Consider the following 64,867-nt stretch of genomic DNA (forward strand, 5'->3'; position numbering starts at 1 on the left):
ATGTGTCCAAAGAGATGATTTTTAAGCCCTTATGAAGCTACAATCTGAGAACATTCTTACTCTTGGAATTTATCCTCTTTCAATGTGAATGACTGTGTTTTCAAATCAAAAATCGTTAAAATGGCCACTATTAGCAAGCCTTTTAAATAATGGGGAAAAAAGCCAAAAAAGAAGGGGGATCTGTGTAACACTTAAATTGATCAATAGATTACTCAGAGGTGACCATTTTGTTGTTCAAACCAAAATAAAATGAAACAGCTATACTTAGAATTAGAAAGGGCTCAGTCCGTAAATAACGTTTATGAGGTCTGTTCAAGAGAGAGAGAGAGAGAGAGAGAGTCTTTAGTGTAATATCTTATTGTGTTTGTCATAAATTCATAAATTGTGATTGGTTGCATATGCTGATGTATAACCAGTCTTCATGAACATAATTTCATATATTTTGCAGGGCAGAGAAGCCATTTAATTCCCAACCAAGAATGAAAATTAACTAAACAACAACAGGACAGGTTTTCCATCATGGCTAACAGGCTGTTTCGTATATTTTTCAAATATGTTGAGCTGAAAAAGTTCGCTGGACCAGGAGGATCCCCGAGGTTTACAAATGGTAAACGCCTCTTAATTGGGCACTTGTCCAAGCGTGTAAAATGACATGTATTAAAGGAGAAGAGGGCCTGATTCAATAAGTACCTGTCTAGAGAAATGTGCTAACATAATTCATCTAGCCATCTTAAACTGCGATTGCTCTCTTTTAGTTAAGTGAATGTGTGATTTAATTTGTTTAATACATGGAACTTAATAAAATGTGTGTACTGAGTCACAGAAACATTTTGTGTGTTACACTTTATTTTAAGGTGTCCTTGTTACAGTGTAATTATACATATTTACTGAGTAATATTAATTAACCATGTGGCTAGGGTTAGGATTTGGTTTGGCTTTGGGCTACTTGAATGCAATTATGCATTATTTGTATGCAATTAATTGTTATTATAATAGAAGTACATGTAACGTGTAACAAGTACACCTTAAAATAAAGTGTTACCATTTTGTGTTTATGTTGTAACTACATCACCTTGATGCAAAAAGCATCTTTCTCCATTGACAGGCATTAAAAAGTAGCACCAAATTCTCACTACATACATTGAAACTATTTTATTATATTAGAGTAGATAGTAAATGTGTTATATGACCTGTATTTAAAAGCTTGAATATCATGTCACAGACTGGGACAGTGAAAGCGTTTGAGACTGTGTGTTCTTGTGATGCCATCAGCTAACCAGTGGCCATGATGCCATTTTCAATGTCGCTCCAGAGAGATTAGTCACTTACGGTTCAGGTGACTGACTCACACCACCTGTAATTGGGAAAGAGTTTTCATGATCAAAAGAGATGGCAGAATTTAAATTGTGTACAGGTGCAGCTCAATAAATAAGAATATATATATATATATATATATTATTTTTTTTTATTTTTTTGTGTGAATTGTTGGCCTTATGGAAAGTATGTTCATTTACTGTACATGTACTCAATACTTGGTAGGGGCTCCTTTTGCTTTAATTACTGCCTCAATTCAGCGTGGCATGGAGGTGATCAGTTTGTGGCACTGCTGAGGTGGTATGGGAAGCTCAGATTTCTTGTCTCTTGTTTCTCATTTTCCTCTTGACAATACTCCATAGATTCTCTATGGGGCTCAGGTCTGGTGAGTTTGCTGGTCAGTCAAGCACACCAACACGATGGTCATTTAACCCACTTTTGGTGTTTTTGAAAGTGTGGGCAGGTGCCAAATCCTGCTGGAAAATGAAATCAGCATCTTCAAAAAGGTGGTCAGCAGAAGGAAGCATGAAGTGCTCCAAAATTTCTTGATGAACGGATTCAGTTCAGTGACTTTGGTTTTCAAAAAACACAATGGACCAACACCAGCAGATGACATTGCACCCCAAATCATTCAGGTTCAGGAGTGCCTTAACAAGAGGAATATGACTGTACTGTAGCAAAATTCCTTGACACATCTGGAGGCTTCCCCAGCCTCCTGGGAAGCATTCCTTTTTCCTTCCACTCAACTTTCTGTTAACATGCTTGGATACAGCACTCTGTGAACAGCCAGCTTCTTTGGCAATGAATTTTTGTGGCTTACCCTCCTTGTGAAGGGCGTCAATCATTGTCTTCTGGACAACTGTCAGATCAGCAGTCTTCCCCATGATTGTGTAGCCTAGTGAACCAAACTGAGAGACCATTTTGAAGGCTCAGGAAACCTTTGCAGGTGTTTTGAGTTGATTTGCTGATTAGCATGTCACCATATTCTAGAGAGTGAATTAGTGGCGTTTTGTTAAATGTGAACCAAAATCATCACAATTAAAAGAACCAAATACTTAAACTACTTCAGACTGTGTGCACTGAATTGATTTAATACACAAGTTTCACAATTTTAGTTGAATTACTGAAATAAATGAACTTTTCCACAACAATCTAATTCATTGAGACTTCCAGAGGGTCAGGCACCAGCTGAGCCATTCTCATTGCTAACAGGAATGCCAACTAATAGCTTACAGACCTCAGCCTGCTGAAAGAACCAATCCCAATATTTTCTTTGTGCATTCAGTGGTGTTGGCCTTGATTTAAGGTCAACTAATATTGCTGTATAGAGAAGAAAACCATGGGGATAAATGAGAGTTTATTGGAGGTGCAAACTGACAGAAATCCTTCCTTTTGTAGTTGTATCAGATGAGAGTCTGTTCAGCGCAATATGATGACCTTCAAAAAAAAAAAAAAAAAACTAAATAGTCTTTAAGAGCTTACAGGCAATCTTTTACTAGATTATATAGATATTTACTGTTTGAACTCCATGATTTTGAAGCTGGAAAGGAAGGGAAATTAAATAAAATCCAAGAGCAAAAGCAATACCTTCAAACACTGTCAAATCTATGATATGAGGCATACTTGCTGGTTTTGATGTTGTTTTATTTGCACAATGAGATGGCATTAAAAAAAGTTACATAAAATTATCTTAACTTACAAAATACAAAAAAATAAATATATATGTATGAAACACATTAATTAAGCTGCATCAGTTCTCGAGCTGGATATCTGAAGTAGCAACCTGCTGAGAGAACATAATCACAGTAGCCAAATATTGTGCTTGAGTAACTGAATCACAACACACACAGTCCTATACATTTATGTCATTTAATGCCTTTAAATATTGGCACTTTGACTTTTTGTTCGCTTATTTAGCAGATAAAAGGAATGAGACTTGTGTGTGTGTTTTACATCATATGTGTATATATATATAAACACCAAAAAGAGCATGTCAGTGAATGAAAGAAATTAATACTTGAGTCATTAACATTAGCATTTTTTTTTCATGGTCAGCACATCCATAGTATCACATTTCTCCGGACATCAAATAAATGTGTGCAGAATAATAATAAGCTGTGCAGTGTAATTAGATCTCCCACATTCTCAGCATCATCCAGCAAGTCAACATCTATCTCCCAAACAGTACTTTGACGTCAAACAGAAACAAGCTTATACACACAGAGACGCCAGTCCATACCAGCAGCAGCAGATCTCCTTGAAGGTTTTCCTCATCTCTTGGCTCCTGAATGCGTAGATGAGAGGGTCTATGACCGAGTTGCACATAATGAGGATCAGATACATGTTGAAGTGGGACATGAAACAGATGCAATATGGATTCCGGGGGCAAGAGATCATGAGGATGAGGTGCAAAAAAAAGGGAGCCCAGCACACCACGAATACTCCCAGCAGGATAGTGATAGTGATGGCCCCTTTCATATTTGCCGCCTGCCAGATAGGGCCGTTGCCAGGGAGGGCGGCAATGCGCTTCATGTGCAGCCGGGCTAGAAGAAACATGTGGACGTAGAGCGAGGCCATAAGCGCCAGCATGGTGAAGAACATGCTGATAAGGCAGATGAGAACGGTGGTGCTCTCAGAGTACACAATAAAGAGCACGCCAGAGACCGTACACAAGGTCCAGATGCATGTGATGATGGTGCCCGCCCGCCGTTGGGTCATGATGTTGTGGTAGCGCAAGGCGTAGAAGATTGTGATGTAGCGGTCCACCGCTATGGCCAACAAACTCCAAATGGAGGCCAACAGTGAGCTGCAGATCATCGAGTCAAAAATGTTGTCCATGTTCTTGATGATGCTCTCGCGATAAGTTAGGTTGCCCCCCGTGATGAGTGCCATCACTACCGTTTCGGAGGCATTTGAGACACTGACCAACAAGTCTGCTACAGCTAAACTGCAGATAAAGAAGTACATGGGAGAATGAAGGTTCTTGTTCTTGATAATAGCAGCAATCACTAAAATGTTCTCCAGGAGACTGACGAGCCCGAGTGTGAGGAAGACCTCTGTGGAGATGAGTAGCTGCTCGTAACATCCAGAGGTTGATCCTCTCTCACCTTGATCAGGCTTTCCCACTGGCAAAGCCCCCTGGCTGTGATTTCGGTATGAATGATGCAGTCCATGGTGATGTGAGGTGTTCATTTCTCTGAATATCCGTAGTCAGTGCTTTGATCTCTATCTACTTCAGTCTGATAAATTCAAATTGAACATCATCTGTCATAGGGATCAAAGAAAGCAGGTGCTGTATGAGCATCTGTCACCTCACCTCAGTGATAACATCCGGCAATGGTCTGCAAGAGCCTCCTACACAAAACGCACACCCACAAAAAAAAAGAAGCATGCAGAATGAGGATCAGAGGATAAGAGACAGCGGCAACTGACTGAATCTGAAAACACAAACTCTGTTTCAAAACTGTTGAAGTGCAAACAGAAACATGCAGCATTCACTCAGTCTCCAGAGTGTGTCCAGCACTTGGCAGGCAGGCGAGTGAAATACTCACAACCACTGAGTGGCATGCTGAGCCCAGGCTCCTCCCCCAGCTCTCTTAACCAATCAGAGGAGAGTTTTAATGGTGAATGTATGCAAATATCAGCAGGACGTCAGTGTATGGATTGGATTGCCTCTGTTTTTAACAAATAGATAAAATCTGTGTAAAGAGTGTAAAGCATTTAAGGCATAAATCTAAAGCATTTTGGTGTCATGTTAATAAAATCAAGAAAATCAAGGAACAAACACTGAGTGTGAATCTTGCAAGTATGATTATATTTAATCATATATAAATGATTCAGTGATTCACTGTGGCAATCACTTGTTTAATTTCTGAACGAATCAGTGTTTTGAAGGAATGTTATATTAATGATTCTGTGATTCACTCAGATTCTGAATAAATCTGAAGATATTCAAGAAATTGTACAAATCTGTAAAATAAACGATTCAGTGATTGACTCATAAAGATGGACAATTGTTTAACAGTTTAATACATCAGGAATGCATAAAAATTTGAAAATTATTATATTATATTATTCAAAGTGTTTCTGTAGGCCGTCTATACCTTCCTATATCATCTTCTATGTTGTTAAATAAAGTGTAGTTCAGCAAGCCTTAAGAAATTTACCATCCACAGATCTATGTCCTCTCCTTGAACTAAATGCCACAGAATCTTTTATTTAAAAAAATAGTGTTCAGAAAGAGCTGAAGTGGAAGAATGTTCTAAAGTAATTGGTTATGCTTGTGTTCTGTCATACTGCAAATCTACAGTATACACAGCAAAAAGCAGTTCCAGGTTCCATTTCAGCTCCAATATTCCCACCTTCATCTCAAATGCAGCAAAAGAAGTAGCACCAGAACATCTACAACCCCCCAGTGAGGTTGACCCCATTAACCTGCAGGAATTCTCAAAAGAGTGAAGCAAGTTTATGTATGACTGCTAGGAATATGACTCATGCCCATTCCAAAGCCCAGTAAACGCCTTGATTGGTGACAACAGAACAAAACACCTTGACGAAATCTTGGTTTAAACTGTATGTATCACGGGAATGTTCAGATTCAGATGAATATACGGGTCACAGAGCACAAGGGGAGAGAAAACACAACAAACAGTCCTGGGGTATGACACTTGAGAATATCTGATAATGTTCTGAGTTCTTTCTTTGAACTACTGTAGCTAATGCACAATATTAAGGAAGCTTCTAACTTCATTTCTAAATGAATCAGTGTTTTAAATTATTTGGTTATATGAATGATTTAAAGAATCACTTGTTTTGACTGTGAATAATTAAGTGCAGTTGAACAAATTTCTAATCAGATTCGAGTACTGGAACTAACTGTTAATAATAAAATAAATAATGTCCTGTTGTTTTATTTACTGGTTCAGATTAGAATCTAACAAATCACCCCGTTCACATTTTACAAAAGCTTAATGAAGCTCATAAATCAGAGCTGACTCCTCTCTCTTTAGCCTATTGATTGTACTATTGATTATATATATTTTTATGTCCGAATGTAGAAAAGTAATTACAGTCAAAAGAGCCTGATGAAAGGGACTGACCCCTTCTGTGATTACCACATGGGAATAGGGACTATGAATACTGCACAAAAAACAGCTTATCCAGCTTAGTGTACAGGTGAGACAAATGGTTTTTCATTGAGCAAAAAAAAAAAAAGAATCCAGAAAAAAAAAAAAAAATGATTTTCGTAATGCTGGTATGTAAGCAAAAATATCTTAACTTAAAATATCAAAACTAACTTAAAATATCAATAACTTGACAATCATGACATTAAAGTAACAGAACCAATAACAAAATTATCTGAATATTGCTTCATAATGATCTTTTAAAAGTGTATAATAAAAGAGTATTATAAATGCACACTTTCAATCCCCTGAAACAGAGCATACTTGAAATCTTAATTTCTATCAAACCTGTTGTGAAATGATGATGACACATGTTCCATGTATATTTTTACTTGCAAAATGTAAAATGTAATATATTCTGAATCTGTCTATTTTCCCTCCGGTTCAAGAGGGCGTTCTCAAAGGGGGAAGTAGCCAGTGGTGTGCCCCCAAGCAAAATCTGCACATAATCCACATAATGCCATACATATTTCACATTCAGATACATTTTTTTAAGGCAAAAATAAATTAATAAATAAATGCATTTAAAAACACTAACATTAAAAAGCTAATTTGATCAAAGTTGCAATAATGGGTCTTCCATAAAAAAAATCTGAACGGTTATATAATACAATCTCACACGCTTTAAATTCCTTGTGAAACCCTTAAGCAAGCTAGAAGATAGAATGTTGGATATGTTCTTAACAGAGCAGACTTTTAACACTCTTTATAGCTTCATGAGATATTCTACCTGAACATGTCACTAAATTAGAAAACTACCACCTTGGAAACTAGAAGGTTGATGTCAGGAATGTGGACCTGTTTGGTTGTTTTCTCCCATGTGCTCCCCGTGAGCCAGTTTTTCCCCTCTCATTGATTTGTCATATGATTCACCTGTGTCTTGTAATTACCCCTCGTTAAGCCCTGTATTTTAGTGTTGTCTGCACCCTGTTTTAGGTTGTCCGGTATTGTTCATCTCATGATGGCTACGTGTGTGTTCCTATCTGCCCAGTGTTACCCGTTTGGATTATTAAAGACTCTTTTTTTTGTGACTCTCCTTTCATCTCAGTGTTCCTCGCTCCTACACAGTACACAAATGTGACAGTTAAAACTAGAATTTTCATCTCACACCAGCACTGTAACATGCTCTAAAGCAGGGATCCTCAAACCTGGCCCACAAGATCCACAGGATTTAACTTTAACCCTAATCAAACACACCTGAGCATGCTTACTTCAGGATCATTAGAAAATCACAGGTAGGTGAGTTTGATCGGGTTTTGGAGCTAAACTCGAGATTTGACGAACCCTGCTTTGGAGCTAAACTCGAGATTTGACAAACCCTGCTTTGGAGCTAAACTCGAGATTTGACGAACCCTGCTTTAAAGTGTCTTGGATATTACTATTCATCACTGACCCCCAGTTTAATACCTCAGAAATGCATAAAAATGTGAATATTATATTATATAATTCAAACTTGGTTTATTACGTTTGCTTTTTTTCTGGTTTAAAATTACTATATTACAGGGTTTCAAAAACTAGGAAAACTACTGTATTTAGAAATTTTTCAAATTCATTTCGCAGTAATGATGGATAAGGCAGCTTTTGTGATCTCAGCTCTGCTTTGCAGCCGTTACTGGAAAAACCCTTACCTCTCCCGCTCTTAGCGCATCCTGCTGGAAATAAAATGAACTCGTGGAGTGCCGCCACGAATTGATAAGGTTGTGGGAAACACTGCATTGCTAAGCTAAAATGAACCTAAATTGAGCTAGGCATTAAACCTACAAATCTTGTTCATTTTAAATATCACTTTTACACATAAATAATAACTATCAAAAAGAAAATATTTATTAAAAACAAGAGAAAAGTCCAAAATTAATGTAAGAAGAAATGCAGAAAAGGATGGCATTAACAGCTACAGAGTTCATAAATAAAGCATTGAACATTTGTTAAATATAACTTAAGATCAAATTGGACTTTGTTAAATTTTATATATTATATGAAAACACTATTATACAATAAATGTACAAAGTTCTTTACCAACTATTCTGGCATTGCAATACACAAATAAACCACACCATTAACACTGATATTATAACATTTAACAGACATGTGTGTGAAAGAATGTGAGCATGTGTATGAATGACAGAGTGTAAACTCTTCTACTAAACAACACAGAACAAGCATTTAACATTGTTTTTGCAAGTGATGCACTTACAGTTTGTTCCATGGTCCATACAGATCATGCATCACTGTCAATTTTCATGATCTCTTTAGCATAATTGATTTAGTCATGAAGAAACCCCATCAGCACATGTGACATCTTCTACATCATCCAGGGCAGTGTCCTCTTTTAAAACCACTGCTGCGTCAGTTTAGGGAAAAGGACAATATCTTCTTTGAACATCATTCATCTCAGTCACCCCGTTCTTCATCAGTGGCCTAATAAGAGAAACACATTTGAAAAAAATAAAACATTTAATCAAACTATCCATTTTCAGATAGAGGTGTATTCACATCCGTTAGGATAGGTAAATAATCTGTTTTGAAGTTTCAGCACTAAATTTAATATTCTCTTAAAGCTGCAGTCGGTAACTTTTGACGCTCTAGCGGTTAATAAACAGAACTGCTTGCGTGTTGCGGAAGGACATTGTAGCCGGAGCTACTTCTCTCTGTTTATGTCTATGAAGAATCACAAAGGTACTGGGTTACTCCGCCACGGTACCCTCGAAGCAATCTAAAATAGTCAGAATATAAACACTAATTATAGGTGTACCCTAGTGATTCAGGACAGGCTAAAAACACGGTTGGGAAAATGGATTCATGGTGTACTCGCTTATTATATACATGTTGTGTACTTTGAACACAAAAAAAGTTATGGACCGCAGCTCTGATTGGTTTTTTCTTACCGGGAGCGGTAATTTTATGCGAGCAGCTATTGGAAGCCAGTGCAAATTGATAAACGGAGGTGTGACGTGTATTCTTTTTGGCTCATTAAAAATTAATCTTGCTGCCGCGTTCTGAATTAATTGAAAAGGTTTGATAGAACTGGCTGGAAGACCTGCCAAGAGGGCATTGCAATAGTCATCAGGATGGAATGAGAGGTAGAGTTGAGTGTCATCAGCATAGCAGTGGTATGAAAAGCCATGTTTCTGAATGACAGAACCTAATGATGCCATGTAGACAGAGAAGAGAAGTGTTCCAAGAACTGAGCCCTGAGGCACTCCAGTAAAATGTTTTGACTTGGACACCTCACCTCTCCAAGATACTTTGAAGGACCTATCTGATAGGTAAGACTCAAACCATTTAAGTGTGGTTCCCGAGATGCCTTTTGCCAGTAGGGTTGATAGGAGATCTGGTGGTTAACCATGTCAAAAGCAGCAGACAGATCAAGCAGGATAAGTACTGAAGATTTGGATTTTGCTCTTGCCAGTCTTAGAGCCTCATCAACTGAGAGCAAGGCAGTCTCAGTTGAATGTCCACTTCTGAAGCCAGATTGGTTGCTGCCAAGGAGGTTGTTGTGTGTGAGAAATGTAGAGACTTGGTTGAACGCAGCTCGTTCAAGTGTTTTTGCAATGAAAGGAAGAAGCAAAACTGGTCTGTAGTTCTCTAAAAGAGATGGGTTGAGGGTGGGTTTCTTAAGTAGTGGAGTTATACGAGCCTGTCTAAATGATGAGGGAATAACACCAGTATGGAGGGATGTGTTGATGATGTGAGTGAGTGCAGGTACAACTGCAGGAGAAATGGCTTGAAGGAGATGAGATGGAATAGGATCAAGCGGGCAAATAGTAGGGTGATTAGAAAGGATGAGTTTTGAGACTTCTGCCTCAGAGAGTGAAGGGAATGATGTAAATGAGTGTAAGTTTGCTGGTGATATGAGCTTGACTGATTGTGGTGTGAAAAATTGTACACTAATGTGTTTAGTTTCATTAATGAAAAGCGTTGCAAAGTCGTCAGCTATTAGAGATTAAGCAGGAGGTGGATTAAACTCTTTGATTGGTGACAACAGAACAAGAAACCTTGACAAAACCTTGGTTTAAACGATATGTATAATGGGAATGTTCAGATTCAGATGAATATACAGGTCACAGAGCACAAGGGGAGAGAAAACACAACAAACAGTCCTGGGGTGTGACACTTGAGAATATCTGATAATGTTCTGAGTTCTTTCTTTGAACTACTGTAGCTAATGCACAATATGACAAAAATGGTACACTAAAACATCATGCTTCTTGCCATTACAACCACCATCTAGTTGCCTGCCAATAGGGCCATAGCTGATGTTTTGAGGAGAAAAAGTGAATGTTCCTAAAGGCTCAAATAATTAGTCCACAAAGAGTACATGATGCAAGTAGTTTCAATACTTCTAGCTATGGCCCCGTTTGTCAGGATATGAGATCTTTATAATAAATATGCTGCTTATTATTTATTCCGTAAAAGCTGCTCAAAGCAACCAATGAAATGTTGTGGTTGACTGAATACTGCATGCAGCACTTTGTCTCTGCTGAATTCCAAACATCAAGAAATAAGACAGCTTTGATGTGACAAATAACAAGATAAAATACATATTTTTTTATTGGTTGGGATTCACATACACAATACAACATGCTCTCCACCAGGCCAAATCCTTATATTACTTATGTGCATTAGAAAGCAATACACAGGCTCAGAATACCAGGCTACAGCTCTACTTACCATGTAAATTGATCAGTAGATGACGCCACAGTCCTACACAGTAACCAAGAACAAAGCTGGACACACCACAACTCTGATGACTGGCTACTACTTTGCACTTAACTTCATCCTATTTTCTAAATCTCACACCTCAGGCTGTTAGATTAGGCAACCAGAGAGGTTTACACGGAGCACCCGTACACTCTCTCTTCAGTCTTGACTACATACCTTCTCCCAGCTCCATTATCAAGTGTAAAGGGGCAGCACGAATGGTACAAAAAGACGCACAAACTCAATAATTTCCAGTCAGATCAGTTTTTCTGACAAATCCTGAATAGATAAATGAACTCACTGAATTAGTCAAAGACTATCACACTTCACTTCCATTTCAATGCATCATTTATATATAGCCATTAGGCTGTTTACCCTTGCTATGTTCATGGCTATCCTAATTTTAATAGTTCCCCATAAGCCTTAATTCGGTGTGAATGACAATAAGGCCTACACATTGTAATAATACTGTTCAAATATGAAATCATATATGAGTATGCATAAAAATTAATATTCAAGCACATTTGCATTATCTGACCTCATACACTCATTCTTACATACACAGGAAGTGAAGTTGCACAAATGCATCTAGGTAGCTTTTTTAATGTTATTCAAGACATCCTTTATCAAATTTCATATCAAAATTGAACACTGAGTATAGCTGCTTTTAAGCGAACAATGGCACAAAACAGTGAATGTATATGTACAGTGCATAGAGTTCATATATGCTAATACCACACAATAACTGACTTAATGCACTCACCCGCTCATATAGACCTGCTTTTCTCGTTTCATGAAATTAATTTATTGTTTTGGTAAATGCAACATCTTGTTTTTGTTGGTTTAAATTAAGTATTTTTAAACTTGTGCAGTGGCAATTGGAGCTTGTGTTCATGTAAATCACTTATTGTACCGTATGTTTACTTGATGAGAGAAATTTCTTTGTAGCCTTTGTAGAGTTGTGAATTCCTTCCTTTCTCACAAGCACCATTATATTTTAGCCTTTTGCTCAGTTTCAGCTTGCATTTAAATATCAGATTTCACACAATAATATTATACAACATATTTTAATTTTAATTTTGCACAGCATTAAAAAATTATGTATAACTATATATATATATATTTCCTCAGATGAACTACACTGGACATAGTGAGTAAATTAAACAAAATCAGGAAAATGTTATTTAAATTGCACAGGACATCAGATTGCACAAGCAACTAATTTGTTTCTCAGGAACATTGTGGTATGCTATAAAGTAAATAAAGAAAACACAGATAAAAGAAGGAATAAAATAAGCATGTCTTAATGCATTGTACTGTATCAAACCAGTAGTGTGCTGTGTGACTTCATTGGCAGATCAACCATTCAAACAAAACCTTTATTCCTGATGTGTGCAGTCCTGTACCTTCTTAGGACATTACGTTTAAAATTATTTTTTTTATTATGGATTTTCATTGTTCCTTATTCATAACTGTTAGACTGTGTGCATGTGCTGTGTCTAAATGGAGTGTGGGATAAAACACCATGTGAGAATTAACATTATTCTTACACTGTCTTATACAAGTTAAAATATGTTATTAGAATCAATTTTTCTAATTGCACTTGTCCGCATTTTTTAAAAGACAATAAGTATTTTATCTTAAAACAAAATCCTTTTATTAACTACTAAATCTAAATAAGTTTTTTCAGTAAAATCGGTTTTGTTGACTCAAAAGTGTACTATTTATCAAGATTTTTTAAGCATATTGTACGATAAAACTTAAAATGTTAAGTTCTTAACCCATTAACTTTGGCAGAATATGAAAGTGCAGATCTGTAACGGGTGGTTTGAAAAACTCCTTTCCTCAGGTAATTTCACCTGGAATGAGCCAGCAAAGCAAATTCATGTAAATAGCATTTAAATTGCAAAACACTATTTTCAAATGACTACATTTGCTTAAGTGACTTGTTTTCATTTACTTTGTTAAAACTTCTATTTAAGATCATGGTGCATATGTGGTAAAGGCCCACTGAACTAAGAAAAGTTCATTTGTGAATCTGCCTGGTTATCCAAAAACACGTCTGTAGATCCTAACTTATGTAGCTAATTAATCCAAAGCTTGGTGAAATTTTAAAAAAGTAACTTCGAAACCATATACAGGCGTGCTGAGAATACAGTTTTCACAGTGCATATAAAATGCTAGATGCTCAAGCAAGCACACCAGACTGCGAGGCCTGCTGGGATGGGAATTCTGGATGCCTGCTTGAGGAAACAAATTGCTTTTCAACTTGACTGTGCACCAGAGGAGTGATTTTCAACATACCTCCTGCATTGAAGTGCAACCTTTAGACATAGGAAAAGGAATGAAAGTGTGGTATATTTATTTATAGTCACATTACATGGAATTTTACAGCGGGCTATATCACAAGCCCATCCTATGTTTTTTGTTTACTCACATTTGCATATATCTAGGATTCCTGAATCTAAAGCCAGCTGCACATAGTCCAAGTCTACACCGTAGAAGCAGAATATGGTTCTTAGTCCCATTTTCAGTATACTTAATTTTGTTATGAAACTACTCACACCGGTAATTTTTCAGGACTCACAAGCCCCATTTTTACAACAATTGTGTGAATGGAACTTTTCTAGACTGGACATCTTATCTAATCTCCACTATGTTTTACACTGCATATTTACATGTGTGGTTTCGTTAACATACAGACACTGTATATCATCTGAAGGTTTCAGATCTAGTCCCTGTCTTTAGAGCTGCTCCTGTCTGAACTGTGCAAAACTTTGATGGTCTCCAAACACTACACTCACGAACGCTGAACTCTTCGGTTCTTTCTGTTCCTTGTCTGGTGCTGGTTGGGTTTTAGCACACACGGTTGCTTCGTTACTCATCTTTTGTGTGGTTTAATTAAACTATCTCTACTATTGGAATGTATTCCTTCTCTTTGACATCCTTGGTGGACAAATGTACACAAGTTTTAAATGGGACCGTTTGTGAGTCTCACTTGTTATAAAATACAGTTGTCAATCCCAGACACTGCTTTTGTTTGTGTGCTTTATTGCTTTAAAATTATGTCAGTAGCATTGCTAGGTTTTCTGGGGTCCCTTGTACATTTTATTGCATTGGGCCCCTTCTATGGAATTGCTTGAAATGAGGGCCCTCTCTCACACTTTTTTTGGTGATACTGTTCTTAAAAACTGTGTACACCAAGGTCAATAACTATAATGATGAACAAAAGTTATAATAACAATTTTATGAGAAAAGCACCTTGCACAGTAGCTAACAATAATGAAAAAGAGAACTGGTTTCGCTTAAGTGTTTTTCCCCAGCTGATGAACAATAAAAACATTGATATCCAATCAAAATACATCCCACTTTAGAGAGGTCAAGCATTTAAAGCAGCAGTGCGTGCTTATAATAAACATCTCTTGGCTTGGACACTAATAAAGCTATTGTTCTCTTTATAGTTATCATTCTTGGCATGAATGATGAATGAGGGCTTTCTGTGCCATGCTTGTCCTTCAGTTTCTACTTGTTTCTTCATTCATTTTGATTTGAAGCACACTTCAAACATAGAAAATTAAAAAATCTTGAAGTATACTGGGGTATAATAAAAGATCAAAATTAAGCAATTATACAAAAAAATTGTATCTTGTTTCTCATGTCTTAAACAAAAACAGCCATCCATCCATTAGCAAGTGTTTTACCAATGGGTGGAATCTTCTGGAAGGGATTCTTCCATTCAGTGAAGTTACAGTACCATGGCTGCGCTTGTTCTAGGTAAGGTAATGTTCAAGGACTAAACATAAAAATCGTTTAACCAGTGAGACTGATGGAAGCAGAATGGTCAGCCTGATTAAAAATCATGAAAATAAATAATAAAAAACCTTCATATCTCACTCACTGTGTCCTCTATTCACTTTGTCCAAGCTATTTGCACACCATTTGAAAGACCGAGCTCCTTTGTGCTCCTTTTAAAAAGGATCTCTGCTGGCCTGCCCTCGTTGCAAAGCAAAGTCACCGGCTTTTACATCTCAAAATGTAGACAAATGGACGAAATTAAATCTGATTTGCATCAAAAATCTGAAGAGGTTTTACATTGTACCTGTTCTGTCAATACTGTGAAGTTTTAAAACATTTCCTGAACTGCAGTATGTATGGCGTATTCTGTTAGTTATTTGTCAGTAAGAATCTAGATTTAGACGGAAGCCTCCTTGACTTTTAGCAAAAGAAAACCTGACAGGTCAGAGAGTTTGAATGTTTTCGTGATCTACATACAGCTTATAAAAAAAACAAGCCAGCATGATTTATAAATGGGAGAATTTTGGCCTTGAAAAGTGAAGCTTCTGTTGACTGAATGCCTCAAGATATGGCCATCTTCACATAAACCTGTTTTTTTTTTTTTTTTTTTTTCATGCCTATAGGCGTCTGTCAGTGTGAATGCACTGCAGAGCATGAACACATTCATATCAATTAACAAAAGAAGAGACAGGGTCTTAAAAGGTGATGAGGCCATGGGCGTTTCTATCTTTATGTAAAAGCATTGCTTCTACAGGGAAGGAAAGCCATGCACTATGACCACACCCAGTTTGACTGAGGGTTGGTTGATTTTCAAACCTGGGGCAGAGGCTGGGGCTTTTAGAACTCTCAGCCATTTGACACAGACTCTAGATATTAACAGTCTACAAGAGTGGATGCCTCAATGAGAAGGTAAACTACTTTGACCTAATGTTGTGTTTTTATTATAACATGTTAGAAACCCATTCATTATTTTCGTTTTTGCCATTCTGTAAAATTTCCGAATAATTATATGCAGTTATTTTTGTTAACGTAATAATGGCTAATCACAGTGTGCTGAGATTAAACCATTTCGTTTTGGTTTTCTAATTGAACTGGTATGGTGTCATTTCTTAAGTTGTGTTTGTGTGCATCTGTCAGTGTTATTATTGTTAACTAAACCTATTAAAAGTTGTTTTTGTTGGTTGAAATAAATGATACACCAAATATAAGATGTAAAAATAAAATAAAACATTTCAAAGGAATTTAGACATTTTTTGAAAATTTTCTGAAAAAAAAGTTGAAAATGAATTAGTGAAATTAGAGAAATTAAAACTGAAATGAAAATAAAGCTAAATAGAAATATTAAAAAAAATAACAAACACAACAGAAACTGAAATACCTGAGAGTAAAATAGCAGGTGGTCTCTGTGCCTGCGGGAGTTTAAGCTTGTATGTTGATGTGTGTGCAGGTCTCCAGGAGACATTATGGAGCTAACACAAGCTGACAGGCAGCATTTAGACAAGAGCAAACAAGACACGGGTTCTTTAGGAAACACCGATGACGGCCTGAAATATGATAGTGGGCGCGTAGCCCATGACTTCAGCTGCATCCACAGCAAAGGTACAGCAAATAATCAGATGAAAGGGTGTTGAAATGTCTGAGCTTCTTTCCCGCAGTACAACAATGGTAATAGAAAATATTTCTGAAAAGAAATAGAGCCCAGCATTGTGGGATATTTTGCTCTTTTCAGTTTAATACCAAATGTAATGAATGTTTTGAGTGAACATGCTCAAACGTAGAGAAAGCTTGTGGAAATAGCATTGTCTGACATTCAATTATCTATTCAAATATTGTTCCAATGAAATGAATTGCTATAATGTATAAATTGCACACTAAGCCGTCTTGGATAAAAGTGTTTCTAAAAAATGTTGTAAATGTATTATTAATCTAAATTAAATAATGCTTTCAAGAGACTCATTTTTAATTCAGTTACAATTACTTACACAAAGTAAATATTGTCATTCAATATGATGCATTCAAATTATTTTCATTAGCAACACTTGCAAGCGTTTTACAGTTTTCAAGTGAAAAATGCAAATTAAACCACAGAACTGTGTTGCAGCGGCTCTGGATATTGTAGCCAATACATAGTGCTCATACTGGATCTGAATCACAAAACATTTGTAAGAATGGCGTGCATTTTGTGTTTGTTCAGAACTGTTCCCTGCTGAGGATGGAGAGGAAGCCACCAAGCACTTCCTGCAGGAGCTGGTGAACATCTTGCTGGACTACATCAATAAATCCCTCAAACGCAGCTCAAAAGTTCTAGATTTCCACTATCCTCACCAGCTTAAGGAAGGTCTGGAGGGATTCAGCCTAGAGCTCCCTGACCAGCCAGATAACCTAGAGCAGCTGCTGGTGGACTGCAGAGACACGCTTAAATATGGGGTTAAAACAGGTTAGAACATGCAAACTAACACAAGTCACAGTTGTGTGTAGTGGAGCTTTTTGTTAAAGCTGCCCTTTAATGTTGCCAGGTCACCCGAGATTTTTCAACCAGCTGTCAACTGGACTTGACATCATTGGTCTTGCAGGAGAATGGTTGACGTCCACAGCAAATACAAACATGTAAGGCAGGAGTTTAATTTCTTCAGCATTCATATTATAATTATAGATGAACAGAAATTAAATGTGAGGGGTGTCCATGGATGAAATTGTAAATAAGGTATAGGGATGAAACTATATATATATATATATATATATATATATATATATATATATATATATATATATATATATATGGACCCACTTTACAGTAAGTGGCCTTAACTACTATGTACTTACATTTTAATTAATGATTTAGTACAATGTACTTATTGTGTACATACATGTTTTTACATTGTACTTATATTTAAAAAAACTACATGTAATTGCATGTGTATTTAATTTCTGTAATTACATTTATAATTACACTATTGACCCATACTTTACACCTTAAACCCATTACCCCCTAAACTTACCCATACCTCCAACCCTCACCCTAACCTTACCCCTATCCCACCTCAATAGCAGCAAAAGTGTTTTACAATACAATATGAACACAATAAGTACATTGTACTTATTTTTTTATGTAAGTACATAGTAGTTAAGGCCACCTAATATAAAGTGGGACCATATATATATATATATATATATATATATATATATATATATATATATATATAAACTTTTATCAAAACCAAACTCTTAAACAGTGTAACAGTAGGTTTTTTTAGCTGCTAGTTCTGGGGAAATTATACTTCTAATATCAAGCTTAAATAAGAAGCTATTAAACAATAGTACAAAAACAATGAGTTATGTATGTTAAAGTACAGATCCTTTCTGCCACATTGTGAGATACACCTGGACAAACATATGTTGACTGGATTGAGGCAGATCTGAATGTGAGCTTTCAGTATGTTGTAAGTGGACTAAATGATTGGGGAAGTCATGACATTTATGACATTTTTATTATAAAGCATGAGGTCAAAAAAAAAATCTATTCTAAGATTTTCTGAAAATAAATTTTCATTTTCCAACCTGACTGAAAGCAGCGTTTGTCACAGTTCCCATTATGCCCGATTTCTTTTACGGCTCTTTAGAGCACATATGAGTCTAAGTTCTTCTCTTTTTACAGGTTCACTTATGAAATATCCCCAGTCTTCATACTCATGGAGGAAGTAGTTCTGAGAAAAATGCATTCAATTATTGGATGGCCAGAGGAAGATGGAGATGGAATATTTTGTCCTGGTAACAAGCTGAAAGCACAAAAATACAGGACGCATTTATATTTGTGTTTTGAAAATGAACATTGGAACTTTGCTATCATTAGTATTTCATTAAACAGCTAATGGCTTTCTCTGCAGGAGGCACCATGTCCAATCTGTACAGTGTGTTGTTGGCTAGGTTCCATCTCTTTCCGGTGGTGAAGACCCAAGGGATGTCTGCCATACCTCGCCTGGCACTGTTCACCTCTGCGCACGTACATAATCTCATTATTGTTTCCTCCACTCTCAGCGGGCATGCTGTGGCAGTTCCACTTACTCAATGAGACACATAGCTCAACACATTTCAGCTATTACCTCCTCACCCACTGATTGGGAGGTCAGACGTTACGTGTCACAGCACAGCAAAGTGCTGATAAACTGACGTTAATTTAAATATTTCTTGTTATGGTAAAGCAAAAGGTCAGATCATGTAAGCAGTTTGCCTGTGCATGTTTAACATACGTTTTCCTTATTAGAGTCATTATTCAATCAAGAAGTCTGCAGCAGTTCTCGGCATCGGCTCTGAAAACGTTATAGTCGTCAGATGTGATGAAAGGTTAGACTGGTGGATGGAATCATAGGTTCATAATGTGCAAGGTGTCCAGTTTAGCAAGAATAATACAACTTTTTGGTTTCTCTCTGTGAGGGGTAAGATGATCTCATCAGAACTGAACTCCAGCATCGAGACTGCAAAGTCTAAGGTTGGTCAAGTGAGCTGACTTTGAGCTGAATATTTTTATTTGTATTTGTATTTTATATTTATATTTAAATATTATATTTATATTTATATTTATAAGTTTGTTTTCTGGTTCCTGTACCATTTACGGATAAGAGCTCCATATAACATGCAACATTTCATATAACAGACCTTAGTCAGGTTAGACGACATACTGAATTTAACATGAAGCAAACAAGACTATTGACACTGCATGAAAGCCCTAATTTTTCCAACTAACAATTTTCTAAACTGTTTTATGGAGTTTTCGTTTTATTTTGTTTTGATTGTTTTCCCCAGAAAAAATCATTATGTCCATTGAACGTACTGTACTTATATTTATCACAGCCTTGTTTTAATTCCTGTCTAAATTAAATGTCACAGTCCTGTTTAAGTTCTATAGCACTCTGTATTCAGATTGCCTTCTCAGCCAAACTCATCAGATCAGTAGAAATGTATCATATCAGTCCTTCAGTGAGCACTTGGAAACAATTGTGACTTTATTTCACTTCTATCTCTCTATGTTTTCATTACTGGCAACAACAGAATACTGTATACACAATGTGGGAACTGGATTACTGCAGTATAATAAATGTTTATTAATAGGACATTTTTATGCTTTTCTTAAGATTTTCTTGAAGGGTTGGTAGAGCTATTAAGATTTTCTTGAAGGGTTGGTACAGCTATTGCATATTAAATTAACTGCCAATGAAATGTAAATTTCTGCAGTGCACACATTAAAAAATGAAGGGGAAAAAATAGTCTAAATCCCAGCAGCTAGGACCTTGCACACCTGATATTCAGGTCAACAATAATTTTGCTCATGTGACTTAAGAAATTTCACACAGAAATTGTAAACATTTACTAAGAGACAGTAAGTAACACTGAATTAAACATAAAATAAAATAAACTTTAAAAAGATTATTGGAATATATTTAACAATAATTTCTGTTTCGGTCTTTCTATTTCAAAATGTCATGTTTAATTAAATGTGTTATTTGCTGTGTCTTTGTAATTCATTATGAAATTTACTGGCAATTTCTGAGTAAAACGTTTTCTATGCCTAATTTTTTCAGTGTATGATATCTTGTGTCTACAACATTTAGCAAATCCCTGTTTGCTGTCTATAGGGTCTGGTGCCATTCTATGTCAACGCAACGGCAGGAACCACAGTCTACGGAGCCTTTGACCCTCTGAATGAAATTGCAGACATCTGTGAACACCATGGCCTATGGATGCATGTGGATGTAATGCATGTTATCTTATTATGTACATTTTATTAAATGTAGTCAAAATGAGGCAGTGCTTTAATATTCTCATCTGATTTAGGCTGCTTGGGGTGGAGGCTTGCTTCTGTCCAACAAACATTGTGTGAAACTGCAAGGAATTGAAAGGTAACCTAAATCAATCATTATGATTGTATAATTCATTCCTGTTACTCAATGGCACAAGCAACGCAAAGGTCATCGGTTTGATTCACTGGAAAATCATTAAGTGATCAAATTTATAGCTTGAGTGCAGTGCTTTGCTTGGATAAAAGCCTCCACTAAACGCGTAATTGTTAACTGGGAAACATAGCAACATTCAGTCCATTTAACTGTTAGGAGTGCACATATCAAGGTTTTGTGATGTAATGCTTTAAGCAAAAGCAATGTCAAACTCCAAAAGAAATCAGTTGCCTCTATCTGAGATTCATTGACACTTGTAAATTTGCTGTGTGCCATATGAAAATAATAGGGTGACTGTTTGCAAGGCTTGTAACATTTTCTGATCCCCTGTCTCTATTGATAACATGGCCAAATATCCTTTTTTACATGCTACCTTGTTGGACTCTCATGTTCCTTTTAAATCTTGTTGGCTAATACAAGGACTGCTTCATCTACATTAAATGTCAGCAGCCAGTTCTCTGAATGCTTCTTTAACAACCCTCTGTTTCATTTCCTCTAAATCAACACAAAGTGTCGCCTTCATTGCCATTACATTTGGTGTTCTGCAGAATAATTCACGTAATTTCTCTACAATTTTAGCTCCAAACGGAGTGTGGTGAAAGCACGTGGACATTGACTCTGAACATCGACATTGAACTGTCAGCCTAAACACTTTGTTACTTTCCTTTATTTTGTACTGATGGTTGGTCAGAACCTGCAATTACAGCCTTGCTTCTAGAATACATCAAATTGATACAAACTTTGTGTCTAATGGATTCCACCTCCGCTTTCACCTCCATTTCAGAAATCATTTTATATTTTCAATGTGTATTTTAAATTGGGATTATTACAACATCTAACATCATCGTTTTATTCATATGCATTCATCCAGAGCCCATTCTGTGACCTGGAACCCACACAAGATGATGGGCGTCCCACTGCAATGCTCAACCATTCTAGTGAAGAGGAAGGTGAGCTGAGAATAAGGAGATATAAAAAAACCATGTAGCAAAAAAATATACTTTTGTGAGTTTTTATCTGCTCTGAAGAAGCTGATTAACATACATTTACTTAACATATACAGGTATAGGTGAATTTTCACAAAATGTTTTTGTTCAAAAGCACATGCCTTTGATGGCTTATATCGTGCCTCAGTGTCAGTAATATCAGCCTTTTGTGATGGTTGGATTTTTCCCTCAATTTTCCAGCATGACAAAGTTCACAGATCTCAAAATCAGTATCTGAACGCAAATGATGCAGACTGCAAAGCATGCAAGACAGACACATCTGGAATCTAGGTTTTGTCAAGAACAGTGGGCAGCTTTACTGCTCAGGACAAACCAGAAATTTCATACACATCACAACAGGCGGCATTGATTCTTGAGGAGCTATTGAAAACCTAGGCTATGTGTTGTTCTCAGGGCCTCCTGCAGGAATGTAATCAGCTGTGTGCCGAGTACCTCTTCCAACCTGACAAGCACTATGATGTGTCCTACGACACTGGGGACAAAAGCATTCAGTGTGGACGGCACGTAGACGTCTTCAAACTGTGGCTCATGTGGAAGGCAAAGGTCTGACAGACAATCTCCTTATTCAAACTAAATGTGCTTTCAACCACCTTCAGAAATCTGATCTGGAAAATGAGAGAGCTCCCAGATGGAAAACAGACATTTATGTAGTTATTTTTGTGGAGAAGTGAAGAAGAAAGAGGTGGAGGCAAAATATTGTTTGAAATAGTTTAATATCCAGAATTGAAAAGTAGGAATTGTACCCCAGTTATTAAAAGGAAGAAAAAGAAACTACAACATATTTGATTTATTCTTTGATGTAACAATATTCTATTATTCTTTTCTGTGAGTGAGCCTTTGGTTTCATCTACTTTTAAAATGTTTATTTCTCTTTATTGATTATTTTTTTCTCTTTTGCATTTTCTTATCGAGAGAGCAAATATTAAATAAATTCTTTACAGGGTTCTGAGGGTTTTGAAGCACAGATCAACCACTGCCTGGAAAATGCAGAGTATCTTTACTACAAGCTGAAGAGAAGAACAGACTTTCAGTTGGTCTTCAAAGGAAAGGTAATTGCCATGTTCCTGTGCATTTTCAGCATATTTTAAGATGAAAATTGCTGAATAATTCCAACAGTTGTTAGAGCTCATGGTAAATTTTTGGTTCCCCATGCATGATATAAATCATTGTTTTATGATTTCATATGTTTCACATAACATTTCAGCCTGAACACAGTAATGTCTGCTTTTGGTATCTCCCAAAACGACTGCAAAGCATTCTTCCAAGCCCAGAGCGAGACAGAGAACTTCATATGGTAAGTCAAGAAATTAAGCCGTTTCATTTCATAATTAACCAGTAAATTCAGGAAGGCATTATGAATTCCCACAGGTGGCTCCGAAAATCAAGACGAAGATGATGGAGGAAGGATTCACAATGATTGGCTATCAACCTCTGGAAGACAAAGTGAATTTCTTCCGTTGTGTTTTCTCCAACCCAGCCACTCAGAGGGAGGACGTGGACTTTCTAATAGATGAAATCGTTCGTCTGGGCTGTGAACTGTGAAAATCTTTCTTATAATAATCACAGGATAAATATTTATTTATTTATAGCCTTCTTTCTTCTTACATCTGAATCCAGTTACCAGTACATATACATGGCATTGTGAGCAAAATAATTTACAGCTTTCTTTTTGAATCTTTATAATATATATATATATATATATATATATATATATATATATATATATATATATATATATATATATATATATATATATATATATATATTAGCAATTATTAATAATTTATTCTTCATCTAGGCGAAGTGTGCTATATGTGATCTCCTTTACAAATCCTGTAGCTTTTGACTAATGAATTAAGTTATAAATGAGGTTTGAAAGACATATTAGTGGAGCCACATTGACCAAAAGAAATAGATGGTCACATGCTGATTTTCATTAAACCAACACGCTGCTTAGAGATGAGTCATTCCTTATAACGTGACTAAATGGCACCTGCTCTCTATCAAGATCAACAAATAAAGTGCATTTTGAAGGAGAAGAAATCGGGATTTCTGCTCATTTGTTTTGCAGTGTACTAGTGCCTCCTGCTGGTATGATCTTCTAATGGTCGGGGCTACTAAATTGATAACTTAATTATGTGATTGTGAGAGACTGAACACTGTAGAAGTCACAAATATTCGTAATAACATCATAAGAATAAAAATAAACTTTTTCAGTGCACAAATCAATCACATTTTTGGTCTCCGTATGTCTGAATTTGTTTGTAGCTTGTTGGTTTTCATGCTTCGCTCTTTGTCCTGCACAAAAGGAATTTTATGTGAGAGTGATTTTACACATTTATTTATTTGTATACCACCTGCTGTGCAAGCTCCATTAGTAAAAAAAAAAAAAAAAAAATGATATAGCATGCAGGTCCCTCTGAATTTAGGTTTCTTATTGCAGCACAACCAATCAGCTGGGATAAATTTGTCTTCTAGCCCACAACTGACAGTTAAGATTGAAAATCAGTCAGAACAGCGTATTTTTTAACCCTTTTTATCCCAAACTCTTTGTCCTGACAATATTTTGTATCCGTATATTTCCCAAATATATATATCAAAAGCAGATGACAGCATCCTTGCACAGAGCATTAAAGGGATTTGTAAGGGTGTGTGACTGAGAAGATGGATTGTGTCAGTGGTGTGTGTTAATGGCCTGTTAAAGGCCCCTTTGGATAGGTGATTTACTCAAGTTTGAAGAGAAAATGACATGTGGACAACACCATCAATCATGTACAGTACTGCCTGGCACTTTGCATGATTTCAGCAAATGCATGCAGTTCTGTAGCATGTTGACATACAGGCCAAGGTAAATGAGGTGTGCTCTTTTGGCAGTTGTATATGCATCTACTCACAAAATAACATGCTAAAAAACAAACATATTTTAATATGAAACATTTAATTTTCAAAGCAATGCGTTGAATAAGAAGTTATTCCTTTTTTTTTTTGCTGCTGTTAACAGCTGTCACTCTTCTACATACACACATTTATTTATTTATTTAGCAGATGTTTCATCCCAAACAAAGCCCTTCCATTATATGTACAATCAAAGTCTTTAAAGTACACTGAAAAAAAAAAAGATATATATTTTTTTGTAGGTGTTTTACCTGTATTTTGAATTTGCACTGCATTACATTATATTTTCGAGTGAACAGAAATGTCTGTAAAATTAATGGATAATGTTCTGGCAGAACATTACCAGTACACTTTCCTGAATGTAGCTTTTTCACATCTCTGAGTTTTAAATGTGGAATTAAATGTAGTAGGGTGAATGTCTATGGTAGTATGGTCATCATTTCTACTTTTGATGTCATAATTATGACTTTTGTCTCAATTTCTCAATTTCAACTGTCATATCTTCTTTTGCTGCATTAGAAACACCACTGAAGCTAAATGATTTTTTTTTTGCTATTCCAGAGTAAAAGTACACAAAGTATAAGAATAGTGTTATAAATGCACATTTAAAAAAAAATTATAATAACACTGATCATTTATTTAATTGTTTTGGAACATCATCATCACAGGCATGCTGGAACAGAAAAGATACAGTGTGTTCTGTAAATATTTGACAGCATAAGTTTATGCACCTGTGATAAAAGAGTGTAGCTGAATCAGTCAAACCTGTTTATTAAGAGTAAAACATGTGCAATGTCGGTACTGTCATTTGCTTGTCATTTGTAACAAGATATTTGTATTTTATATCATATCATGTGTCATCAAATCAGATATCAGGCCTATTCATAATCTTACTTGGCCTATCACAATTTAAAAGCATAGCAGAATGTATTTACAATATACAACCTTTTAGGAGCAATTAATAGCCATGTGGGCAGCACTGTGCACAACATGTGTGAGTCTCAGCTCAAGGTTCAGGCTTATTTGTTCATTTATGATGTCATCAATGACTAGTCGACATCGATTCGACTTTCAACCTGTAAATTTCGCCTTTTAAAAAATATGAAGTCGTTCAACCCCAGTTTGTGTAGTAATTAATTTGTCCCAAAATTGTAAAAGTATAAATCCACATCACAATATGAAACAATAAAATGCATACAACAGAGATACATGCTCTTTTTTTTATAGCATTCAAAGAACAAAAATATTTGTAACAAAAAAAAAAAAAAAAAAAACACAAATACTGTCATCAATCAAGTGTGATGGGTGGTGTTGACAGCTTTTGATGGAGATGGGTGAGCCTCACTTTTGGATATCAAATATTCATATTCAGGAAAGTATTATTACTTAGATCGAAGATTATATAGAAAACACTTAAAGGGACTTTGCTTAGATATTATACATGAATCTATTGATTTAGGCTTAAAACAGTAACATAAAACTATTTATTACAGAGGAATCTAATTTAATTTAATGTCCAACAAGTTGCTGATAACATCATTCATTATGTCTGGGGAAAATGCATCTGTGATTTATACTACCATTAACAAATTTGGTGCCAGTAAGATTTTTTAAGATTCTGAAAAAAAGTTGCTTAAGCTCAAGGCTGCATTTATTTGATAGTAAAAACTGGAATATTATGTAATTTTATCATAATTTACAATAACGGTTTTCTTTCTTAATCTATTTTTAAATGTACTTTATTCCTTTGATGGCTAGGTTGAATTTTCAGCAGTCATTACTCCAGTCTTCACTGTCACATGATCCTTCAGGATTCATTCAATCATTCTAATACTGCTCAGGTGCTAAAAAAAAAAAAAAAAAACTTCTTATCAGTGTTGGAAACTGCATTTTTGTGGACACTATATTCTCTTTTTTTCAGGCAGGATTCTTCAATGAATAAACATTTTAAAATAAAATGTCTTAGATTTTTTTCCCTTTTGTATCAATGTAAAAGTCTTCACTGCTGAATAAAAGTATTAACTTTTAATATAATAATATTTGGCCCCAGTGATGAACAGTACTGTATTTGTGCAGCTTCTTAAGCAGCATGTAGAGTCAAAAGGTTCTTTCTTATCATATAAATATTCATTTGTTTTGAATGAAGTATAAATAGTCAAACAAATCAATCGGAGACTGGTGTTTTCTCTCATTTAATCCAAGGCAAAGTCACAAATGTAAAGAAACTGCTTAGTTGAAACACCATAAAACATAAACCAATCAAATACACACAGCAATGAACATTATTTAAAGGCAGTGCAGCTACGTAGTAATATGTAATTTCATTTCTACATTTTATTTTTCAGTCACAAACTGCACAACTCAATAATGCACAACTCTACTGTAGTATTAGAGACCAAGTTAATTTCCCTCAGGTACAAGACATGCAAATACATGGAGTCAATACAGCTAAAGAATACCTTTTTAATTACATTTCTGCACATTAATTGAACACATTCCCTAAGAATGAACGAACCAGGGCTTTCATAGGCTTTTGAAATACCACAGATTGCATAGATTGTGCCCTTGACTTCTTTCATTCCCTTCTGCTCATCTACAGTATATAATCACCATAGGTATGTGATGTACCTAATCACAATCACATCTGAAATCACTTAAGAGATTGAACCATATTGGTAGGTCCTTTACAATTGATATTGATTAATCGGTCTCATCCACAGGAAATAATAGTGAAGCGTTTGGACACACAGGACATGTTATGCAACACGATACCGAGCAGAAAAATCAAAATGAATGCCACAAGTAGTACAGTGCAAACCCCTGTCCATGCTGTGGTCTTAACTGCCACCTCCTCCATCCCCTCCTCACCCGTGTCATCTCCCAGCACAAGGCTCCGGCCATCAGAGATGTTTAACACCCCAATGCTTTTAGGAACAAATCGGCATGCCGGTTCTCCAGGAAGTAACGCCCCATCTGTGTCCAAAGGGACAGGCAGCAGGTAGCAACTGCTATTGGGTAAGTGTATAAAGATGGGAGAGTATTCGGAGGAGTGAGACAGACCGATAACTGAAAGTACTTCCGGGTCATCTGGAAGATGTGAGACCGAAAGGCCGCCAGGGATCTGCGTCACACAACGACACCAAGGACAGCGGAGCTCTCTCTGGCTGAGCCTCATCTGGCTCAGACACACGGAGCAGCAGGTATGCTGGCAGTGCAGGAGTTTGGGACGGCGCCATTGGCTGAAGTAGTTGAAACAGATTTGGCACTCAAGCCTGGAGCTCTGGGACAAGGTGTCCATCGTCCTTAAAATGTGGCTTCTCGGTTGCTTCGATGAAGGTATCCTTGCTGGTTTGTTTGGCCAATACACTTCTCCGTCAAACACTCAGTGTTGATCTGGTCGTCAGTGCTTTAATCCACATCTAGCTCTTCCTGCGGAAGCGAGACAAATATGTTGCATAAAAACAGACTGTCGAGGATTTAATAAAGGAGAAAAGCTTTGGCACATACACATGCAAGCAGAGGGGTTAATTTATCATGCGCTAGCTGTGAGCTGGATCGAAATTCTCGTCAGGCTTGACTTCGATGTAGACGCCCTGGATAAGTAAACAAATCAGCAGGGATTAGGACCGACACGGTGAAGAACGCTGAGGTTAAATCGTGTGTGTGAACTAAAAACAAAACATCTTAATTTGTTAATTATCTGTGATTAATTCTTTGATTATGTGAAATTACTTGATCGCTTCACGAAGTGATTCTTACCATGGGTTTAGCACAGATCCAAGCAGGGTTTCAAATCATTCAATGAACACAGCTGGAAATAAAAGCAGTCTACAGGAATATCCTTCCCCATCTAACAATACATGATAATAAAGAACAAAAGAAATAGTACTTTAACTGGCCTAAAATGGCCTAAATGAATCCATTCCTAAAGTAGGGAGAATGAGGTTAAATGTGCCCGTTTTTAAGTTGTGCCCTAAATGAAGAGATATTAGAGGTGAAACTAAAATGCCTAATAATATTTCATGATTAAAATTTTAGATTTTAAAATAGAAGGCCACAGAGTATGTCTATAAATAAATAAATAAATAAACTTGCCCCATTTTACTGTTAAACTGTATCATATCAAGAGGTAAATTCATTGGGGAACATGCAAGAACATTTTGTGAAATAAAAAAAATATGATCATAAATGGAAACAATATTTACTAATGAAAATACCATTCTAACATAATTTTGATATACATTTTTCACATTTCATAAACCAATCAGGAAGACAGCATGTCTGAAAAGTGAAAACATTTTTATTATTTTCTAATAATACACAGTCTCCAAATGCATCAGACACTTTCCACCACAGCTACATTTTTCAGAGATTTAATAATGAATTTATTCTTAAGCCAAACATGCATGGCCATACTTTGTTTAAATGCATTTATATTTTACAAAGAGCATATTTTAAAAACACATTTAGCATTTTCTCAAATTGTATTTCAAAATTGGAAATGTACTTTCTGCCCATTTAAGCACATTTTCTGGTTCAACATTTTCGGTTTGAAAAATCTGCACTGTCAGCCACCTACATTCAGCATTTTTTGAAATATTTTAGCTGGAAACAATATTGGATAAATGGATAAATATTTGCTGTATGATACATACAAGTTAATGTAACATGAGAAATACTTATCACTTTGTGCATCTCCCAATCCGCGTATGATGAATTATTCCTAAACACATGATTATAAGGTGGCACCTCGCCCAGTGACATCTAACTCCTCCTCTCCTGACTTCTGATCTGGGTCCTATGTTAGTTTTGTCTTCACTTATATGGTTAAATATTATAACATCATGGAATTTAATGTTTCAAACCACACTATATAAATTAAATACATTAGTATTATGGTTTATGTTATCAATGTAACTTTGTAATCAGGGTTGTATCATTGCCAAAAAAAAAAAGCTGTTCTACTCAATGGGCAGTGTAATCCACTTAGAGTGTTTATACGAGTTTTCACTAGATGGAAAACTTCCTCTTACAAGCAAGAGCAAAATGTGACCTAGTTTACTTGAGCCCTTAGGCACAATTTCTAAAAACCTGCATGACACATGAATATTTGCATGCATGAAGCTGACCAGTGAATGGGAGTTCAAAACCCCCTCCAGCACTCATGCCTCCTTCTGACCATAACCAATTCTGACTAAATATTCCTGCCTCATCTAAATTTTGGGCATTTGTTTCCTTCAGGTACTGTACGGCTAATATGCATTTTAATTGCTTGGCTCAATGCTTGTCACTAAGGGATGAGTATTCAAGGTGAAATGAAGTGTGCCAGTACTACACGTCAATCACCTGAGAAAAGAATGAACACTTACCAAGTGACTAATTTAAAGTTAAAAGACTTGTGGTCACGTTTTCAGCATAAACTTCACACCAGACTTCCTGTTGTTACACTTCTAACTGCTCATGTGACCATGACATGCAAAACAAAAGTTATCACATCGTGTTCGTCTCTTTCAAGTTCAAAGGTTTATACGATGTAAGTAATTGCTCATATACATATAATTCCACTTCATCCCTTGAGGGGAAAAATAATTAATAATGCAATTAAGCCTGCTATTGTGGCATGAATGGACGGACGCCCCCGAGGGCTTATGCGTTATTAGGTGCACATTATCTTGTGACAGAGAAGTGGAAATATTTCCTTTCTCTTTGGGACTTCCAATCAAAACGCATTACGTAGAAGGCTTTAGAGACTTACAGACATGAATACTTTTCATTTACCAAAACCTTTTGGCTAAATGAGCCCAGTTCATCATTTGAAGTCCGTGATTATTTCATGCTCTTCAAATTGGTGTCATTAAAAAAAAGTGCAGCAAAAATGAAACAAATTTGAATGCTACCAATCCAGATCACTGTTATAGAGAATTCAGGTGCTTCGTATTTCAGTAACCATGAAAACCATTCCAGCTCAATTTCACACAGCATAATTTCCTTCGGCACACAGGGGAGAAAACGTGCCAATCTATTAAACATCCTGTGGGCACATTTTCTAAATCATATGAAATACTTGAGAAGGTGTACCCTTGTGAACATGTCCTTTGAGTTCTCACTTCTGTACTGGCATCAGGATCTCATTTTACACTGAGCAAGCTAGCTTTAGTTTAACCTGACATATTTTCAACACAAACTGGAAATATTTGCCTTTTTACATTTACTTTAAAACAATAGAGGATTAAGAGTATGACTAAAGAAATACAATGGGACTGGCACACTAGATGTGCCCCACATAAAATATTATCAAATGTGAAACTATGCCTTTACGATTATATCTTTAAAGAAACATGAATCCCATGGTGGATGCTTCACTGAGGGTCAATCTTAAGTCCAACGTCTTGAAAACTAAGACAATGAAACAAGCAGATACCAAACCGTCAGCTGTGTGCTAGCATCAACCTGATGGATGCAGCTGATTCAGGGGATTTGTCAGAAAGAGGGGAAATGAAAAAAATATTAAGGCCGTGAGACATTTCTCAAGGGTAATGCGCTGACTTGAGCAGGTGGGGAGGGGCGTCATTCATGCATGCCCTTGGCCTTTACTTTTTGATGCCTTTTTTCATGCAACATAAGACGCCTGTGGGATGTTGGCATTACAGCTTGCCACCTCCAGCGTTAACCTGCGCAAACAATGCAGAAATGTGAAACATCCCAGTGTGACACGTAATTTATGCGGCAAAGTCACACAGATTTTCCTCTGTGTTTATTTTTGAATCAAAGCACACTGAACTTCAGTTGAGCAGGGAGTTGAGTGTTTGTGACAGGGAGCAGATAAGTGTTTAACTTTGTACTAAAATCCTGTCTTAACAAACGGGTGTCAAATGAACAGAACTCTTAGACTGATTAAAGTACATGCCGATCACCAACACAAACCCATGTTAATAAGAACCAAAAGGAAAACTCGAATGCTGAGTGGATCAAGCAGTGTCTGATAGCAAACCACTGAGATGAGATAATGCAAGATAATACCAGTGGAATGTACTAATGAAGACACAGGGTAAAGTCAAACAACCAATTTCGGATGAAGTTGAATGACATATAAACAGACTCTGTGTGCTGAAGTTTGGGATTTATAAAGATAACCCAGATATTTTGGACTGCGTGACATGTACAGGCATTATCAGGGCACGTCTGTTTTCAGAAACAGGCGTATTTACAATAGTTGAAATTGGCGGCGTCTCAAAACCTAGCAACCTGCTCACATTTCTGGGCATCCAGCGAGCCTATGTCACCCAGAAATGCCGCCTAGTTAGGCAGCTAGCTGTGGTTTGACACGCGGCCATTTCAACGTCTCTAAACAATAAAAACAAGACATCAGCCGGAACAGAGACAGAAACTGCCCAAAATAACCCTGCTGCAGTGTAAAAGAGCAGGTTCCTTCCGTACTGCACTGATGCATAATACAACCAAATAAAATAAAACACAATGCAAAACTTGATGGGCTGCTAGAGGCTAAACTTGCTTTGACAGACAATGTGCTCCAATAAAAGTTAAACACGCTCAGAACAAACCGCGGTTGAAACGTAATGCAGCAAATATGCATCGATGCAGTGGAACTACACTGATCCAAACAAACAGATTTTGTTTGATGTTAACTCTGTTATTGTTTAACAAGGGATAAAATCTCAGAACAAATTTAATGCGAGTGCACGTATAGGAAAGCCAAGTAGTTTTAGCCCTCTCTTTGAAAAGAGTGGGGGGAAACTCACCTTGCATATCGAAAGGTGTTTTCGTCTATGCAAAGACAGGACATCGCATGCAGAGCAGTCTCATCTATCATACTTCACTCTGCCTTCTTCAAAGGCTGTAGTACTGTACTGTAAACGCTCTCTGCTACAACCACAGCGCAGCCAATAGCGAGCGACCTCTGCGAAGACAACAGCCAATAGAGAAGCCCGCTAATCATATTGCCACGCCCCTTAACCAGAGCTAATCAAGTCTAAACAGGTCTGATAGTTTAGTTGTTTGAAGGCGGATTACATTTTGTTACATTTGTTTAAAAACAAATACGTAGGCTACTTGCCTTGAACAATATGCACAACAATCTTTTCAATAACAGTCCTCAATTTAAGTAAACATACAAAAAAAAATTAAATCTTTCCTTTGTTTTTTAAGGATCTTTTTATAAACGTATAAAGGTTAAAGGCAAAATATTTAAGTTATTTTTATTTAATTCAAATATCACGTCATGATTGTCACGTGACACTGCATCCCATTTACTGTATAACTGATATATGTTTTATTTTATTTTATTCTTTCTTATTTGATTTCTAAACATGTGAACTATCAGGAAATATATTGCTTTTCAAACATGTGTAAGTAAATGTGATTTGCACTAGATTGTTATTTGATCTATAATTGGTTATGGGCAAAGCAGAGCAATAGTGTGCTATTAACTACACATAAAAACCCAACTTTTTACTTAAGTATATGTGTGTTATGCCATAAAATATTTGTTTAATGTGTCTGGCTTTGTATTTAATGGGAATTTAATCAAATAAAAATGTAATAACATTAAAAATATTTAATAAGTTACTGTAACATTTTCATTTTACAAAGAGCAAAGTACACTTACATTATCAAAGAACATTTTCACTTCAGTCTAGCCAGAGTTCAGGCACTCTCATTTAAAAAAATCCCATTTAAATCATTGAAGCTGTCTACACTGTGAAATTAATACCTTACTTACATTCTTATGCATATAGTTCAGTCAGCAAGCAAGTGAACAAAACACAGGGTTTCAGCAATGACTCATCTGAACGTCTCTGATTGGCAATTGCATTAATAATCTCAACAGAATCGTGTGTGATTGGTTATAAGGCAAGTTATCTCTTTTTTATCCTTTGGAAGCTGAATTTAAAATCCACTTGGCTCAGAAACTTTGAATGGCCATGACACCTCTGCGAGGCAGCTTAACGGTTTAATGATCTACAACAATATAAAACAAATTTCGGTGATAACTAAACTAATACTTAATTACTATAATACTGATTTCTTGCTAGAAATAATATCAAAGGGCAAAAGTTAGTCAGAAATATACATTTACACACAACTTTCCACCAAACGCAACTTTCAGATGCCATCTTTATTTTTTGGCTCAACAGTCATGGAATGGAACACACAGGATTGTCGGATATCAAAGGCAGCGATACATCTATGCTGCCTTTAAAATTCAATCAGAATATGGTGCCTCCGGAGACAGTAAATAAAGCAGAATTTGGTTTCGGATGCCTTCCTGCATTGGAATGCTGCCTCCCAGACAGCAAGCAGTTTCGGCCCAGATCCGGCCCACATCTGGGCCCACATGGATTTCATGCGGGTTAAATGTGGGCCAGATCTGGGCCAAAACTGCTTGCTGTCTGGGCTCCGAAGGCAGCATTTTAGAGGTTTCGAATGCAGCCACGCACTGTGTCCATATAGGTTGCATCCGAAAACTGAAAAATGCTTCCTTCGGAGGTTGTATTCCAAGTAGGAAGGCATCAAGGCATGTCCGAAATCAATGTCAGCTTCATTTCCTGTCTCCTGAGAAGCCTTTGTCTGGCCGGTTTTTGAAGGCAGCATAGATGTATCCCACAATCCTGTGCGTTCCATAATGTGACGGTTTAGCCAAAAAATAAAGATGGCGTCTGAAAGTTGCGGTCGGTGGTCAGTTTGTGTGTAAATGTATATTTCTGAAAAACATTTTCCACTTTTTATGTAATTTCTAGCGAGAAATTAATATTACAGTAGTGAAATATCCACCTAGTTATCACCAAAGCGCTCTATATTTTGCTGTCGATCATTAAAACATCATCAAACCTCAGAAGCCTGTGTGAAATCCGTTTCATGAGGTGCCTTCGGGCAAAAACGCTGCCTGCAAAGTCATTGCCTTATTAGACAGCAAGGCACCTGCCTAAGTTTTCGGATACAGCCATAGTGTCATTGTGTCACCTGCCAATGACGTCATACACCCTCAATTTCCGGTTTTGTAGAGACGCTTTAATGTGTTGTGCGTTTTAATAGACAGGTGACGACCATACAAAGTAGCATGATAACAGAACTTTCAATTCTAGTATGATAAAACAGTGCTTCTATTTTCGCCCACATACGGACGACCGGAAGGAGCGGAAGCAGTCGACTGTGGCATTATAAAAGCTCTGCTGCTTTCGGCCCCTGTGTCGAGCTCGTTCAGTGGCATGGCTTCCTTCTATGTTAATAAATCATTAGCTCATCCATGAACATGATTTCTGCCCGAGTCCCATCGGACTGCGTTGGCTGTGGGGATGAAGACGACAACTCCCATGATTCCACACTCTGTCACGGCATCAAGTCCTCTATAGCTAGTGGCAAAAAAAAAAAAAAAAAAAAAACACAGTGCCTTTAGGGATTCTTAAAGTAGGATTTATAGCATTAAAGTAGATCTCGAAAGAGATAGACTATTGGGAACTAATGAAAATGCTCATTGTTGTTAGAAGTAAACTTTTACATTGTAGAACAGTATTGCATGACAAGTTGTTTATCCATTTCTATATCATGCCTCTGGGCAAAATCAGATTAAATTTAGGAGGAAGCCCTCAAACTGACTTTTTGAATGTCAAAGCTGTCATTCAAACTGACATAACGTATTGCAGAAAAATAAAATCAGATGGAGAATCTGAGAAGCCTGTGACATTTGGGCTAATATGTTACCTTTTTTTAGACTCCGATTTAATAGTCTGTGTAACTTCTGCAAGTACAAATATGGTCATTTGGTCTTAGCTTTGCCCTCAATGAGAACTTTTAAAAATTAGAACTTGCAAAAAAGCACCATGCTTTAGCATATTTGGGCAAAAGGCAGAACAAGCATTAAACTAGTGTTTCAGGTTTAAATTCACCAGAGAGCTGGAATCATGACTAGTCCATACTAATGAGCTGGCACTTCAAAATGAAAAACATGGACAACAGCAAACAAATGCACATGGCAGAGTTTTATTTTAAATAAATAACACGTACTGGACACTGGTCAAGTGCAATGTCAAGACTTTAATGACACAATAACACTGTACAGCTAGGTGGCATTTTCTGCATGTCAGCATTACACCGATGTATAAAAATAGCACGGTAATAAAAACAAAAAGACACATTTGGACTAAGAGTGGTCAAACTGCCAAATTGTCCACTTTATTTCTCATCCTTTTTTCTTTTTCCACATCACCCCTTAAACCAGCTGCATCTCTAGTGCCCAACATTTGAAACTGGTCGCAGTGGGCCAGTCGTTGACCACGCCAAAACTCTGAGCCCTTACACACCAGACAAGATCCACACCTCCAAGATCAAGCCACATGAGAAAAAGGCCTTCTAAGCAGAGGTCAAGGCCTGGTCCAGTGAGAGTAGTTTCTGTATAATATTAAGATGAATGCGGCGCACCCAAAATAGAAAAAAAAGTTAACTTGAGCCCTGGAAATGCAGCAAGGTGTACATCACGTCATACTTTAGTTACATACAGTCAAGAACAGTGTCCATGTGTACATTCATAGTGAGGTGCATTTTACACAAGTTTCAGGTAATACATTTAAGTATCACAGCAGTGCATTGTGGTTTAGTATCTTGTGCCCCTTTTCTTCAAAGCACCTGATGGGACAAAGTTGCACAAATAAACACTAGTTACTAAAAAAAAAAAAAAAAACACGATGTGACCGGATTAAACCCCTAAACTCACCTCTGCCTCTCTGGCAGTAGGTAAATTGGGTCTCATCATATTCACTTCTTGGCCTTTGTTGGTGGACTGTCTTACAAGTCGGCCTTCTCAAAGGAGTTCTCCCTTTACAAATCAAAAAGAACACAGTGTAAAAGACATACTAGACCCTTGCATTGAACAATTTTAGACATCCAAGTAGGTAAAAACCAAATCAACCCTACCTTGATCCTGAGGTCCACTAACTTGCCTCCAAGATCTTGGTTTGGCACCATAGGTCACCCAGTTCTCTTGGTCAGAGACAACACCCTCTCTCCATTTTCGTTCTAAAAATATTTTTGCATGAGTAGACCACCTTGTGACAGCATTAAAGTGCAAATTCAAATTATTATTATTATTTTTTATATCACCCTTACCAATACAAGGCCTGCACAAGGCACCCTTTTGAATTCTCTTATCTGCTTTAGCCAGAGAGCCACACTCCTCAAAGCACTCTCCTTTGGGATGCACATGAGCCTGCTCATGTAGACCACAGCTCTCTTGGCCTTCACACAGCAGCTTCCTGTGCCGGTGTTTGGCACAGTGATGGCCACAAGAGGGAAGGGCATGCCTACTGTAACTCTTCCTCTTCGGTATTCTCGGAGATTCACAGTTACTCCGCACATCTGTGTCGAGGTCATACTCACAGTCTTGATCGGACGCCTCGTCTCTCTCAAGATGGCTGTGTTCGGCCACTTTGCACATTCCTACTTCATCCTGCAAGCTTGAGCCGCAGCACACACACATTTTCTGGCAGACAGGGCAAGTTTTGTCCACACTCAGGAGCTCTTTTCTGGAGCTAACAGGAACGTCAGTGGTTTCAGCCAGCTTACCACCACCAACATACACATGCCCCGGAATGAGATCAAGATCCTCCACATCAGTGGAGAACATTTCATCTCTGGAAGAGAGCTCATCTATGGACGGACTCAGAACACTCTGGCGTTCTTGGGTCACGGGAGGGTAGTAGCTGTAGGAATATGCACTGCCGATTGAGGACAGATAGTTTTGTGGAGGCAACAGCATAGATGGAGAATCAAAGTAAACAAGTGGGTCAATCGTGCGTTCAAGACTAAGGCCAGTTGTTGTCTTATTGCATGGCAAGCGAAGGATTTGATATGACAGGTCAAACTCTTCAGAGAGCTTTATGAGAGGCTCCATAACATCAGCATCAGTAGATGCAATATTCTGTACCAGCTCATCACCTGGTTTCTCCGAATCGAGGTCCTCCGTTGGATCAGCAGGGTCTTTGACACCACTACAGAACACATTGCCAGTTGCATTGGTTGTTGACTTTTCATTTTGGCAGCATGTTTCATCAGGAACACTTTGTTGCTCATTATCCACATTGGCATCCTCTTTCTCATGGACAGAGGAACTGTCAAGGGGTAGCACATCTGATAGCATACATTCATCCAGTCTACCCTGGCTAGATTCAGCATCATACGCAGAGTCGCTGTAGGTTGTGGGCCTTGTGACCTGATCCTCCTTGCCTTCCTGAGAGGTGAGCTCTAATTTAGAGTCTTCATTTAAACAGGTCAGTTTATCTCCTTGTACTACATCAGGGGTAGACGAGACCACAGAGTTAAGCCCCTTGTCACCACCTTGTTCACTGGCCTTCAGACTCTCAATTTTGTCTAGCAGTTTGTTGACTGAATCACTAGGATCAGTTTGGACCTCAGAACAGGCAGTCTCCCGATGCGTCCCTGCATGTTGATAGTGGTGGCGGACACGCAAATCGTAGGATGCAACGGAGGGGAAGTGGGGGTTGATTCTTCTGTAATCAATAGGCTGCATGGGTGCATGTGGGATCACATACCCAGGATACTGCATAAACTGATAAGGGGCCACATACGGTCGGCCGAATTGCAAAGCTGGAACAAAGAGAAAAAAAAAATGGTTGTGATAAATTAACTGATAGTCAACAGTAATCACTGCCTCAAAAGACTGAACTTACATGGCCCTGGAAAGCCATAGTGGCCATATGGATTCATGGGCCATTGATACATATAATAAGGTTGAGATGGTGGCTGAACATAGAAAAAGGGCCTGGTGTGGTTTACTGGATGGTGAGGTTGCCCAACTCCCATTGATTGTGAAGTGTTGTTTATGCCTAAAAACAAAAACAAAACAAAGTTGCATTTGCCAGATCATTATAGGCTACATAATTAGCATTTGCCTGGGTGTAGTTATTCAGTATCCCTGTCGTTCAAACAATAGAGCATAACGCTAGAAACAAAGTCATGGGCTGAGAAGATTACCTTCCATTTCTTGTGAGGAGACGAAGACAGCACAGGATACAAAACACCGCAATACTGTACAACAAACGTTCCACGCTCAAAACCACGATATATTAGACCAAACAAACAATACCAATAAAGGAAAAGAAAGGACAGGCATTCTATTAGCACATTTTATATTACAACAGCAAAAAAAAAAAAAAAAAAAAAAACACTAACCTCAGATGTGAAAGTGACAAAGTGGACTTAAATGTGTATAAAGCGAGAGCAACTAACTCTGGCAATAAAGTTTTTCACTTCAGATTTATAAGTTATGCTTGTTTTCAGCGATCCACGCAATCAAATGGCAGCCAGCAGGTGTATCCAATTTATCCTTTATTCAGCAAAGCACTGACGTCGGACTTTATCATAAGCAGTCTATGCCTCTAGTCTACCTCATTTAAAATAATAACAATAATAAATATATAATAATTATTATAGTGTTGCTTCATAATTCATATATTAATTTGTTTTGTATTATAATTCAACTTAATCAGTTCACATTTATGTACTCCAGTTTCACTAATCTACCCATTGTTATGTTGATGAAATGCGCTTCCTCACAGTCACAGCGCCTCTATGCGGATAGATATTTCAGTTTACGTGTGAGTGAAGGAGAGCACTGCTCCTCTGTCAATACACGGTGAGTACGTTATTATCAATCGACAGCTCATAAAATACTTCAGACAGTTGAGTTGACTAAAAAGTATTAACAGGGCCACATGTAGAAGATTCTTCGTAATGTAGCTGACCAGTGTTTTGATTATTAATCCTAAGCGTTAGCCTGTTAGCGTACTAGTATTAAATATCAGCGGGCAATAAAACAATAGTAGGGGTTTGATTTTAGTACACGTCTGTCCGTACGGGTTGGACAAATAACAACGAAGACAGTAAAACATCCGTTTATCTAGAAACTGAAATGTATTTGAGTAGACTTAACGTTAGCTGACTAGCTTCGTGTGAGTTGTTATGGTTTCACTTTCCAATTCAAAAGACAGCTAGCGTAATAGCTCATGTGGATTTAGTGTAAAAGCATCTCAATACAGGTTATTTAAATGATGTGACATTCATGTATGCAAAATATTAACAATGACTGCAAATAAACGATAAAATGACTCTGTATGTTTGACAAGATGATCAACAAATGTGTTGTTGACTCTTGTTTATGCTTCAAACATAATAAACCAGTAAGCCACCATTTCTAATGCCACTAAACTTGAACTATAAACCCAACTACAGTGTAATTAGTTTGTTTTCTGATGCATAAGAAACAATGAATAATTCAGGCCCTGCGTGTTTTAAACCTAAAGCTTTGATGACTCTCTTTCAGCTATGGCCTCTCTCAGTGATCAGCTGGAGGAGCTGAGGGTGAATGTGGAAGTCAGCTTGTCTACTCCAGGTTCTGCCCAGGAGATGAGGGCAGGGGTGACAGCCATGGCCAACATCCCCCTCCCACCCTCCAGCAAATACCGCTACATCGCTGCTGAAAGCATGTTGACGGAGAACAGTAATGGAAATAATAAGAAGGAGGTGAGAGCTGGTGTAATGATTCATTTTCCTCTGCAATCCAAAGAGTGTATGATTATATATACAGCAGGAAGCAAAATTTTTACTTTTTAACCATTTGCATGTAGTGAATGCATACAAGGCTATGACCATGTCTTGAAGATTGGGGGATAAAGGTGGGTAGTAGTAGTAGTCCTTTAAATAAAAACGATTTAAAGGTTTTAAAGGAATAAAGAAAAAAAAACACATAAAATAACTATCCATTATTGAAATCAAAATATTTAAAAATACTATTTTATTTTTAAATACACACACATTTACTCTTTGTAATATGTTAAAAATGGCATATTACATATTTATGGCATATTAATGTTTCTTGTACTCCATTGTGAACTACAGTAATCACTTATATGGTGAAAAAAAAAAAAAAAACAGTAGTTTGCATTAATGGATATGGTTTTTAGTTGTTTAACATCTCTGTCATAGAACAGTTATCAAAAAGTTTAGCTACTCTTATATCCTACTTTGCACTTTCTCTGTTAAACATGAAGTGTCATGAAAATATATCTTATACACAATTTGTCCATATCCGATTATTTGGGGGGAACTGTCTTTGGTGGTTATGGGCCTGACTGTATAAATTGGGAATGTATGGGTTTATATTGGCCATGTGAATGATTGACATTAAGCGCATAATAATACATAGCTCTGGGTAATCTGTCACAGTTTCCTCTCGTGTTTCACAAGAATTTGTTCTCTTTCCACTCATTTATATGACTTCCTAGTTCATTTTTACCAACTGTTGTTGTTTCTGGGTTGTAATGTATTCTTGTATGACTATTCTGTTGTTCATTAATTTCTTCTGATCTTTTTAGTCCCTCAGCCTCCTGCAGAAGCTTTCCACCGCTCTTAACATCTTGGAGAAGTATGGCTCCAATCTTACCAACCCCAACAGGCCGAAGTACTGGCGTACAGTAAAGTACAACAATCCTGTCTTCAGGACAACTGTAGATTCTATTCAGGTGTGTGGTGGATGAGATTATGAGGCTTTTTGTATGAACCATACAAATTTCTGTGGTTACTATTGTTTATCTTCCTCTTTCAGGGTGGCAGAGCAGTACTCAACCTTTATGGCTACACCGATCAGCAGCAAGATGGCTTGAGCTTTCCTGATGATGTTGTCCAGCCAGATGTTGGGAAGGTGGCATCAGTGACTCTTGAGGTCATGTGTCTCCGTATGGAGCTGGACATGCTAATCAAGGTCTGAGGCTGTCAAGTGTAAGCACTTAGTGGGTTTATCACAAAATCACAAATAACCATTCAGCTCACATAGAGTCTTTCTCTTTTCTGTAGGGTACCCATCCTTATCCAGAGTTTTTTGAAAGACTTATTCCGTCCCTCAGAGTGCTGGTACAGTTTTTTTTTTTTCCCATTCTGCACTTATTTAAATTTGTCGGATCATTTATATGGTTACAATAACTTGTCCATGCACTTTTTTCAACATCAAAATAGTAGGTTAAAAGTGATATATACACTACCACTCAAAAGTCACTTATTTATTATATACTTTTTAATAGAAATTAATACTTTTGTTCAGCAAGGGTACATTAAATTGATCAAAAGTGACAGCAAGGACATTTATAATGTTACAAAAGAAACAACGGAAATTATAAATAAATAAAAATGTTGGAATCGCCACAAAAATATTAAGCAACACAACTGTTTTCTGTTTCTTGAGCTCAAAATCATTATATTAGAATAATTTCTGAAGGATCATGTGACCCTGAAGACTTGAGTAATGGCTTCTCAAAAAAAATCAGCTTTGCTATCACATGAATCAATTAAATTTAAATTATTTTTTTTAAATGCATTAAAACAGAAAACACTTATTTAATAAATATTAACAATATTTACAAAATTAGTTTCTGCTGTATTTTTGATAAATGCAGCCATGGTGAACATAAGACTTCTTAACAGCCTAAAACTTTTGAATGGTGGTGTTTGTATAAGGGAAAGTGCTTTTGTTAGAGTTGTTTCCTTTTTTGCAAGTTATGTTAATACTGTGGCCTCCATATAATGTCTATACAGGATGAGGGAATCAGCACAGATGCAGTTACCTTCTCTCCTAGTGAAAGTCCATGGGAAAAACAAACTCCCTCGCCTGCATTGACTCCTCTTGAGCCTAAATCTCCATTCAGTCCAGCCCACTCTCTCTCTTCTCAAGTGCCCTCTAATCAAACAGGTAAGCATGTCACAATTACCAACCCTGGCTTTCCTTTTAAAGAATAGATTTAATTTTGAGTGTCCGCTTTCATCATTTCTATTCTATTCCGTGGAACTGCTCTGCAGAGATCTGCACCATATGTGGTATATTTCCGGTGTCTGCTCACTGTCCCACCTGTACTCAGCGGCTGTGCTTAGAATGTGACAGGCTTTATCACTCCCATTCAGGGCGTTCCACGCACATTAGGATTCCTGTGACTTCCTCAAAAGCCACAAAACGGCTCAGGTTAGCACTGTTACTCTGGAAGGTTGAGAGAACATATTTGTGTAGAGGATTTTGTTGAACACCTCTGTATGTCGCCATTTCTTTTTTTTCCTTAGCTCATCGCTGTCAACATGGCAGTGTTCATACTGCACTACAGTAAATACGGTTCAACAGGTTTTGTGTGAAACCTGTGATCGACCCCGCTTGTCCTCTGCTGCGCCATCTCTACAGGAAGAGCCATCTCAGCCCTCTACAATATCTGGTTAGTCTGTGCATCCTTCTTTTTTTTTTCAGTTTACTTTCACTTTTTCCCCATTAAATAGGCCATCAGTGATGTTTGACCTTTTGATATGTCAAGCTGATAATTCGACATGACATAAACATCTGAAATCAGTTTTTTTATTTTTTTTCCCCATCACTTCCTTCTATCAGAATGGCAATGTAAAAGCTGCACTGTGGTGAATGCAGGCAGCAGCATTCTGTGCGAGGTGTGTGAGCGCCCTCGTCTTGCCACCAGACCCCCTGTCACACCCTCACGTCCGACCCCCTCCTCTGCAGGACTCATGGACAGCCAGGTGCCATTATCTACTACATACCATATGCAGTTTTCTTACAGATTACAGGTTTTTTGTTTACATATATAGGTGAAGTGTATAATTTATGTACCAATAAGTCAAATCAAGCTATAGCGCTTCATACAATACAGTTTTCAGAGCATTTTCACGGTAACACATGGCTAAATAACAGAAGCTAACTTATTTAAATACAAAACAAATTCAAATTCTGCCGTAAAGCAGCTCTAGAAAATAAATGGTGTAATTGTTTAGTTCCAGTCAGTTCAGTGTTGATTCAGTTCAATTCATTAAGTGTAAAGTTAATTAATTATGAAATGAGTTCTACAGAAGGCAACATTGTTATTCATCTCAAGTCAGTTCAATGTTGATTCAGTTTAATTCAATAACGGTGTTAATATTGCAAAAAATCATAAATTGTTAAAGTAATTTGATTCAGATATAAGCTGCTCTATGAAAAACAATAGTATCATAATCCAGCTCAATTCGAATTCAGTTTTGTTCTCATCTGATAGTGTCTGTTCATTCAGTTATATTGTCTATTCGAATGCACTATGTTGCAAAAAGTAATGTAAAGATTCCCTACATTCTCTACTGTTTATCAGGAAGTTCTGATGTATAAACTTCTAATGAGCCAGTGTTATTTTGGTGTGCTAAATAAAGATCACAGTTCTTTTTGGTGCTGCTGCTGGTGGGTGTAATAGATAATCTATTTAACACCGATTAACTGAAGAGAATTGTCATTGCAAATGAAATGAGTCTCATACTGAGTTTTATCCTGAATGCAGGTTCCTGTTTTGACTTCTCCTATTTTCCTTGTCATTTAGTGGGTTTGCCAGTTTTGTACGTATGTCAACCACACACTATCACCTGTATGCGAAATGTGTTGTCTGTCGAGGTCAGAGCCTGCTCTGTCACTCCCTAAGCCCCTCCCACTCTCACCAGTCAAGGACATCACACCGCTTCCAGCGCCACCTAAAGTCATTCCCACTGAGGACCCTGATTTCAAAAGGCAAAGACTGATGAGGGAGGAAGGGCTTAAACTTATTCAGATCATTCGTGTAAGTTTGATCGTTTTTGTTGTTGTAGCCTGCGCATCATCCTCAGAAGTTTACAAGTATCCTCATTGCCTCTGTCCTTTTCTCAGGAGGGAGAGAAGAAAGGAGTGAGCCCAGAGGAGGTTTACACCAGCATGTGTGTGTCAGGAAACAGTAATGTAACACCGTATGATTGGCTGAAAGCCGAGCTACCTCATGTGCTTGATGAGATCTGTGTGATGGCGGCATCCTGTCAGCAAGAACCCAACACACAATCAAACTGTTTAGGGGGGGACAATGGCCAGGATGGACAAAAGAGCAATGCAGTGCCCCTGTCCAGAGCAGAAGCTAAACGGGCCTGGCTGGCAGCAGGGGGCGACAATGAGAAGGCTGTCAGACAGGCTCTCAGAGCCCGAAGAGTTAAAGTGAGTAAAGACTATTCTTGTGCATCCAAACACCATAATACTGATACTCATACTGATTAAACATCTATGGCTATTATATGGGGAATTTCATCTGTTTTTCTAGACTTTTCAGAATATTTAGTGATGTAACTTTAAATGCTAACATTAAAATTGAAGGGATGGCAGTAGGAAAGAAAGCTTAATTTGGAGAAGCTGTATGTCAAGCTGTGTTTTGATACTATTTTAGGCAACAACTTTTATTAACATTTACAACAGGATAAGAATATATAACGCTTAACAGATCCGTTTTCTATATGTACAGGTACATATTTCAAGTTCAAGTTCATTTTATTTATATTGCACATTTTATAACAGCCACTGACTGACCAAAGTGCTTTACAGAACTACAAGATTAAAACAATAATACCATGACACAAAATTCTAATAATAACATTGTTAAATGTCATTTTTAAAATAATTGTTATAATGTTGCCTAGTCACAGTTTTTAGTGTTTTATTTTTTATATATTTAAATTAAATAATATTGAGTATTAATGTTGTCCGTAACATGAAAATAATTATTGGCTTATCAGTATCATTCCTGGTAAATATGACATTTTGGCTCTTTTTGTTTGTTAGGTAAAAGAGCTTGGCTCTCTGGGCTTTAATGATGTGACCCGCTGTGAAGAAGCCCTGCGGCAGAGTGGAGGGGATGTGAGGGGGGCTCTTGCTCTGCTGCAGCGCCCTTTACTGGAGCCATTTCATCAGCGCATGTGGAGTGACGAACCAGAGCCCCCCATTGACATCAACCATCCTGATAAACAGGTGACTGGCCTTTTACCTTAATGGAGCTTCACTGAGACACTGCATTCCTTTCTCACCATTAGATGTACAAAACAGTTTTTTGTGAAAACTTAGTCTGTATCATTTTTTGTGTGATATATATATATTGTGTTCAGCATGTTTGCCGTAGGCTGCTAGCAATGTTTGACCTGCCCAGCTGGGGGCGCTGTGAGCTGGTTCTGTCTTTGCTGCGGGACCCCACAGCCACATACACACTGGAGGATGTGGTTCAGGCAGTGCGTGAATCACCTGACCGGGACTTCATTCGCCGTGTGCTGAATAAGGAATGCCCCATCTGCCTGTCAGTTTTTCCCCACAGCAAGGTACTTTGCATCAGCTCCTTCTTTGTGATTGACTCCAAATCTTACACTTTTGACATCAGAATGCCCTTACTTTTAGGCATATGAACTGTTAAAGGGGAAGTTCACCTAAAAATCATCATCAAGTCATTTACTCACCATTATTTTGTCAATTACTTCAGTGGAATGCAAAAAGAAAACATTTTGAAAAATGACTACTAGTCATACTGTCCCACTGGGTCCAGTTCACAAACGATCTCTACATGGAAAAATGCTACATTACATTTTTTGGGGGGTAATGAATGTGTTTGAAAGTACATTAAATCAGGGCTATTTTTTGGTGTTTTTCTGTCTGTCTTAGATGCGGTCTCTGACATCGTGCCAGTGTTCCGTGTGCTGTGGATGTTTCAAGCAGCATTTCACCATAGCGGTGAGGGACAAGCACATCAGAGACATGGTGTGTCCTGTCTGCACAGAGCCTGACATCAACAACCCTGAGCACCTGAATAGCTACTTCTCCACTCTGGACATACAGGTACTGCTAGAGAGAAAAAAAATAAAGAGGATCAGTGCAATACTGGGACTTGAAACAGCAGCAATATAGCTGGGCTTCAAGCTACTCACTGTGATGTATGAAACCATCTTTTGTGCGTTTGTGTCTGTCTCTATGTGTGTGTGTGACTGCCCAGCTCAGGGATTGTCTTGAGCCGGATGTGTACGATCTTTTCCACAAGAAGCTGACTGAGCAGGCTCTCATCAAGGACCCAAAGTTCCTGTGGTGCAGCCATGTGAGTGACACTGCCTCCCTGCACTTTTCACTTCTTCTCATAGATAGCTCTCTTGCTCAATCTGCTTTAGTCTCATTCAAGCATAATTTAGTGATCTGAAAAGAGGTGCACAATGTGATCTCATGCATCTCTTTCACTCTCTCCTCATTTCCACAGTGCTCATATGGCTTCATCTATGACGGTGATCAACTCAAGGTCACCTGTATGCAGTGCAGGAAAAGCTTCTGTGCGCAGTGCAAAAAACCGGCAAGTGTTTTCAGAAAGCAAGAAACGGAAATACAGGAACCTCACATGAACACAAGACTTGAATTTCAGTGTTGGGGAGTAACTAAAAGTAGCAGCACTATCAATTCACCTGTGTTTTTCAGTAGAGTCAGTAGCTTCAAAAGAGTGTCACATAATGCAATAACACATTATGTTTACCAACAAGTCCAAAACAAACTCTCATATGTATGTCTAGTGACAAAAAAACTGAATGAATATTTAATCGAATGATGGTAGTTAATGTCTTACTCTTTCTCTGTCTGTCTCTGTTTGCAGTGGGAGCCGCAGCACATGGGGCTCTCGTGCGAGCAGTTCCAGTTGTGGAAGCGAGAGAATGACCCCGAGTACCAGAGGCAGGGCTTGGCAGGATACCTGCGTGACAATGGGATCAGTGAGTCACCTTTTGATTTGCTCTAGAAGCCTGTCGGATCTGTCCTTTCACTCTTCTAATCCAAATATACTCGCAGCAAACAGTATTGCTGCCATCTCTGCCCCTGCCCCACTCTGACAGCCAGAATGGATCTTATCCTTAAGGAACAAATTGCCTGCTTACACAGTCTGTTTTTGTTGTGTTTGGTCCAGTGGAGAAGGAAAACCAAATAAAATATTAATGCTGGGTATTTTTCCACAGGCATTTTCATTCTGACTTCACACCTCGTGAGAGAGTTACTGATTGCTCAATAGTTGTTTTTAGTGTAGCGTTTCACTTAAGACTTTTTCTCTCCCTCTCTTTTCTTCTGAATCCATTCATCTGGATTTCCTTTTATCTGTATATCCGTCATTCTGTCCATACATCTGAAGGTCCTTTTAATGATTCAGTATGCTGAAATATTAAATATGGAGTTCTATAGATGGAATTTCAAAGAGATATATTTATCAGTCTGCCTGTCCAACTCTATCTATACTGTATATCTGTCTGTAATACTGATTGGTATGTGGCATGTGTTAATTGTGACTAATCAAGATCTGAAATGTCAACAATAGAATGCTCTCGTAGCCTAAAATATGGTCATATAGCATTGTTCAGATCTAGTTCACCATACAACAATTCTAGGTTTGAATGAGGAGAATTAAGAATTCAACCACTGCATTTCAGGAACCGTTATATATATATATATATATATGTCGATTTAAACATTAAAGCATCCAAACACAAGATGCAGAAAAGCTGAACAGAGTAACTGGTCACTCGCACTGTGTTCGGAGCTCACGAGATCGAGAGCCGCGTATCACGGACAGCGACACTGAACCGAGCTCTCTTCTGCGAAGTTCTCCTCGAAGTCCCTCCTGCACCTGAACGAACAAATACAAACCGCAGTTTGAACAAAAAGGGATGAAAGAGCCCAATTCAGTACTCGCGGTGTTCTGGTGTTCAGGGCTCGCAGAGAAAGGCGTCTCAAAACACTTGAACATCGAATTTGCTTATTTTTTCTCTTGTGCCGACAAATACATACAAGCATGTCAAAATATCCACCTTGGAAATTATGCTCGAAAAAAACTGTCAGTTATTTCTGAAGTGAGAGTAAACAGTTGAAGAAAAATGGGATGTGTATTATATTGGATGTGTTCATGGTCTCTTAAAGTGACCGCGCCTAATTTAGCTACTTTAGAAAATGAAAATCACTCACTGCTCTTGACTGAATTACGTAGTTTTAACAGTCAAACCAAAAACTATTCAGACACCAGACATAATTTTTATATATATATACAGCGAAACTGTAATAATGTGAGAAATGTGTCTGAATAAATGTAGCTTTGATTGTATATTTCATTTTTACATTGAAGACTAACCAGTGCTATTTTACATGCAGTTATTTGGTTTCTGTACCTTGACACCTACAAACTTGAAAAAAAAATGTTAAAATTGTGTAAATAGCATAAATAAATAAAAATAAACGAACATACAAATTAAACAATTTCAGACAGGACCCACTGATACAACCTTCACCGGGTCCCCGCTGACCCCAGCTACGGCAATTCGAATGAGCCATTTTAATCTAGATTAATCTAGATTAATTTCAAGACCACTAATATATATATATATATATATATATATATATATATATATATATATATATATATATATATATATATATATATATATATATATATATATATATAAAATAAAGAACAACTCAATTTGATCTGTTACCTGTCAAGAAATGGGTATCAAGTGGTGCAATCAGTAAGCAATTACAAAAATGAAATCAATGATTTGTAAATAAATATATACTTGAATATATAATAAATATATAACGTTTATAATAAATGTATATTTAAATATGTAATGTAAATTTTAGGGCCGGGACTCGATTAAAAAAATTAATCTAATTAATTAGAGGCTTTGTAATTAACTAATCGAAATTAAACGCATTTTAATCGCATATAAATATTTGATCTGAGAACAGTGCGAAGTAATTTTTTTTCACATGGATTGATAGTATACCATTGAATAATGACTGAATACATAAGCTTAAGCAACAAAATATTGTTTATTTTTGTTCAACCAAGTCTAGCAGACCAGTGCAATTGTTGCCATTAAGTGTAGCAATAGCATATTTAGAAACAATTTAGAAATAGTACATTTCAGAAATTCAGGAAGCTTATAGGTGCTGGAACCTTCTGTAAAGTGTTTTTTAAGTAATACACAATACTGTCAATTACATTCAGAACATTGGAAACACTGACTATTAGAAAACATCTCTCTGTTGCTTCAGAGGCCATAACATACTAAGTCCAACTCTCAATAACCTTGGCCAAAACAATAAAGAGTTTAACATAAAAGCTGCAGTAGGGAACTTTTGTAAATATATATTTTTGACATATTTGTTAAACCTGTCATTATGTCCTGACAGTAGAATATGAGACAGATAATCTGTGAAAAAAATCAAGCTCCTCTGGCTCCTCCCAGTGGTCCTATTGCCATTTGCAGAAAGCCAGTTGCACCAAAAAATTAATACATAGTTCAACATAAAGTGTAAAGTCCACGCTAGCTGCTATATGTTTTGCGTTTAGGTGATACTTGAGGCTCGATGTGCTGCTGCGGTGATATCAAAGAGTATAGCTATTCTTTGGTGATATGCGAACGCTAGTTGGTGTTCCAGTATAATCGGTCCGCCGAAACTCATCCAGTGAGAAACGTTTCGCGGTGCAAAAATAAGTTATTAAAAAAGCGGGAATTTTTTTCTGTAACTAATTAATCTTAATTAACGCGTTATTTTTTGTGTAATTAATTAATCTCAATTAACGCGTTAAAGTCCCGGCCCTAGTAAATTTTAAATGTAGTTATTATTTATCTTCGTGACTCGTATTTTTTTCCTTTTAAAGCTAAAACCTATTTCTTTTATGCCATGTCTGTGTATTTGTCTGTTGACGGTTACAGGAAAAACCTGGATTTTATTTGATTTACCTGGATTTTCAATGTGATTTGATTGTCATGACAATAGACAAAGAGTCTGATTGATTATGTAAATTATGTTTCTTTTATTAAATGCAAAAAAATTCAACATTCACTGTATAGGCTAAAAAAAAACTGTCACACAGCCCGTTCTTTCTGTCATGTAATGCTTTTTTCTATATGTGTGTTTCTGTCTTGTAGCTTGCCCTAACTGCAGGTTCCAATATGCCCTGGCCAGGGGTGGATGTATGCACTTCAGTTGTTCCCAGTGCAGGTATCAGTTCTGCAGTGGATGCAACAACCCCTTCCACACAGTGAGTTTCTGTCTTGTCTTGTCTTGTCTTGTCTTGTCGTCTTAGGATTGTTTGTGCCTATTTGTAGCTCTATGTGCATTTTATACGGCACTGTACGTGACTGTGATATTCAGTTTGAAGCCAGCTATGGCTGGGCTATAAGTAGAAGCCTTCTCGGGAGCACTGTTTCCTCCCCCCTTTTATTCATCCTCTTTCCCTCACATCTTGCTCACTCCTTCTCTGGCAGACGTGTGCAGTGAACCAGTGTACTGTGACAGGTCTGCATGCCCATCACCCCAGAGACTGCCTCTTCTACCTCCGAGACTGGGAGCCTGCCAGGCTTCAGGCCTTACTGCAGGTACACACACACACACACACACACATACACTCGCTTTGACACAGGAACACACATTTCCTCCTAAACATTCACACGCACAGCACTTGTGTGCCAGATTTGGTGATGAAATATCACTTCTTATCTCCACTGATTTATTCCGGAGATTTGTTTGAACGTCATTTTTTTTTTCCTCAGAAAAAGGGGGTGAACTACAATACTGACACTGCACCAGGAGCACAGACTGGTACGTCTTTATTCGTAAGATTCGTAAGGTTTGTTCTAACAGCCTGTTCACAAAAAGAAAGATAACTATATTAGCGTCCACACCAGTGAACAATAATGTTCTGTGTTTTGTAAGCGCGTACTAAAGTTATGTTGTCTGTTGGCTGTTAAATGTTCTGAAAGTGATTCCACTGATATTGTTCCTTTGTGACGTTATCGTTATAGCTGTGGTGTGGACTTATCTACCCAGTACTTCTCTAATTTGTTTATCTGTCTATCTTTTCATCTAATTTGTCCGTCTCTGTCTTAAAGTCTAGATTGCTTCCAGTTTCACTCTTTATCTCAATTGCCCAGTGGAGCAAAATTGCTATTACTGTAATGAAAACCTAAAAGCTAGACATTGTAAAGCAAAACACTGTTTTCTGAATAAACAGCCATCCAATTATCGCTTCTCAGGCCGAGGCTATATTTGTACCATGAAATCGTAGTCAAACACACACATACACTTACTCCTTACAGCTTTATTTCACGCTCTCTTCCACTTCTCTGTCCTGAAAATATCTTTCTCAAAATCTCGACCTTTCCCCCAAATGCATCCTTGCTGTGGTGTTTTTGCGTCAGGTGTGTGTGGAGTGATCGAGCAGAAAGATGAAGGGCCTCGTCCGACTGATTCGCCGTGTGGGGCTCAAACTCAGCCAGCCCAGGCAGGACTCTGCGAGTGAGTGACATCACTGTTACCATGTTGACTGCTCCCTCTACTCTCTTAAAAATAAAGGATCTTTATTAGCATCTGTGGTTCCATGAAGAAACTTTTACATGCATGGAACCTTTCCATTCCACAGAAGGTTTTTCATAGTGGAAAAAACCAAAGACCATATAAAACATGGACGTAGCGTCCGTAACGTCACCCGTAGACTCCTAAAGAGCGTTTTTGAAGCTCAAAGTGTGCAGAGCGGGCCTTTGCCTTCTTGGCAGCGCGTCACCGCGTGACTCTCCTGGACAATCGAAAATGGGCCAAAGGCGGGAGCTTGTTGCTGAAGCCACACTCACCTAGCTCGATGGCAGTGTCAGCAGCGGCTATCCACCTGTCACTCAAGTGGCCATGCCCTTAATTATGCAGAACTTTAAGGCTTGATAAAATTTAAACGGATGAGTTATAAAAAAAAATCCACCTTCTCACAGTTGTCATTAAGGGCAAAATTAGCAATATAGTCCAAACTCATTTTTTGCACCAGGCTGTAAACATGTTTTTTTTTTTTCTGCTGTAAAGTTGGGCATTTTAAAATGGGGAGTCTATGGGACTGACTCCCTTTTGCAGCCAGCATTCAGCGGCCAGTCAATGAAATGCAGTTTTAGTCACTTGTTGGCTTCACGAGAGAGAGCTGGAGGTTGACGCTTGGGGAAAAACAAGAATTCTTAAGATTGTTAAAATGTTCATTTAATAACTGAAATTCTGTAACAACAATACACAAACATGTTGAAAAAAGACCATACTTTTAATTTTGCACTTGGTTACATAATTTTTGGCAGTACCTTCACCTCTATTAATGTGAATCATTTTTAAATCAGTCTTTCTTTGGAATAGGTAGGCAATAAATAAATTTCAACATTACTACCACTAAGCTTCTGACCGCTCTTTCAATCTTTAAGATCTACAAATTTGAGTTTAGAATAGTTTAGCACGATCACTAGTATATTATCTAATAGGCTGGACTGGAAGTGGACTAGTGAGCAAATATGTTACCTTGGGACTTGTAGCCGCAACAGATGTGGGATTCGAATTACTGACAACTCGTTTAGGCTGTTCAGAGTCAATTTTTTATTTTCGGAGACGATAACTATATTTATTGTGCACTTTAAGCTTTACAATTCTGCAGATCGTATACATTCACATACAGCTTTCATAGAGACCCATAGGTATCACTTTACAGTAAGACCTCTTTAGTTAACTATTAACATTCACAATGAGCAATAGCTACATTTGCTACAGAAGTTATTAATCTTTGTTAAAAAAAAATACAAGTCTTCGTTTATGTAAGCTCATTAAATAATACAGTTGCACCTTTAGATTTGAACAACTTTATTAAATATTTGATTACCTAAGCTTAGTGAATGTTCAGATAAAATTTTCATTGGCAGTTTATGTTAACTAATGAATTAACTAATGTTAATAAATAAAGCCCTAATATAAAGTGTGAATTAACAATAATGAATCAAAACACTTTCAAACAATATCTAGGGCATGTTGTAGTCCAGATTAAACTGGGATTTTTATTTTTTTATAAATAGCCTTTGGCACTGTGGTGAACACCATAGTGAATCCACAAATCTGAATGGCTATGAAAATTATTTAAATATGTTTTAGAAAGTAGTGCAGCTGCTAGATTTATGGGATTTCCAGGGTAAGGACTTTATGCTTTCTGCAGTTTAGTGCCATCTGCTGTCAGAGAGTGAATGTGCTTTCATTCAGCGCATCTCTCACGCATTCCCCCATGTGGTTCTCTGGTTGCCTGCTTGTTTACATCAAAGCACACACACATCTTTCAAGAAGCATACAGCAAATTCGGAATAATTTGTAATATATAATTATTCACGGTATTTAGAAGTGCCCACGATAACAATATTGTGCATATTAATTACCGTGATATGTTACTTTACCGAATACTGTCAGATGTCTTGTCAGGCACAAAAATAACTGTATCAACTCTTTTTCAGCACTAATTCTTCACTGTTCACCTTTATTAAATCCTGACAGTACTAATTTAACGCCAAAAGATGGTTTGCACTGGCACAGGATGTTAGTAAATCTGGCCCAAAGACTCTAACAAATGTTTGAATACTTAGAATATGTCAACGCTTATATGAAGGATAGTATTTAATTTGACACAGTGTGAGTGAATATTGTAATCACATTTAAGTTTTGAACACCGTATGATCTAGTCTTGAACAGGATTAGTGAGACACTTATAAAAACATCAGTTGCAATGCAATGGCCGAAGAGCTCTGTTGACTTTATATTAAAAAAAAAAACACCTGTGTACTCAGCCAGACAAAATGACCCAAATTCCTTTTATGAAGTAAATAAAATAGTGCTATCATCTGTGTTTCAGGAAGCATTATCGAGAGTATCTGGTCAGCCTCATTAATGGGCATTCTATTGACCCCGCCCACCTTTACACTCTTGATGAGCTGACTGTGGCCTGCAGGAGATACCACGTGGATGTCAGACAGGGGGACGGAGAAGACGAGAGAGCATACTTTGCCAGACTGCTTAAGGTGGGCTGATAATATTCTTTTTTCGGTCAATAAGCATGACTTTTTTGGTACAGCTATCAAAAGCTTTCTCTACCTTTCACATCTGCAGAAACTCATGGATGACGTGCCTCTGGGTGACAAGGTCCTTCGCAAGAAATGAAAACTTTTTTTTACCATGAACATTTAACCTCTGGACTATTTTAAATATAGCTTCTTTATGCTATGAGCTGCAAGGCCGAAGGAATGTTAAACACAGTGCTTCCCTGCTCTCAGTGTGATGTAGTTTCACACATTTGCACAATGAACACACTGGTGAGTTTTCTTTTTTTAATCAAAAGTTTTGTGATTGGAAATTGTTCCTTTCAATCAAATTCGATTTTAATCAACTTCAGATAGCTGATCTAAAAAAACAAGAAACACTTTTTCTGTGAATGCATATACACATTTGATTTTATTTTGTCATTTTAAATTTAAGCATCAAAATTGTAAAACAACTGCATTTTAAATGGTTTTAATGGGTGAACCCTTCAGCTGATTCTTAACTGTTCATTAGCTCTACTTTAAGCTGTTCATTAGCAGAGTTTATTTAATCAGTTAATTACAAAACTAAATCTTCAGATTGATAGGTGTCAAATGTCTTACAAAGTTATAATGGCATGTTTTGAATGTGGGTCTATATGTAAATATATATATGTGTGTGTGTGTGAGTGTGTGTGTGTGTATATATATATATATATATATATATATATATATATATATATATATATATATATATATATATATATATATATATGATTAAACATAATTTATAAAATGATGAATTTAGTGACTGTGTTTCAAAGAGAGCAAAATAGTCAATAACTCCTAAAAAGATGAAGCAGTAAAACCACCAGTCATGCTGACATCATTCGATCAACATCTCAAAGACGTTCTTTATTACTTTTCCGTCCAGTCACATCAAAGTTGTCTCTGAGATCATAGCCCTTAACATTTTTGCTCATCTCTGTATAAGTCATAAAGCCATTTACAGTGGGGTTGTAGTCAGGGAAACCACTGATCAGTTGCTGTTTTTTGTCAGAGGACTTTTGTGCAGCCAGATATTCCTGAATATATGAATTAATTTTTGAAGCGCATGGGTTGTTTTAAGCAAAAATTATATGCACACGTACTGAGAAAATACTGAGAAAATCAATTATATTTAAAGAGGTCATTATTTTTAACAATAAGAATTACATGCACTGTAAAGTTGTAAGATGCTGATTGGTCACATGTAGTAGTTGAATTCATTGCCCCCCCCCCTTAAATCTGACATATCACTTTACCATAGGGCTGGACGATTGTGGCCTAAAATCAAAACCTTGATTAATTGAACATTTTACCTCAATTACGAATAATGAATGATTATTTTGTTTCAGGTTTTATTTTTTTATTTTTTTTTTGGCCTCATAGTTCACTGACAAGGTTTGTACTGTAAATATGATTGACTATTAAAGGTGAGATATTTTTTCCTATTGAAAGAGTGATCTGACATCATAGCTCACTATCAGCAGTTATTTTATCTATGTTTGTAACATTTCTTACAAATTATTGCTCGGTGTAAGAGATAAATGATCAGATAAAGATAATTTAGCACAGTACCAGTAGGAGTGATTGCGTGTGTGAATTAGTCATACCATCTATATATTATTGTGAAGCTGTGGGTTGTAAATAGCCTAGCTCCTTCAAAAGTAGAAAAATATAATAAGTTTTGAGATTCTAAGCTACTTTAGTGATAAATCACAGGACAGCGCTGACAACTAGTTTCTGCATTCCTCGTGTGCACGATCTTCACATCTACTGTTTATATGAGTGTTCGTGCAACAATGCAGCTGCGCGAACATAGTAGCTCGATATAATAATACACACCCGATCGCGCGCCATCACTATGTATTGAATGTGTTTTGCTTTTATGGGGCAGAGTCAAGTTGCTACACACACGGTAGTATTCTTTTACTAAGTATTTACTGTTTAAGTATTAACAGGATTTAAAAAACAAAATAACCGACACGTTGGTTAGAGGTTCTGAATTTCGATTTCAATTACTTTTCGATTAATCGTCCAGCCCTACTTTACCTATATAATAACTAATACTCTGTTTAGCTTATGTTCACCAATGTAGCTCTTCAAGAAGCACACTTAACTGCTCAGCTGTGAAATATTGAGTTTCCTATCAGGATATAGGATATCCGATCAGCCACTTATCCTGCCCTAATGAGGGCAGTTTGCTGCACAACAAGGGATAAGCTTATGCCACAGAGGAGCCTTATGCTACAGACTTCCATTCACTCCCCGCTTCATTTGATCTCAAATGGCATACCACTATAAGTACACATAAATCAGGCAACCATCTTGACTTAATTTACACACGCAACTGTATTGCAGACAACTTTCTGGTAAAACCCCTACATAATCGCTGTCCATTTCTTCATTACATTTAGACTACATTTTCCTACCTGTGTGCCCCCACCCCCCATACCAGTTACTTTTAGATGAAACCTTCACTGCCTTTCCCACTCCCATCTTTCCTCCATAGTATCCTCCTCTCTTCCCTCACCTACCCATTTCTTATCTCTGGATGTGAATGCAGCAATTGACACTTTATACTCTACTTTAACCTCTTGTCTAGACAACATTTGTCCTCTCTCATCCAGGCCAGCACAGGCTGCCCCTTCTAACCCCTGGTTATCCGATGTTCTTCGTGATCACCGGACCAAACTCAGGGCAGCAGAGCGACACGCGTGATCTCTTCAGAACATTAAATTCCCTCTTCTGTCCCCCTCCACCCCACCTCCCACTACTTCTAACAGCTGATGATTTCGCCACATTCTTCATAGAAAAAAACTGAATGATAAGTAGTCAGTTCTCAGCCCCACACACACAGGACTTCAAACCAACCACACCCACTGCTAAAACTCCCATCTTCTCCTTCTGTCCCCTCACTGAAGCAGAAATATCAAAACTTCTCCTGCAGCTATCCTACAACATGCTCTCTAATCCCAATCCCGTCACACGTCCTCCAAGCTATCTCTCCTACACTTTTACCAGCACTCAAACACATCATCAACACATCTCTCCTCACAGGCACCTTCCCCGCTGCATTCAAGCAGACTCGGGTAATCATTACAGCTCAACCTTGGAAAGACTGAGCTTCTTGTCTTCACTGCCACTCCAACTCTACAGCATGATTTCTCCATCCAGCTAGGCTCTTCTACAATTTCCCCATCAACTTCTGTCAGAAATCTTGGTGCAACCTTTGATGACCAGCTGACCTTCAAAGACCACATTGCAAAGACTGCTTGATCTTGCAGGTTTGCATTGCACAACATCAGAAAGATCAGGACCTTTCTAACGGCGCATGCTGCACAACAACTTGTTCAGGCCCTTGTCATTTCTAGACTGGACTACTGCAATGCTATTCGGGCTGGACTTCCATCAAGCACAATCAAACCTCTACAAATGATTTAGAATGCAGTGGCATGACTGGTCTTCAACGAACCCGAAAGACCCCATGTTACACCTCTCTTTATCTCCTTGCGCTGGCTACCAGTGGTGCCTTGCATCAAGTTCAAGACATTAATGCTCGCATATAGAACAGCGACAGGCTCAGCACCCGCCTACTTCCACTCACTATTACAAATCTAAATCCCCTCCAGAAGTTTGAGATCCGTTACCATCACAGAGAGGCTCAAAATCACTTTCCAGAACATTCTCGTTCACCATTCCTGGCTGGTGGAATTATCTTCCCATCCCTATCTGGAATGTTGAATCCCTGACAATTTTCAAGCAACAGCTGAAAACTCATCTCTTTCGAAACTACTTGGCTTTGTAAGGGAAACAGGTCAATTTAGCTCAAAGGGAATCATTTAAGATTTTAAAGGGAATTTGAACAGAATCACTGTTTCACGGCTGTTCACGGAGACGCGCCTGCGGTTCAGTGAACGAGCCGTTTAACATCAAATCTGCGCTGGATACTAATATCCAAACTATAGTGAAAACACTATCAATTAGCACAGTAACAAGATCGGCAGCTTAAGACATTAACTTGTAAGCACAAAACACAAGATACTTCTCTTTTCAATATGAATAAGGCTTTATTAGATAAATCTAAGACATATAAACTAATCTAACACATAAACGCACGCACACACACATTCACACAAGTTGCAGGAAGGTCGAATGTTAGGGAAAGGTGAGTTTAAGAGAATGGAAATATGGAATCCCAAGTTAACAGCAATACGTTAAATTGCATAAACATGAACAACCATCAATCACGTAATTAGCGCTCGCATTGAGTTCCTCAATGAGGTTAAAATTATATTAGATACACCAGTAAAGGTCACAGTCTGGAGGTAAAGTTACTTGCATCTCCTGTGAAGAAGGAGCCTCGGTGAAAGGGCTATCCCGAGGTCGTTGATTGGCTGGAAGTTCAGTCTCTGAAGTGACGTCTTGGGAAGCCCGTGGTTGTTGGGCGTTGGCTGAAAGTGCAGAGTCGTGTTCGCTGGTTGAAGTTGAATGGACGTTACAAAACTTAACTCAGAACACGAAACTCTCAAACGGAAAAGAAAAGAAATAAAGTTTGACGAGACTAGGTTGTGTTCCTTCTCATAGTAGCAGCAGGCAGGCACGCTGGAACCGCGCTCAAAGAACAATGATGACTACCGCATGGCTAGATGCTACAAGCTAAAGCTAGGTAGCAAAGCTACAAGCTAAAAGCTAAGAGCAGGCATGACTGATAGCACGAGCAATGCTAGAACTAAAAGCCGACATGGCTAATAGCAGCAGGCAGACTAGAACTAAAAGCAGACTAAAAGCCGACATGGCTAATAGCAGCAGGCAGACTAAAAGCAAGGCATGACTAAAAGCCAAATTACATCGTGTCCAAAGTATTTAAAACTTCCTGTTGGCCACCCCTCAAATGTTGCCTTGACCAATCAGATATGTTCTTGGGGTGGGTATCATAAATCATTTGTTTATCTTACCAAGCATGTGGTTCTTGCCTCACAGGGTCTAATTTTGGACATGATTCCTATAACATGATTATGATATATTTTACAAATAAATGATTGTCAGGACAATATCAAGCAAGAAAATGCGATCACACACATATCAAACACGACTATGTACCCTTCAGCTATACCATAGTTATTTAAAAAAAAACATACACAATAAGTGATTATAACATGATAGTCAAATGTGTGGGTTACACATAAATGAATATGGAGTGATGCGATGGACTGATTCATTTATGAGTCTTTTTGAGTTCATTCTGGTCCATAGATATGTACAAAAGAAGTTTCTTTGGCATTCTCTGGCAAAGGACTTTTCTGTGAAGATAGAGGTTTAAAGCCCTTCCCCCACCTTAGGAATTTCAGTCTGGTTCTGCTAGGTGGGGGGGGGGGGACTCTCTTGTAAGTGTGCAGTACTCTCATGGGTTTTCATGTGATGTCCAGCGTTGCATTTCAATTATGAACAACATAATTTGACAATCTCTTCTTCGAATTGAAATTGTAAATAATTGCTCTAGTGGTGTTCATGTTGAAAGCTGTTGCGTGAACAAGTTGGTTGGTCATCTTGTTTGGTTCTTGTGGCACTCGAACTGAGTTACGACTTCCTGAGGAATTCAGCTCATGTTTCAATGCACACAGCTCTGATAGACTCTTTGATTTGTCTGATTTGACTCATTTCTGCTACATATATCCCCCTTTCGATCGGCGAGGTGTTTAGGTGAAGACATCGTCGATCGCTGGAGAAACAAAGGCAGAAGAAGCAGACAAACACAGCAAACAGCAAGACAACACCTCCATGACAGTTACTGTACTGGTGCAGGCATCAGGTTATATAGGTACACGTGGTTAAGTTCAATTAGTCAATGTAGTTTAGCACATTGAGGATAGTTTAGATCGTCTTGGAAATTGTTTTTATTTTGATTCATCAATCAAATTTGTGGTTAACTTTGTTTGGTTCTTCTAGGTTGTCTTACTTTACATGTTTACCATTAGTTTTCTAGTAATTTCATTTTCAATTCAATGAATTGACCTATCATGCATGGAGCTCTCTGGCTTCCATTCAGTTTAGAGTGGCTGGCGGATATTAGGTGTTGCGAGTCAATCCTAATATCAGACCTTCGACCCTCGCAGGGTGTCTAGGCGTTTCACCTACTCAGGAAAGAGGGGAAGGAGAAGGATAGGTAAAAGAAGAACAAAACAAAACAAGGCTGCTGTGGGTTTTCCTAGCATGTGTTACAACTACTATTGAGCTAGGATGTCAGGTGCAGCTAGTGTGTCGTGAACCTTAACTTAGTGTCAGGTGTTCTACCTATTGTGAGGATGGCTGCACGTTTCTTCATGGTGGGTATGTGTAACTTTGTTACGCTAAAAGTTGGATATTCTACCTGTGGGAAGAATATGTTTGTTGACTGTGTTATCAGTAGATGTGTTTACCTCTGGGTGTAGGTAATGTTGTGTGTTACTGGTGTAGTGCATGTGTGGTCAGATCTGTTCAAATCTGTGTTGTCTCCCCCTTTTTCTAGCATGTCACTGAAGACTGGCTCTCAGCATCCTTGGCTTGGATGAGGGCATGTCCATGGTCTAATGAGGGGTCAGTCCAGCAAGGCAGGAAGTTCTTTAGCAGACAGTCGGAGGCAGTTTGGCATGGCTGTGTGAAGCTGAGTTGCAAAACTTGTCTCCTATGTTGCATTCTTCTTGTGATGCCTTCTGGCTGTAGCAGACTTTCTGACCTTCTGTGCTCTGGTGGTTGCTGTTGCACAGACAGGGAATGTGGTACTTGGAGTTGGAGTTCATTTGACAGTTTGTTAGTGACTGAGGTGATGTCCTTTAGTACCTCAGATTTTTCATCAACAGTTGGCCGTTAAAGACTTGTTCATTCTGGGTTGTTGTTGAACAGGTGCTTGTCATCTCTGATGTGGTGCACCAGGTGATCACCGGCCTTCCGTTCTGTCGCTGGTCACAGCGAGCACGACTCAACTTTGTGGTCATATGCATGTAAATTGTCTTGAAGGAACTCTCTTAGTTGTTCCATGACTTGTTCCGTGTCTTCTAATGGTAAGCGGTTATGTTCTTGTGCATACTCAGCACTGTGCATGTCTGAGTGGTGCTGAGGTGGTTTTGTTGTCGCTTACCCACACGAGTTGCTCTTGGATGAGTCAGGTGATTACCTTTGGATATCTGGTTAGGTTTCCAGATGTTCTTATCCTTTTGGTTTCTTGAGAAACGTGGCTGGTCCCATGGACTTTTCCAGCAGTTGGGCTGAAAGCGGTCGTGGATATGGGCGTCACGTTCTCTGTGCTCTTGATGGAAGACTCTGGTGTTGTGATGCCACTGGGTGTCGTCCAGTGCAAGGCTTGAATCTTTGTTGACAGAGTTCAAGAGTGTGGATGTTTTGTTACCTTTCTTTGAGGCCAACTTCTGCTTGTTATAGGCCTTCTTTGTTAGGTCACGCAACTGTTGGATGGTCATGGAGTTCGGACAGGCCATGACACCTAGATGGTGACTTACTCCGGGGTGCAGATTCTTTAGGAAGAGGGTTTTGAAGTTCACATCCTCTTCAAGGTCAGGGCTGTTGTGTGCACCAAAGTAGGCTTGTCGGAGTCGGTTTGTAATAAGCTTGTGGAGTCTCTTGACGACCTTGTTTGGTTTCCAAGGCAGTTAACAGTCCATGTTCAGACTCTGGGTCTGTAAACTCTTTAATCAGGACCTCACGAAGTCGCTGGTAGTTTGACTTGGTTTGACTGGGCTGTCGATCTAGAAAGTTTCGTACCTCGGAACTGGACGTGGCTCTAAGGAGGTATAACCAGTCTCTGTCAGTCACATGAGGTCTCACTTCCAGGTGAAATTCGATATCTCGCAGATAAGCTTGGATGTCGGGGCTCTCTGTGGAGTTCGGGTTGAACCTGCTGATGTTTTAGACAGCTTGTTGAGGTCTTTGATGGTCATCCCGTGTGCAGCTTCAAGGCCTTGGACGGGAAGTTTTCTTTCGTTGGCAGGAAAGGGTTGTGTGGCGAAGGCAGGTGAGGTTTTGGGTTGTGGCCCTTCGCTCCTTTCGTCACATGCCAGTTCTTGGACGTGGGACTCTGCTCTGCTCAGCAGTGATGAGGCTAAGAGATGTTTCTCTTTTCTTGGCTCTAGTTTGTGCTTGTAAGCATTTTGGAGTTCTTTTCTGACCATGTAGAGCTCATCGTTGGTATCGTCTAGTTGTTGGGTCAGATTGTCCGTTTCAGTTCTGTACCTTTCAAGGTGGTCTTTCAAAGCACTATTTTCAGAATTCTTGTTTCTGATGTCTATCTTGGCTTTCTCTAGTAGCTGTTCGGCATACTGGAGCCTGTTTACCAGGTCTTTCTGAGCAGCCGTTGCATGTTGCTGGTCGAGCTGAGCTGCTGCCAGGGCTGCTTGGAGCTTCATAACTTGTTCCGTTGTTTCCTGCTCCCTCTCGCTGGGTGCTTTGAGTTTATCTTGAACTTTCACTTCCAGCTTGTCTATGCGACGTTCAGCACGTGTCAGCTCCTCTTGAAGGTGTGTGATGTGCTTGTCGCTCAGTTTCAGCTGGGTGGTGAAGGCATAGCTTAGTGAGCTTGTGATCTTGACTAGCTCCTCGTGGTTGTTGTTCTGGCTTGAATCTTGTGTCAGGAATCTTCTCAGGATTAGGATTATTATTAAAAATAATAACAGTTCAAATGTCTTTGGAGTGAGGCTGTCTGTTATGCCTCTCAGCCAAATGTTCACATCTTCCCCATGGGCAATGGGGTCTGCAGTCTGCGGCATGTTGGCACGCTGGGGAGAAGAGAGACTGACACAGATCTGTGTGGAGTAAAAGCCTATGTGTGGTGGGACAACTAAGTGTTGTATCAGTGATTGTGAACCACTAGTGAAATGTGGTGATGACTGTGTTGGTCTCAGGGTGTCTAAGTAGACTAGAGATGCGAAGACTTTGTCACTCTAATGAGGAAGAGGAAAAGAGAGACAGAGGTGAAAAACAAATTCAAATGACAAGCAAAATTTCTGTTTTTCAAATGAGGAAAATTATTTTTTCCAATTAAATGTTATCAAAAACGTAAATAATATTATTATATTTCTTGCTTTGGACAAAAGAATACAATAATAATTCTGATATCTCTTTTCTTAGTCTGACAGGATTGACACCGTACACCTTTCAGTTGGACCTCTCACCAGGGAGTCAGCGAAGCGACAGTTGCTCAACACGTATCTCTATTAAATTGATCGCAACGTTGGATGAGATGCTAAAACTTGGATTGCGTTTCCAAATGTAGGGAGGTTAGGAAGAACAAATGAGAGGATGATTACAATCAAATTCATAAGGATGATTCGTCGTCTTTGGCACGATTGTGTATTTACTTCACTTAGAATTGATTGATGGTTCTTACATGTCCTACAAATGTAAAAAGAGAAGAGGAAAGTAAAGGAGAGAGAGGACGGAGATGGTAAGTCTCAGTAGCGGTTATCTCAACTACAAGGAGAGCGTTGTGTTAGTTGCTGCACAACTAATCAAACAAAAATAAACTTTAAGTGAAAGAGGGTTGTCTTTCTAATTTATTTGAACTCGTAGTGAGGGATAACAATGTCTCCTTTTAGGACTCAGGTTTGTCGTTCCCAGGCTAGGATACACAAAAGAAAATGGTAAGAAATAGGAAAATTAAAAAAATTAATAAATGGGCAAAATATGCAAAAATGAAATTAAAAAGAGGAAATCAATAAGTAACACAATAGTGGTTAAGTGTATAACCAAAATAGGAAGAGGGGTAAAACGCATTCAAATAAGTAAAGGTCTGAATAGCATATATTCAGATGGGTAATAAATAAATTAGGAGAATAAGTTTACTTAACTTCCAAAGTTCAAGGCTTATTCATTCCTAAAATAATTAAGACCAAAAGAGAATACTAGAAATAAAAGATCATATGAAATGATCTGAGAGGGAAATTTTAAATGATTCAAAATAAATTTAATGTTTCAATTAAATTTCAATTTAACAATTAATAATTGTGAGTCAGTATTTCCCTTTCTAGTAAAATGAAAATAAGTGGTCTAGTGAGAAAACAGAGCGATAAAAAGAAAGAGACTAACAAGTGTTAGTTAAGATGTTTAAAATGGTTAAATCACGTCCAGCGTTGCCCAAACACACACTATTCATCCACTGGATTGTACTGCTAACGGCTTAACCTTTGAGGCTAGTGGCTTTAGTATAGACTTCAATGTAAATGCAATGGTTTCGTTAGCTTAGCGACAA

At 37.9% G+C, this 64,867-nt stretch overlaps 5 protein-coding genes across 10 annotated transcripts; 2 read left to right on the forward strand and 3 right to left on the reverse strand.

Moving 5' to 3' along the window:
* Positions 1-3,437: 3,437 nt before the first annotated feature.
* On the reverse strand, positions 3,438-4,506 carry LOC113110815 (melanocortin receptor 4). The gene has a single exon (XM_026275015.1). It carries the CDS (start codon positions 4,504-4,506, stop codon positions 3,526-3,528), a length of 981 nt encoding a protein of 326 aa, XP_026130800.1. The 3' UTR covers positions 3,438-3,525.
* Positions 4,507-15,822: 11,316 nt separating this feature from the next.
* On the forward strand, positions 15,823-23,593 carry gad3 (glutamate decarboxylase 3). The gene is made up of 15 exons (XM_026286314.1): positions 15,823-15,902; positions 16,441-16,592; positions 17,188-17,430; positions 17,510-17,600; positions 18,649-18,761; positions 18,878-18,993; positions 19,255-19,334; positions 19,425-19,479; positions 20,624-20,740; positions 20,823-20,887; positions 21,813-21,891; positions 22,342-22,491; positions 22,890-22,997; positions 23,153-23,242; positions 23,317-23,593. Exons 1-15 carry the CDS (start codon positions 15,895-15,897, stop codon positions 23,488-23,490), a joined length of 1,641 nt encoding a protein of 546 aa, XP_026142099.1. The 5' UTR covers positions 15,823-15,894; the 3' UTR covers positions 23,491-23,593.
* A 3,416-nt stretch (positions 23,594-27,009) lies between these two features.
* Positions 27,010-32,747, reverse strand: LOC113117558 (E3 ubiquitin-protein ligase rnf152-like). Of its 4 annotated transcripts, XM_026286333.1 has the most exons (4): positions 32,604-32,715; positions 28,603-28,693; positions 28,351-28,436; positions 27,010-28,272 (listed from the first exon to the last, which is right to left on the reverse strand). In XM_026286333.1, exon 4 carries the CDS (start codon positions 28,139-28,141, stop codon positions 27,554-27,556), a length of 588 nt encoding a protein of 195 aa, XP_026142118.1. In that variant the 5' UTR covers positions 28,142-28,272; positions 28,351-28,436; positions 28,603-28,693; positions 32,604-32,715; the 3' UTR covers positions 27,010-27,553. The 4 variants fall into 4 exon arrangements, with proteins under 4 accessions (XP_026142118.1, XP_026142127.1, XP_026142134.1 ...); XM_026286342.1 differs by lacking the exon at positions 28,603-28,693; XM_026286349.1 differs by lacking the exon at positions 28,351-28,436.
* Positions 32,748-35,875: 3,128 nt separating this feature from the next.
* LOC113117582 (uncharacterized) lies at positions 35,876-39,179 on the reverse strand. 2 transcript variants are annotated; one of them, XM_026286360.1, is made up of 7 exons: positions 39,046-39,179; positions 38,848-38,901; positions 38,544-38,699; positions 36,964-38,460; positions 36,772-36,873; positions 36,572-36,673; positions 35,876-36,483 (listed from the first exon to the last, which is right to left on the reverse strand). In XM_026286360.1, the coding sequence occupies exons 2-7, from the start codon at positions 38,852-38,854 to the stop codon at positions 36,452-36,454; spliced, it is 1,896 nt and encodes a 631-aa protein (XP_026142145.1). In that variant the 5' UTR covers positions 38,855-38,901; positions 39,046-39,179; the 3' UTR covers positions 35,876-36,451. The 2 variants fall into 2 exon arrangements, with proteins under 2 accessions (XP_026142145.1, XP_026142153.1); XM_026286368.1 differs by having other exon boundaries at positions 38,848-38,922; positions 39,046-39,169.
* A 283-nt stretch (positions 39,180-39,462) lies between these two features.
* LOC113117593 (E3 ubiquitin-protein ligase RNF31-like) lies at positions 39,463-55,258 on the forward strand. 2 transcript variants are annotated; one of them, XM_026286377.1, is made up of 23 exons: positions 39,463-39,508; positions 40,196-40,395; positions 41,247-41,393; positions 41,477-41,632; positions 41,725-41,781; positions 42,460-42,613; positions 42,721-42,880; positions 42,976-43,121; positions 43,292-43,434; positions 44,259-44,492; positions 44,579-44,893; positions 45,512-45,697; positions 45,832-46,038; positions 46,376-46,549; positions 46,704-46,802; positions 46,959-47,048; positions 47,343-47,457; positions 50,665-50,777; positions 51,004-51,114; positions 51,289-51,337; positions 51,937-52,033; positions 54,426-54,591; positions 54,680-55,258. In XM_026286377.1, exons 2-23 carry the CDS (start codon positions 40,198-40,200, stop codon positions 54,728-54,730), a joined length of 3,168 nt encoding a protein of 1,055 aa, XP_026142162.1. In that variant the 5' UTR covers positions 39,463-39,508; positions 40,196-40,197; the 3' UTR covers positions 54,731-55,258. The 2 variants fall into 2 exon arrangements, with proteins under 2 accessions (XP_026142162.1, XP_026142171.1); XM_026286386.1 differs by lacking the exon at positions 39,463-39,508 and having other exon boundaries at positions 40,198-40,395; positions 42,823-42,880.
* The last annotated feature ends 9,609 nt before the right edge of the window (positions 55,259-64,867 follow it).

The sequence above is a fragment of the Carassius auratus genome, chromosome 2 (genome assembly GCF_003368295.1).
Source record: "Carassius auratus strain Wakin chromosome 2, ASM336829v1, whole genome shotgun sequence".
In the NCBI taxonomy this organism is placed as follows: domain Eukaryota; kingdom Metazoa; phylum Chordata; class Actinopteri; order Cypriniformes; family Cyprinidae; genus Carassius; species Carassius auratus.

Coding starts and splice junctions, on each gene's coding strand:
- LOC113110815 (XM_026275015.1), bottom strand. CDS start 4,506: ATGAACACCTCACATCACCATGGACTGCATCATTCATACCGAAATCAC.
- gad3 (XM_026286314.1), top strand. Junction 18,762..18,877: donor AGATGGAATATTTTGTCCTG/GTAACAAGCTGA, acceptor CTTTCTCTGCAG/GAGGCACCATGTCCAATCTG. Junction 19,335..19,424: donor GTCGTCAGATGTGATGAAAG/GTTAGACTGGTG, acceptor TCTCTCTGTGAG/GGGTAAGATGATCTCATCAG.
- LOC113117558 (XM_026286327.1), bottom strand. CDS start 28,141: ATGGACACCTTGTCCCAGAGCTCCAGGCTTGAGTGCCAAATCTGTTTC.
- LOC113117582 (XM_026286360.1), bottom strand. Junction 38,461..38,543: donor CTATGGCTTTCCAGGGCCAT/GTAAGTTCAGTC, acceptor TCTTTGTTCCAG/CTTTGCAATTCGGCCGACCG. Junction 36,874..36,963: donor CTTGTGCAGGCCTTGTATTG/GTAAGGGTGATA, acceptor AAATATTTTTAG/AACGAAAATGGAGAGAGGGT.
- LOC113117593 (XM_026286377.1), top strand. CDS start 40,198: ATGGCCTCTCTCAGTGATCAGCTGGAGGAGCTGAGGGTGAATGTGGAA. Junction 43,435..44,258: donor CAGGACTCATGGACAGCCAG/GTGCCATTATCT, acceptor CTTGTCATTTAG/TGGGTTTGCCAGTTTTGTAC. Junction 47,458..50,664: donor CCTGCGTGACAATGGGATCA/GTGAGTCACCTT, acceptor TCTGTCTTGTAG/CTTGCCCTAACTGCAGGTTC.